Below are 72,089 nucleotides of genomic sequence, written 5' to 3'. Positions count from 1 at the left end.
TTTAATAACGAGAAGAATCGGTGGCTCTTATCGGAGGACCTTGAAATGAATCGGCCCAAGGCGACTATGTGCCCAGTTAGCCTTTGAACGGCCTTGACATTGTCCACGGTGGTGATGTCTTCTATGGCCTTGATCTTGTTGGGATTGATCTCGATACCCTGGTTGGACACCATAAATCCGAGGAACTTTCCGGATATGACCCCAAATACGCATTTCTTCGGGTTCAGCTTCATATTATATTTCTTTAGTATGTTGAAGGTTTCCTGTAAATGTTCCAAATGGTCCTCTGCTCGCATGGATTTTAATAACATGTCGTCAATGTAAACCTCCATCGATCTTCCTATTTGTTTTTCGAACATCTTGTTTACTAGGCGTTGGTAAGTGGCACTGGCGTTATTTAACCTGAACAGCATTACATTATAACAATATGTACCGTATTTAGTGATGAAGGAAGTTTTTTTCTGATTGTCCGGGTCAGTCCGGATTTGGTTGTACCCGGAATAGGCATCGAGAAAGCTGAGGATCTCCTGGTTGGTCATCGCATCGATCATGCAATCGATGTTGGGTGGAGGAAAATAGTCCTTGGGGCATGCCTTGTTCAGGTCTTTGTAGTCTACACATATTCTTAATTTATTTCCCTTTTTAGGGACTACTACTAAGTTTTCTAACCAGTCTGGGTACTTAACTTCCCGAATGGAACCTATTTTAAGGATTTTAGATACCTCGTCTTTGATGAATGCATGCTTGACTTCGGACAAAGGCCTCCTCTTCTCTTTAACCGGGTAAAATATTGGATCCAAGATCAGCTTGTGAGTAGTTATTTTCGGTGGGATCCCTGTCATATCAAGCTGGGACCAAGCGAAACAATCTATGTTAGCTATAAGGAATTCAATGTGTTTTTTCCTGTGCTCGGGACTTAACCCCGTGCCCAGGTATACCTTCCGACCGGGCATGTGCTCGATCAATATGACTTGCTCCAGCTCCTCGACCATTGACTTGGTGGCATCGGAATCGCAGGGGGCTATGAAAGACCTGGAAACTCCGTAGTAGTCATCCTCGCTCGTCCCTTACTTTTCTGGTTCGGTCGAGGCTGGTATCGGTGATTGCTATTTGGTTTCTTTCTTGGTGGCCGAACTCGGGTTATTTTATGTCAAAAGTACGGATATCGGGACCACCTCATCGACCGCGAACATCTCTTTTATGTCCGGTTGCTCCCCTTAAACTGTTTTAACTTCCCCTGGTGTGAGGAATTTCAACGCCTAGTGTAATGTTGAGGTACTGCCCTCATATTGTGAATCCATGGCCTCTCGAATGGAGCGTTGTATCTCACATATCCTTCGATACCATAGAACTCTATTTTCTAAACAGTTTCGGATGTGTTTACCGGCACGGTTATCTCCCTTTTAGTGGTCTCACATGCCATGTTAAACCCGTTTAAAACTCGGACTGCAAGCACGATTTGGTTTTGTAGACCCAGTAGTTCCACGACCCTCGACCTGATGATATTGGCCGAGTTACCTGGATCAATTAGCACATTCTTAACTCGAGATTTGTTCATGAGTACAGATGCTACCAGTGCAACGTTTTATGGTTGCACGATGCCTTCATCATCCTCATCGTTGAAAGATACGGTTCCCTCTGGTACATAATCTCGAGTCCACTTTTCTCTTATAATGGACACTTAATGCGCTTTAACATCGTCCCCTGGGGGACGTCGACCCCACCCATGATCATGTTGATGACGTGTCGAGGTTCCTCTTACTCGATCTGCTTGTTGGATTCCTTATTCTTGAAGTGATTTTTCGCTCGATCACTCAAAAACTCTCGGAGGTGTCCGTTGTTGAATAACCGGGCTACGTCCTCTCTCAATTGTCGGTAGTCTTCGGTTCTATGGCCGTGAGTGCCATGATATTTACACATTAGGTTAGGTTCCCTTTGGGCAGGATCAGATTGTAATGATCGAGGCTACTTAGTATCTTTGATGCATTCAATGGCTTGATACGGTGGCAGCAACGTCGACGTTGAAGTTGTACTCCGATAACCTAGATGCTTCCTTAGACCCGATGGGTCTGTCAAAACCGTTTTTTTCTCATGAGTCCCCGGTTATTCTAACCTTTATCGCTCCTTCTTTCACTTCTCACACTGTTGGTTACGGACCCATTACCCCTTCGATCTCCATTATATGGTTGATACCAGTATCTATTCGATCTTGATTCACCATCAATGTCTTTCTTGGATCTGTCACCAGATCCGATGGGATAAACGGGCCCAGAAGGGGCCCCAAGCTGGTCGTCTTCGACCCTAAGTTTTGATTGGTATCGGTTATAGACATCGGACCATGTTACTGCCTATTCTATCAGATTTTGCTTCAAATGATGCGAAGCCAATGAACTTCGGGGATTGAGTCCTTGGGTGAAGGCCTGAACAGCCCAATCATCTGCAACCAGAGGCAGGTCCATCCGTTCCATTTGAAACCTCGATACGAATTCCTTGAACATCTCGTTATCTCTTTACTTTACCTTGAAAATGTGTGATTTCCTGGTCTCGAACTTGATGGCCCCAGTGTGCGCTTTTGCAAAGGCGTATGCAAGCATAGCAAATGAGTCAATAGAATTAGGGGGTAAGTTGTGATACCTTATCATATCTCCTTTCGACAATGTCTCTCCGTTTTCAACAGAACGGATTCGATTTCATCATCTTCCACATTATTTCCTTTGATGGCACATGTATAAGAGGTCACATGTTCGTTGGGATCGGTTGTCCTATTATACTTAGGAATTTCGGGCATACGGAACTTCTTTGAGATTAGGTTTGGAGCTGCGCTCGGGGGGGGAAGGTTTTTTGACCAATTTTTTGGAATCCAGGCCCTTCAGTATTGATGGTGCTCCCTGGATTTGGTTGACCCTGGAGTTATAGGTCTCCACTTTCTTGTCGTTGGCTTAGATTTTCTTTTCTCCCAATTTCACTCGTTTTGTCAGTTCCTCAAGCATCTTTATTATCTCGGGGTTGGTCCCGGATTCTGCTTCACCTGACCTTTCTGCGGCCGATTCATTTCTACGGGCGTTTTCCCGGGACGTCAGCAGGGGCACCTCGTTGCTGGGTGCCACGTTATTTTCGCCATGGTGGCCGGACTCAGCATCCACATTCAAATGGGCAGATTGGGAGTTCGATATTTTTAGTCTAACATGAAATTAAAAGCTCAAAGAACAAGTGTAAAATAGAGTATGTTATAGAAATTTGTATCAAATTGCCAGTATTATCCTTAGCTCGACGGTGGGCGCCAAACTATTTACCCTAAAAAAAATGGATAACAATTAAATTTGTATGTGGTTTTAAGGATACATGGATTAATTCAATACAAACGATAAATTATGTTAGATTAAACAGATAAAGGACATAATTGATTGTCAAACCACTTAAGGGGGTGATTCTGGATTCAATAATAGCCTTAATGAGATGCTTGCCCTCGATCCCGGACTCACAATAACGAAGCACTGGTGAACAAGAGTAAGAACTTTGAATAAAAGAGAAAATAAGAGTATAATGTTGTCACGACCCAAAACTAACCCCTGTCGTGATGGCGCCTATCGTGGAACTAGGCAAGCCGACTCATTTCCAAAACAATTGATATTTCATTTTTAAAGATAATTTCAAGGTTATTTGATATAAACCCTCCATTAAAAGAGTTCAAATCAAAGAAAAACAGAAGTGCGGAAAAGAAAAGCCTGACATCGGGGTGTCACTAGTCATGAGCATTTGCTACAATCTGCCAAACAATATCAAGGCTAACTCAGCCTGGAAAATAGCTAAATACAACTAGAGGAAGATAAGAGGGAGAAGAGCAGGGGCTGCGATCGCCAAACAGCTACCTTGCTATCTCCAAGAAAATCTGCAACCAGAACACTCAATAACCGCTACCGTGTCCAGCTATAACTGAATCTGCATACAAGGTGCAGGGAGTAATGTGAGTACGCCAACTCAGTAAGTAAAAATAATAAATAAAGACTGAGCAGTAGTGACGAGCAATAAAGCATATAACGTTCATATCAGGAAATCTCAGTAAAATACTACATGCTTTTAAAATCAGGATTTGAATCAAACATCTCGTTTAAACCCAGTTCTAGTAAAAATCATTTAAAGATATTTTTCCAACAGTTTTTTCAAACGAAAGCTCAATGCAAAAGTGAGAAAAATGATGAAATCATAAACAGCCCCTCGGGCAAAACATCACTCATATACAGCCCCTCGGGCAAACCTCACAGTCACTCGTGCCACTCGGACATACCTCACAATCACTCTTGCCACTCGGGCATTCCTTTCAATCACTCTTGCCACTCGGGCATACCTCACAATCACTCATGCCTCCCAGTCACTCAGCACTCGGCACTCGCACTCAGTAGGTACCTGCGCTCACTGGGGGTGTGTACAGACTCCGGAGGGGCTCCTTCAGCCCAAGCACTATAATCTGCACGGACAACTCACGTGCGATAATAATAAAGTATGTTGCAGGCGGGCATCCCCGATCCACACTCATCCTCACAAATCAGGCCCTCGGCCTCACTCAGTCATAAAGTATAATGCAGGCGGGCAGCTCCGATCCAAACTCATCCTCACAAATCAAGCAACTCGGGCATTTCAGTAAAACAAGGCATTCGGCCCAAAACATTTATATGCATCAAAATAGAGTCATGAAACTGAGTTATGCGGTAAACAAGTATAACCATGACTGAGTATAAAATTTTCAATCCAAAAACAGTGAGAGGATGGTAAGAAACAGCCCCTAAGGGTCCAAACAGTATTGGCGCAAGGCCCAAACATGGCATTCAGCCCAATTTACAGAAAATCTTTCTAAAACATATAAGTATCAATGGTTTCAACAAAGTATGTAACTTTACAGTTGCTACGGGACGGACCAAGTCACAAATCTCCAATAGTGCACGCCCACACGCCCGTCACCTAGCATGTGTGTCACTTCAAAATAATAGAATGAAACGAAATCCGGGGTTTCATACCCTCAGGACTAGATTTACAATCGTTACTTACCTCAAACCGGTCAAATCTCTACCCCGCAATGCTCTTGCCTCTGGACTCAGCCTCCAAATGCTCCAAATCTATTCACAATCAGTATAATACCATCAATATACACTAATGGAATGAATTCCATAAGAAAAGCTTCAAATTTATACCAAAATCCGAAATCGGCTCAAACCTGGCCCCCGGGCCCACATCTCGAAATCTGACAAATTTTACAAAACTAAAAAGCTCATTCACTCACGAGTCTAACCATACCAAATTCATCAAAATCCGACTTCGTTTGGTCCTTCAACTCCTTAAATTACTCTCCAAAAATTCCAAGCTCTAACCCCTCATTTTCACTAATTACCATGATTAAACAATAAAAAATCACCATATATACAAGTATTAGGGCTCAAGTAACTTACCTAAACGAAGCCCCCTTGATTCCCTCTTCAAATCTCTCCCAAAAGCTCCAAAAACCGAATAGAAATGGTGAAGAATACACCAAAATCGTGAAGGGTTCTATTTATGGTTTCTGCCCAGGTTTTTCGCACTTGCGGCCATTTTCTCGCACACGCACGACCGCACCTGCGGTCCAAGAAGCCGCACTTGCGCAACTCACTTAATCACCCAGCTTCCGCATCTACGGACCCCTTCCTCGCATCTGCGGTCCTAGGTGCGCATCTGCGAAACCAGTCCAAACTACTCCTCTCCGCATCTGCGCTCAAGGCTTCGCACCTGCGGGCTCGCAGATGCGGCCAATTTTTCGCACCTGCATTCCCATCCTTGGCCCAGCGTCTCCCGCACATGCGCACTCCCCACGCGCACCAGCGGCCTCGCACCTGCGACCCTTTCTTCTGCAGGTGCGGAAATAGCAGAAGCAGCAGCTCCAGCTGCAATTTCAAACTTCAACAAATCCGTTAACCACCCGGAATCACCCCAAGGGCCCCGGGACCTCAACCAAAAATACCAACAAGTCATATATCAACATACCAACTTAGTCGAACCTTCGAATAACTCAAAACAACATCCAAATACCAAATTACCCTCGGATTCAAGCCTAAGAACTTCTAAATTTCCAAATTCGGCAACCGATGCCGAAACCAATCAAACCATGTCCGAATAACCTCAAATTTTGCACACACGTCACAAATGACATTACGAACCTACTCCAACTTTCGAAATTCCATTCCGACCCCGATATCAAATTTTTTACTGCCGACTAAAATCGTCAAATTTTCAATTTCGCCAATTCAAGCCTAATTCTACCACGGACCTCCAAATCACATTTCGGGCACACTCCTAAGGTCCAAAATCACCTAACGGAGCTAAAGGAACCATCAGAATTCAAATCTGAGATCGTTTACTTTTCCAACTTAAGTTTCTACTTAAGAGACTAAGTGTCTCAATTCACTCTGAAACCACTCCGGTCCCGAACCAACTTACCCGATATAACATAATACAGCTGAATAACACAAAAGAAGTAGAAATGGAAAAAACGGGGCTATAACTCTCGAAACGACCGGCCGGGTCGTTACAAATGCCTTGATATGCGTGTTACAATGTCCTTAATGAATAATCATACCCCTCCCCCCCCCCCCACCTCTTATATAGTAAGGGAGTTTTACCCTAAGTACAATTGTATAAAAGGTAAAAATCTTTCATTTAACTAATCACTGGTTCTTTGCCGATATTTGCCGAGATCCATGCCGTGATATTCGGCCGGTCGCGGATATCACAGTCTTTTGTTGGTCGTGCTCGATTGTCTGGTAATGCTCTCCGAGGCTTTTGGGGTTCGAACCGGACCGGGGGTCATGGCCCGATACTTCCGAGGGCGGGTGTTCTGCCCGGACCAAGGGGCTTCTTGCCTCGATTTCGGTCCCTTGCCTTTATGTTCCTTGCTCCATTCACTTCATCGGAAATCGAGGCGTCCCACGGACACGGTTTCACCCGTATACAAGTATAAGAAATTTTTGGCTAGAGTTACAGATAAGAAAAACAGAAGCATGCAGTACAATGCAAATGTTTGAACCGCTACATCTTATAAGTCTCGTACCTCAGGTCGTTTTCTTTTGTATATGTACGTTAAGTACCTATTTTAATTAGCTTCGTGTGTGTGTGTGTTTCATTTTTCTTTTCCTTTGGGCGTGAGGAATAATGGTGTGGGCACAGCTCGTAGCCTAGTAGATACTTGGTGGCAAATATTATCCGAAATACACACCGATGAGGCAAGTAATTTACGCACGAAAGCAACCTAAGTAGCAAGTAACAACGTGGCAGAATAAGTCGGGAGATTCCTTTGTGCCTGTTACGTGCAAATGCACATGAGTCTAACACCTGTCCTCATATTATATTGGCTTGTCGTGTTTGGATTATTATTACTGTGTGGCGATAAATTTATTCCATTTAAATATAAAATTCCAAATACTGAACTCTAATATTTCAAAATCAATTTCAAATAGTCATGAACAATAAACGTGCTAAGACGAAATGAATAGATTTGTCCCTGTATCGAACAATTCAGGGACAAAATTTACTCTTTTTTTTGTTTTAATTGAACATATTCGAAGGGGAGCAATCGTTAATTCGGAATGCATTTTTGAACAACTCGACTATGGCAGGGATACTTTTGAACTAAATAAGAAACGAACAATAAAATCTTCCCATTTCGAATCATTTAATAACGAAGTAGTTAACGGTTTTCCCTACTTTAAATACTTTTCTTTGGACGTCAAGCAAATTAAGATTGTCCAAATGCCTACTTAACAACTTGTTTTGATGGTTGTTACATATTGTTTCATTTCAAAATATATTGTATTGCATTATGTTGTACGATATTTTTTTAATTAATATAATATTTGAATATATTGTATTGTTTACTATTATTTCATGATGTTATGCATCATGAATATAAAAAATAAACTTGCAATACTATAAAATAAAAAAAAGATACGTGTCAGAATTATTATATTAAAAAGTAGATTAGAGAATAAAAAAAAATTATTTAATAATCAAAAAGTAGAAGAAGAGAGAGAAAAAAAGATAATGTCGTGATGATATTTGTCATCACACCAAATCAGCCATTATATCAAATATCACTTTTCGTTATAATAATAATATATTTAATTATATAATATAATAAATTTAAAAAACAGTTAAAATAATATTATATTTGAAAAGTAACAATATTGATAACTGATAAGTGTTAAAGTGGGACTTCGATAATAGATTAATAGGTAACAACTATCCAAATAAGCTGTAAAGAGGGCCTTCGATAAGTCGACCTCTTCCAGGCGGAGCCTGAGCCGTTGGATGCGCCGAGCTTCTTGGTAGCCTCAAATCGACGGATCACATCTATTGATTTGCGTACCTTTTCTCTATTTTAAATTTTAGATTCTGCTCTTCTTCAAGTGTTTAATAAAGTTTTGTCTTTTCTTTTTTTTTTTGCCTTTGTTTTTAACTGACATTTCCAAAGGGACACAACTTTTCTCTGTGGTATCAATCTCTTACTTTCACACGGCTTCTTTTGGAATTATTTGCAACCTATAAACCTTTTTTCTTTTCTTTTTTTGTTTGCCTGAAATGCATGAGTGCAGGGGCGGATGCAGTCGAGTAGTTACGGGTTCAATTGAATTCATAACTTTCGATGCTGAATAAAAATTTATGTGTAAAAAGTCAATAAAATTATAAAAATAATAGATTTGAGCCCATAACTTTAAAAATATAATCGGTTCAATATTAAAAACTTTAAAAGTTGAACTCATAGAGTTTAAATCCTGGATCCGCCTATGAATGAGTGAGGAGAGTTAAATACCTCGCTATCCAAATTGATACTCTGAATATATATATATATATATATATATATATATATATATATATATAAAAGAGTCAAGATAAGTAATATACATTACCAATAGAATTAGACACTTCTAAACTCTCCATAACTAGTAATAAACTTGCCATATCAAAAGCAATTAGCACTATTTAGTGGAAATATATAAAAGTTAATTCGTGGACGAAATAATATGGGAAGGGGGCTGAGAGCGTTGGATAAATGTAATATGTACAGTAGAATTAAATGTAATATTTAGAGCGTTGGATAAAACTTTGAAAATTCAAAATTAAGACTTGGATCAAGATTCTTAGAACCTAGCTACCAAATGGGATTTCACTTTACCCAACACGTAATCTGAAATTGAATTATCAGAAAATTATGATGTCTGTGACTTTGTGTTTATGTGTAGGAAAAAATATGCTTGTTTTTGTACGGAATTACACAAGAAATATTAGAAACGTACGTAACGAGTTATTGTTGTAATAGTTTGATTCGCACATTCAAAATATTATACCGCTTTGGTCCAACTAATCTCAAAATTTTAGTTCTTGAATCTCTTTTTGAATCCAAAAGTGCACTATATACATGTTAGTTCCAAGGCTTACTTTAAGTGAGTAGTATTAATATTGTTTAAACAATTTGCTGGCGGTTCTCATCTTATTTGTCCAACAGCTGCGCCAAAAGCCTCACCAGGCTATTAAATTAAATATTCACCGTTCATTTTAATTAGGAGGAATTTTGAAAACCATAATTATTTTGTGACTATTAACTTTCTATAACTATCATATACATAATTACTTCTCATAGCTACTATTAAGTTATTATGGTAGTGTATACAGCAGCAAAAAGCATCTAAAAATCAGGGCAGTCTAGTTGTTCGCGCATGTATTCACATGAATTCGCGTCATGTATTCATGAATACAGCTAGGGGTGGACGTTCGGTCGGTTCGGGTCGATTTGAAGAAATTCGGTTCGGTTATTTGGTTTTCGATTTTATAAAAGTAGTAACCGAAACCGAACTGAAATAAGTTCGGTTCAGTTCGATTTTCTAATTTCGGTTCGGTTTATTTCTAATCGGTTTTCGGTTTGAACATTATCATATTGGGCTCTCTCTATGTAATAATTGGACTGACAAATTTGATGGTTTTCTTTTAAAATTTCGGTAAGTTAGAATAAAATGGTAAGTTTGGATCGGGTCTTTGATGGACTTCAAAATTGGACTTATATTATTACCTATGGGCTTAGCCTATATATAACTTAAAGAATCTATATGCTAATAATTCGGGTTTTCGGTTAACCGAACCAAATAAATTAACGAAAAATGGCCAAAAATGTCCTTGAACTATTTAAATAGCTCAAAAATGCCCTCCGTTTATTTTTGGTACCAAAAATATCCCTACCGTCTATATTTTGGACCACAAATGCCCTTAAACCGTTAGTCTTGCCATTGAATGTGACATAGCAGTCCAACTGGGTTAGATTTGCTTACATGGTCATCCACCTAAGCAATCAAACATGGCAAAATTATTTTTTCAAAAAAAATATTTTCTCGAAATTTTTTATTAAAATACAAAATCAACACTTATTCCGAAAAAATTAAACAATTTCCGAAAAAATTATTTATTTAGGAAATTTTTATTAAAATACAAAATCAACACTTATTCCCAAAAAAGCAAAACAAAATCCGGAAAAAAAATTTATTTCGGAAATTTTTATTAAAATACAAAATCAATACCTATTCCGAAAAAAGTAAAAAAATTCCGGAAAAATTATTTATTTCGGAATTTTTTATTAAAATACAAAATCAACACTTATTCCGAAAAAAGTAAAAAAAATTCCGGAAAAATTATTTATTTCGAAATTTTTTATTAAAATACAAAATCAACACTTATTCCAAAAAAAGTAAAAAAATCCGGAATAATTATTTATTTCAAAAATTATAAAATCAACACTTATTTCGAAAAAAGTATAAAATTTCCGGAAAAATTATTTTTTCTGGAATTTTTTTATTAAAATACAAAATCAACACTTATTCCGGAAAAATTATTTATTTAGGAAATTTTTATTAAAATACAAAATCAATTACTTTTTTCGGAATAAGTGTTGATTTTGTATTTTAATAAAAAAAATCGAAAAAATATTTTTTCCGAAAAAATAATTTTGCCATGCTGAATTGCTTATGTGGATGGTCATGTAAGCAAATCTAGCCCAGTTGGACTGTCATGTCACCTTCAATGGCAAGACTAAAGGTTTAAGGGAATTTGTGGTCCAAAATATAGACGGCATGGATATTTTTGGTACCAAAAACAAACTGAGGGCATTTTTGAGCTAACCGAAAACCGAACCGAAAAACTGAAATTTTAAAATTTTAAATTGAAACCGACCGAAAAAATTGAATAACCGAAACCGAAATAAAAATATTTTTGGTTCGGTCGGTTTCTTCGGTTCGGACCGAAATATGCCCACCCCTAAATACAGCAGCAAAAAGTGCTTAAAATCAGGGCAGTCCAGTTATACGCGCATGTATTCACATGTATTCGGGATGTTGTATTCATGAATACAGCAGCAAAAGGGGTGTAAAATCATGGCAGTTCAGCTGTACGGGCATGTATTCATGAATACAGTAACGGCAATCACCTTAAAAATAGGTATGTTCAGCTGTCTAATAACGGAAATAATATCAATTAGCGTGATACACTCCTAATATAACTCAACAAAATCAATTCTAACATGCGTCATTATCAACCCAATTAATTAGAATGATATTTCAATTGTATATAACTTTTGTATTTAGTGTGTTTTACAAAAAAAATTACTGTTGCATTCATTAGATTCAATGTTTGTATTTACTATATTCACTTATTTATATACAGTGTATTCAAATATATTTGTATGAACAGTATTTTAGTTATTCCTAATACATGTTATTATTGATGTATTCAGTATATTTCATTGGTTGTACTCACTATATTTCTAATTGTATTCAATGTATTTTACTGTATTTTCACTGTATTTTAAAATTAAATGTATTTACTGTTTATATTTTGTTCTATTTTATTGTTTGTATTCTGTATATTTCAATATTTATATCCCGTATTCATGCATGAATACATATGTATTCAGCTGTATTGAAAAAATACAAACCTTCAAAATACATAAATACAAGCAAAAAAATATATTTATTCAAAAGTACAATATATTTGAGTGAATTTGTACAGAAAATAATGTATTTGTATCATTGTATGTGACTAAATAGCAAAGAAAAGAAGAAAGTTCGTCGGAGATGGTATTTTATGTCCAAGCAAAATATTGTATACATTGTATTAAAACTAAAAATGGATACGAACAAAAACCTCGGCCCTCGAATCTTCGGGTAGGGCCGCCCCTAGTCAACTACATATATCTTGACTGGTTTGTTTAAATTAAAGTCAGTGTCAATTCTCAAAAATTAACACAAATAGCCGTCTAAAAATAGGCTGCCGATATATATATACCAGCTAGAAAAAATAAACAGTGAATCTGATCGGTTATATAATTAATTACCCTATAAATTTTCAAGAGAAGAATTCAAAATTTACCTAAACCAAACTTTTGGAATTATAAACCTGCAATTAATTGTAGTAATAATCTAAAAGTTCCATTTTCAGGAAAACTAAATTTGTCTTTTAAACAGGTTAACATAATGAATGGAAGGGATAATTCACATTAAATAAAATATAATAATAAAATGATATAAAAGGAAAAGTACCGTAAACACACGTGCATGAGCTAAGCTCCTACCAAAAAAATTCAAGTCATGGATTTTCATCTAACCTCTGCCTAATAAATTCTCTAACCATTTATTTTTAAATATTTCCCAAACTTATCCTCTTACCTACATTCACAGCTTAGCCGTGAGAGGAGAGGTCCTACCAATTTATCCATGTCATACTGGTAATTGACATGTACGTGTAAGATATATCCCAAAGGATTTTTGCATTAACAACAGACCTTGTTATTTGTTGAATTATTATTAGCCGAAAGTCATCTGGTTGCTAAATATTTTTTGAGAGTATAAAATGTTCTTTTTTTTTCTACGTATAAAATGTTACTTCCATTATATCCTTGAAATTTCACTCTTGAAGTTTCGAATATTAAATAAACTACCTTTAATTCGTCGAAACGACAAAACCTTTTAAATCAATTTAAACATTATTTAGAAACATAACTAACGTATATTTGAGGAATTGAATCCATAATTAGTTCCTTATGAATAAAAATCAACCTTATCTTGTTTCTTTAGTTTTCTTTTCATTTTTGTTATCAAATGCCCCCACTTAATTAACCAATATCGATTTAATGAGATGATTTTCGAAATAATAAAAGTACATTTACATCAATGACCATATCAATTACTCGAACCTGCACTCCATATCAAACAATAGCAAAAATAAGGCACCATTGTACACAAATCCATAGTTCGATAAGATTATTGGTCTTAGCATCTCAACATTAACTATGGAGTATATACTAATGTCCTGTTAGCAATTCAATAATGTGCGGCAATAAATTTTCTATCCTACAGCAAAGAACGAATTTAATTTTGACCTAGGAAAGAAGTACAACCTCTGGCTCCAATTTTTCTCCAATTATTTTTATCTGTCATTTCAATAAATAAAAAAAAGGTCCCAAATGTTGTCACTTTAAAAAAAATAAAAAAGGCATTAATTACTATCTTCTTTCAATTCCACTCTTAAATTTTCAAAAAGGAGATACGAATAATTTAGTTAAATATCTCTTATTATTAATGCAAGTGAATAATTTTTTTTAAAGAGTATGTCAAAATCTTAAACGATAAATAAAAGGACATGAGGGAGCATCTCTTAAAAGTTTTACACACTCTTTAAGAAATTAAAGACATTTAATAACTTGATCAAAAAAATATTCTAAACCATCATATATCCTTTTAGTTCAAGTTTAGTCAACACTCAACTAATTAGAACAAGGAATAGATTTGAAATTAATAATAAATGATTTCATATTTTTCTAAAAGATCAAATATATTAAAAACAAATTAATTTTAGATAACATTTTGAACGAGGAGCTGTATTCACTATTCAGTGATTCAACTAACTTAAAATGGAGAAGATCACCGTAATTAATTTTCTATGGACGCATTTATAATCTGTGTGCTGAAATAGGATACAATCATGAATTTGACTCGTTCACGTAGTGTAAGAATACATTATGAACTATTCCTACGAGAAAAAATGTTTAAACTGTCCAAATTAAAACAATAAGTTGTGAAAATCTAGTACTGACAAGATTCATTAAACCTCAAATTAAGAGTAAATTCAGATCTATTAAATCCATGCACATACACATACACATACACAAACCTATAGATACACACAAACAAAGCCGTGAGTTGCAAGTAACAGATATAGAGAGAGAAAGAAAGCGCGGCCATTGTTTCAGCTTTTAGAGAGAGAAAGCTGGGACCACACTCAATGACGCCATATGACGAAAACCCAATCAAAAGTGTACTCACTACGTTTCAGATCAATCATTCAATCACTTCTCCTCAATTCCCTATAAATTCCTCTTCTTCTCCTTCCATTTTTCCTAATTCCTTTTCCCCCAAAATACAAATCCATTTCCATTTCCATTTATCTCAATGGCTGAAGAATTTCAAGAATATGAAGTGATTTTTCAGGAAAATGCAGGACGTGAAGAGGTTCGAGAATTAGCTGATGATGAAGAAGAGTATGACTTCCAAGTTCGTCGTAATAACAAGGTATCTAGAATAAAGAAACTGAAGCGGAATTCCAATTCCGTCCCTGTTAACATTCCCGACGGAAATTCATGGTTCAAGTATTTGGAGAAAAAGTCGGATTTTTTTGAAGATGAGTACAGAGATGACGAAGAAATGGTGCCGCCTCACGTGATAACTGGTCGGAGAATAGCCGGAAAAATGACGTCATTTTCCGTTTGTACTGGATATGGAAGGACTCTTAAGGGAAGAGATTTGAGTCAAGTAAGGAATTCAATTCTTAGGATGACTGGTTTTCTGGAAACGTAACTTTAGAGTTGAGTCTTTTCACATTAGAAGCACAGGAAATTAAAAGTCAACAAAAAAATTAAAAAGAGAAAAAAGATATTTTTCCTTCTCTTTTTTCTTTTGTACTTCCCATTTGTGGAATTCCAATTCCATTTCTCATCATTGTAATATTAGACAAACAAATATTGTATGAAATTCGAAAAGAATTCATCATTTCCTCAAAGAAAGAAAGGAAATGAAAGTTCAAATTTTGATTAATTCAATTTACTTCGAACGGAATTGTGTTTGGTGTGGAAAATAATTGATGTATGATGAATTGTGTAAATCCAGGTTGTTGGTTGTGAGTAGGTTTCTGTTAAGATACTGTGGTTGGAAATTATGTTATGCCAGTGATTGCACACTGTTTATGTTTCCTTTGAGTTTTTTGTTTGAACCTCAGACAAAGCCCAGCACAAACAGCTGGTCTTAAATTGTGACAGAACTTTTGTTTCTTTTAGAACAATTAATAATATCGAATAGATTCTCAATAGTACATACATGTATTTTAAATAATTTTAGTGTGAGGTTGTATTAGTAGTTTGAAGATATATAAAGAAAACTAAACGATATTACATACTATCAAGAAATTTGCTTTGTTTGATTGGTTCTGAGTTGTTTAATTTGTACATGGTGTAAAATTTAAATATCGTTTTCCTTTTAATAAAAGTCCAACTAAAAAGCTTGTGTAACACCGTTATGAAAGAGGGGGGGAGGAACTTTAATACGAATTCCTTATAAAATATTTTACCTTATATACACACTAATGTTGTAAAGAAAAAATACTTATACTAATTACGACAATAATGCTATAAGTGTTGGGTTCTATTGTTTGAAATGGAGAAACTCCACATAAATACCTTAACCCATTTCAGTCGGAGAAATTACTCAGATGATCACATTTTCACGTTAGTGACTATAATCCGTTACCCAATAAATTGCTTTGGACACAGAAAATCGAATTCGACATGTTTTCAATTACTACTAGTATTTCTTAATCTTGAAGGCGTACGTTTTCCTTTTAATAATCTTGACTTGATCCATGTCAGGATAGCAGAAGGCCAACATGTTTTCATGAACAAAGTCATAAAAAGTTTATCCAAGTGTTAAGCAACAGTACAGTAGTAGATAATTAGGTTCATAGGAAGAATATTAATTTCTACATGTGACAGCCTGACATAAAATATGTAATACATAGCCAGGTTAAGGCCTAAGGGTAAAGAAAAGGAATGGAGGTGTTTTGCCAGATAGATATCTAGTTTGCACCACTACTAATTAGTTATTGATCAAGTAGCATAATATAGAACTTTTTAATTAGTGTAGTTTCTTGCAAAACAAGACAAGATAATTAATAGTCACAATTTGTATTTACTAAATTACTTATTAAATAGAAGTCAAAAGCAATATGATTTGGATCACAAAATCTGATTGGTCTTTGAAAAGATGCTGAATTTTGGGATTGTTCTATTGTCATTCTCTAGCTGCATTAGGTGTCAATCCTAAATTTCAGCACAAATATCTAAATCTGATATCCTCTTGCTCTTTTCCGATTTGCTATACATTATTTTTCTGTTTGGGTGTTAGTCGCATAATATACTTTTGAAGCTAAAATAATTCCCGTTGGACGTTGTTATGGTAAAAAGTTCCAAACAATTTTTTTTCAACATTGAAATTTCACTAATTTAACTGATTCAAATTCGTGTTAAACTACGTAATAGTAATTGAATATATTGAATGGTTGTCAAAGGGATTCGTCTATCCCTTTGACATTGATCACGCCCAACTATGCCTTATAAAAAGAACTAAGCGGTCATTGCAAATATAATCCGGTTTACAAGTACGGAGTTGAATCCCACAGAGAACTAAGGCTTAGCTACAGTTGTTCAATATTGTAAAGAAATACAAGTTCAAATAATTTTCTAGTTATAAAGATTTGATTTTTATTTCTACTAATTAACTAACAAATATTATAAAGCAGTAAAATTATCAACTAATATGGATGAAATTATAGACAAGACTAAGGAAATCTAGAGTTATGATTTTCCCAAGAAAATTGCTACACTACTTAACAAAAGAAAATTTTTTTGTCTTTTTCCTTTCGACTTAAATCCCTCAAGAAAATTGTCTAATAGATCCATCATCGGAAAAAGTCCAATCTTTTCTATTTCTGTTCTCTAATATATATATATATATATATATATATATATATATATATATATATATAAACTAACACAATTAAAATAGCATAGAAAGTCACCTAGACAATCTCCCCACCCCACACTTAAAATTGCGCATTGTCCCCAATGCACACCATAACTAATAAGAGGGTAAAAGAAACTCCCTGGTAGGCCAAAGGCCGAAGCACTAGCAACTCATGGGGTACTCAGACTTCTCACAGGCTTGGTCCTTCATGCGGGCACCTCACACTTAGTTCCAACCATCTGGTTTGCTGTTGCATCCTTCCAATAGCTTTGCTTTCCATGCTCCTAGAAAAGCAAAAATCGACACTACAAAAATAATAAAAAATAAAAAAAATAAAAATAAATAAAGCAGTAAAGTTGGGTTTCCTCCCAACAAGCACTCGATTTAACGTCGCGGCACCACTTTCCGCCTCCACTTTGAACTTATGAATTGGACCCCAAATTTTGATTCTGCTCTATGATCATGCTCCTGGCCGGGAGGTGGAACGAATCTGACTGGCCCAATAAAACAATGTAGTATTCCGCGCTTCTTGGCCTTTATATGGGATGTGTATTCGCGACTTTCTGGTAAGAAGAATTTCAGAATGTAGGCACCTTGTTCCTTATTTTCTGACTCCTCAAGTGGCTCGGATGACTCTATTTCTATATCATCATCCAAACACAATGTGGAAAAATTCTTGGAGTGTGGACCAATGCGTTCAACTACATGAACATTGGGACTGTCTACATCCTCAACACTAATGACACTAGAGTCAACTAAATATGTTTCATCAATGTCCTTGCTTGACTCTAGTATATCTTCTACAACATCGGCATCCTCAAATTCTAGTTTGATTGATTATTGGTGTTCTACTATGGACCCCTCTATTGGTACCTCAATTTTTACATCTAATTCACGCTCTTCTTGGATACTATTCACAATATTGGCTTGTTGAGCATTAAGATCTTCAACCAGTTGATTCACTTGAACTTTCAAGTTGTGAATAGTTTCCTCTTGCCTTTCTATCTGCAGTTGTTTTTTACTATTTTATTCCACAAGGCACTTTAACATATCATATTGTTCCACAAGGCACTTTTGCATATTCTTGATCTCTTTCAAGTCATCATCCCTGGGTTCTTTGTTCCTATTAACTTCACAAGAAAAAGAAGAACCATCAAAGTAAGGGGTTGGGGGAACATAAAAAATATAAGCACAACCATAAAACTGACCATTTTGACCACCACACATATCACACACATTCCACACATAAGATTGAGTTGGTGCACATAACTCGCTCTCAGAAATATTTTGACAATTTTGCCCAGGGTGATTTCCTCCACTATATGCATAAGGAGGATCAAAAGTAGAATTACCAACATCAAAACTCACATAATTCCAAGATGCCATATTTTTAATATTAACAAGTAAAACAAAAATTAAAAAAAATCAAATACAAGAAAGCAAAAATAAAAGTTCAAACTTGCAACCTAGCAATATATACACCTACAGCTATAAGTGTTTCTTTATCAACCTAGCAATGTATTTCTTTTTAATATAAACACCTACAACTAAACCGTTAGTTCCCCGGCAACGGCGCCAAAATTTAATCACGCCCAACTATGCCTTATAAAAAGGACTAAGCGGTCGTTGAAAATATAATCCGGTTTACAAGTCCGAAGTCGAATCCCATAGAGAACTAAGGCTTAGCTACACCTGTTCAATATTGTAAAGAAACAGAAGTTCAAATAATTTTCTAGTTATAAAGATTTGATTTTTATTTCTACTAATTAACTAGAAAATATTATAAAGCAGTAAAATTATCAACTAACATGGATGAAATTATAGACAAGACTAAGGAAGTCTAGAGTTATGATTTCCCCAATTGTCGGAATCCTTTCCGCTACGTTTCCTATAAATTTGCCTAAGTCTTCTCTACCGATCATGAGCACTCTAAATGTCGTAACTCTCTCCCGAGTAATTATCATAATTTACTAGACATATTCTCCTGAATTAAGCTAGCTGGGATTAAGTACAGCTCACTCAGATCGCACCAAGATTTCGTTATCCCTAATCCCACCTTTAAACCTCCGTATTGATCCCTCATATACGTTTAGGAGTGATGTTGTTCAACAACTACCTAAATATGCACTCTTTCCCGAGTAATACATACTAAATAGGCACAGCTAATTGAGGGCCCTTCAATCAACCACAAGAATAATATAGTTGAACAAATAGAGAAAATACTACGGCAAATCTATATTAACGTAACAAGAAAATCATCTTCCAATAGGTTTCATCAAAACCCTAGATAACAAATTAGCTATTCATAATCATAGTAACAATATCCCAAATATTTTGCATAATTAAAATATAGAGTAAAGATGAAAAGATGTAGAAATTGATGATTCTCACTCCCAAGGGGTGATTCTACCAGCTCTTCTTGCCTCTACCTGCCCAAAGTCCTCCAAGTGGTGTTTTCAGGTCTATTTATATGTGTAGAAGAAACCCTAAACGTGTGAGCCGAGTCCTAGTCAAACCCGGAACGAATTAAGTCTTCAAAACTCGGATTGGACTTGGCCTCGGGCCTGGCGTCGCCAGCCTAACGCCTGGAATTTGGTTGGCCTCGCCAGGCTAAAGCCTGGTTCAGCCTAGCCTTTGGCTGGCCTCGCCAGGCTAAAGCCTGGTTCAGCCTGGCCTTTGGCTAGCCTCACCAAGTCTCTCCTTTTCACTGTTCTCGAGCACACTTTCAACGTTTAAGTATCCATTTTGCTCTACTTTCATCTCCAATTCACCTACACATAAAATAGACTCCATTATACGCAAATAAAGTGTAATTTATCATTAAAGTATGTAAAATACAATGCACATAATGTACGAAACTATGGAATTATAGCCACACATCAGACATCAACAGAAGTTTCTGAAATTTATCTTATTTTATTTTACAACATATTACTTAAAAATGACAATCAATTATTGCAGTTAAAGGGACTATGGAACAATTTGTTTTTCTCTTTTTCGTTTTTATGCCTGGAGTTATTATGAAAGAAGTAATCCTAAAAGGTTTGACGAAGAAAACCTGATTGGGTTAAACTAGGAAATTGTTAAATCCAAATCCCTTACGTAACTGTTGGAGTTGTAATCCTTAATCCTTATCACTAATCTGTCTCCTAATGACAATAGATTAGTGTAGTATATATCCTGTAAATTTTAATAATTGTAAGAATTTAAAAGGAAAAATAATTCTGATTGATGATTCATCAAACCAAAAATAAATGGCAGTAAAAACAGAAATTGACAGGGAACTTATTTTGCCACATGCACAATGATGAGCTAACTTTGCCTGAAAAATACAGACACGTCTATTTCACATACGCTATGACGTGGTCTAAATCATAGCCAGATATTCTCCTTAGGTCATCACTTATTTTTCTTGTTTTTTATGTTCTCATTTAATTTAAAATGTTTTTTTGTGAATTCTACTTAAATATATATATATATATATAGACCTACCAAAAGAGAGAATTAATATAAGGAGAGTTCCATTTCCATTATAACTATTGCTCGGAGACAGTTGGTACCTTTTTGGAATTTTCTGTGCTCGAAACTTCCAAATGAAGAAGAAAAAGAATTGTTATCATTTTAATAAAATAAGCTTGACAAGTGTCCAGTTTTTTCCTTTCAAAAGAATATTGTAATACATTTTAAATGAAATTTTATAATGTAATGACACAATCAAATCTTCTAATTAAAGATAAGAATTCATCCGCAAGAAGTTTAGACTTAAAATTGAGTGGTTGTTAGGAAGAAAATGCATGTTCTGCTACTTGGCATCTTTCTATGGATAACTCAATTCTTTATAGATTTCAGTTCGTTTGACATGTAATATTCCACAGTTTAATTTATTGTAGTTTGAGAGCAACTTATTTTTTTTATGTCTTACATATTCTGGAGAGCGAATTCAAAATTTAAGGCAAAGATAGGTTCGTGAAAAGCAAAGGCAATAAAACATCAGCAATTGCCGAAGGCAGCCTCAAAACAAGTCGATTTAATACCATTCTAGCTATATAATTATTTATGCTTTAAAAGGTCAGGCAGAAAATAGGGTTTTATTTTCATTTAATTTGAGAGACTTGTGTCTTTCTTTTCTTTTTTTTTCTTTTTTTAATAAAGTATAAGAATGAAGATTGTCCAGTTGACTTGCATACATGTCCTCAAGTATAGTTTGAAACCTTTTCTTCTTCTTTTTTCGGTTTTCCATCCCTATTAATCTGGATTCGAACCGAGTAAGGCCGTTTAAAAGGGGAGCAGCTCCATTTTTTTCATTTTAAGAGTTTGAACTCATAACTCTTGTTAAAGGTGAAAAAAATCTTATCCAACCAACCATAATTCTTGGTAGTAATTTGAACCCTCTCTACCAGTATGCTATACTTCTTCACCAACTAATTTAAGGTGGTTCAATTTAAATATTTTTAGAACATGGTTTATAATGTTAAAAAAAAAAAGACACAATACATTTTTCAGCAAAGGGGATTCTGTTGAATTCCTTGCTCCCACATAGATCTGCTATTGATGATTTCAAAATGATATCTTATTTTACTTTCTAAAATTTCAAATGAAATATTTCTTTTGTCATGACAAAAAATGAATCGATCTAATCCGCTGCAGTTTCGGAAACTAAACTATTGATAAATGATATCAAAAATAGATTGTCCAATGTGGACAGAATATTTACAGGAATTACCTAAGCAAATAGAAAACACGTGACTATGCGAGGTTAGTTTGCTACTTGAAGCCTTGAGGTCTGAAGATGAAGTTCAAAAAATGAACTAACTAAACCAAGTAATATTGCCGAACTAATTTCATGAATAGTTCATATATAGGTAGGAAGTTAGATAAAATGTGCAAAATGTCCGCATTTTCTCTTTGTTTATTTTACTTTTTGGCCAATAGAAATTCGGAAAAGAAAATTCAAAGAGAGAGATTCTAAGCTTTTACTATTAGAAGAAGAGCAATAATTTTTCAGATTTCATTTCAATAAATATACTTCACAGTTAGCCATCTTCCTTTTCTCTTATTTAATTAATCTTTTTTTCTGTTTCCCAAAAAAGCGATGCAGAATCTTTCAGGTAGAAATTTCCTTCTACTTCTTAAAACCTTGAAGATAAGTCTTAATTTAAGTGTTTGTTAATTTTGATAGTGACATGAAACAGTAGAAGGTAAGAAAAAAAGAGAATTGCGTATGGTTAAGGGCTGTGCGTTGTTTGTGCTATTCCATACAATTGTGAGTTTATAAGAGGAAGTATTATGATTCACTTTAGGTTAGGAAGATGAGAATGACATCTTTATAGCTGAAAATAACTAAGGCACAATCAAGGTTCCATTCACTAAATTAAGAAATGTTAATCAACTTATACCTAACTTGTGTCGTGGCATATACCATTATTATTTAGTAAGCTATGAGTTCACGTGAACCCAATAATATTATCCAAATTATATATATATGTATTATTCACTAAATATTTGATTGTAAATTTAATATTACAGTATATTAACTTGAAATCGTTACGAGAACTCATAAATTTTAAATTTTAGATTCTCCTCTAGCATTTTATATTATAATACATACATAAACATGAGTGAACCTCTTGGAATATCATTTTCGAAGCAGTGGTGATGGGAAAACACTTGACAGGTGAAAGTTATCCACATGAAAGGAATATTTCTTTAAAAATAGCAAAGAATTGGACCAAACATAGGACCTACGATGAAAGAAATTTGTTGTTTATACTAAGAATATTAGTGTATGATTAGTTCATGGGGTCTATTGATAAATGTTGGAAGAAAAGTTGTCTCTTAAGACATCCTTGATTGGACTTCACAGTGGAACCATTCACTGTACCCAACCCATACGAAACTGTTTGAATAACTTTGGAGCAAAATTAGTTTACAGAAAGAAAACGTCTTTGAATAGTTATAGTTTTATTTTTAAGGATTTGCAGTGTTTTGAAAGTGTTTCTTTTTTAAAGAAAAATAAATACACCCTAAAACTATCTCTTCAAAAGCAAAGTTTGAGAAAGCCCTTACAAAGATATCTGGAGAAAAACTTGAGCAAATAAGTTTCAGTTAGAAAATTCTCTTTTGCATGGTTTCAAAAGATTGCTCATAAAACAAAGGCATTCATTGCCACTACACCAATACTCGTTCTAAAATACGTAACCTGTATCAGTAAAACATACTATAACCTTATTCGGAGGTATGGTGAAATTATAATCAGGTGTACATTAGATTTCCCAAACATGATTATTTTGAAGATCAATCAAATCTCGCACTCTTAAATCATCTAATCCTACATTATTCATTCTGTGAAGGTTGAAGTCAATTACAAGACACAAATATGTTGCAATTCAGATATAACAAGAAAAGCAAATATGAACCCTCATGGAATGAATTAAAGTATAGCTTCTCTACAATATTTCTCAGTAAAATTACAAGGAATGTGATGAGAACCTTCAGATTTTGGGCAGCCAAAAAAGCAAAAACAATGGCTTCTCCACAATAGTTCCCAATCAGAGCTGACCCTGAATCAAAGAAACTGACAGAGTATTAGTTATCTAGAAAACTTAAGAGGCAAAAAGAAACTGTGAATTTAGCCAAGAATGTCCACTCACCAATAAAAATGGAAATTTAGCAGGAGCTGGTGCTGACTGAAATTTATATTTATCAATCTGAGAGCTGCTGAATTCAGTATATGCAAATGCAGGCAGTATAGTTGCAAGTTTTAAACTTTACGACGTGCTAATGATCGCTTCTGATTTGTTGGCTTGTATACGAACTTGCTTAGATCCAGGTTACTAGCGGACCTTCAGTCAAAAAGTAAATTCAGAGATGGCAACAAAAAGCAGACAATTTTTTAAGCTAAACCTAAACTCAGATGTCTAAAATATTGCTTACCTGTTGGTGCTTGTATTCTTAATATCTTTTAAAGGGGCTCGGAGTCCACTGGCTCGAGAACCATTTGAGGTGAATCTAAACGATGATATGACTGAAACAAAACTTTCTATTGATTTCTCTGCTATTTGAGAATAACGTCCTAAATGAGAGATGTTGGAACCAAATTTCCCTTCTCCGTCCTTTGTTTCGTTAGTGGAATCATCCAGGTCGGAGATGAAGTTGCCTGAAATACAAAGATGTTATGATGTCTCTCCTGTAAAGAGATCTCAGTAAAGGTAACCAACAAAAGCATGTGGATGAAGGAGATTCTTCATAATTGTATGACAAAACCTTTTCATTGTAAGAAATGGTAAAGAATAAGAAAAGATAAGAAAATATATTAAGTGTTCAAATTATCGCATGGAACAGAACTACAATCGCTTGAGAAGCTAAGAAAATCATCGGATCATCCAAATGACTTGAAGAGTCAAGTCATGGAAAATTGAAGCACCGTCCTCAAGAAATATGTCCAATATAGCACATCTCAACTATACTGTCCTAATTGCAAGCACAAATCAAATGTTTACCGGCGAAAAGTTCATTGGCGAGAACAAAAAAAAGAAGGATCTTTAATTACTGCCAAAGAAATACATTTGCATTCTTATGGCAATTCCAGGCAACAAATCATGAGGATATAGAATTCTGTAACAACTTCCAGATTGTTGCATGTCATTAGGGTTAAGTCCAACATGTACTCCTTTTTTTTTTATAAGGTGTCCAACATGTACTCCTAGACTCTTACAATTTCGGTTTAACCAAGCTACAACGTCAAAAATGAAATGTTTCTTAAACAACAGTTTACTGAAAAAAATTGAGATGAAAAAGTAAAGGATTATTATTAAATAGTACCAAGTTGGTACAGAAAGAGTACATCAGGACCTTGGGATGTGTTAAAATGGTTGCAAGTCCATAATTTCAGGACCTCGCGATGGGAGCAATTGGAGAAGTGGATCATCAAAGAAGCAAAAGGCAAATCAAAAAGAGCTCAGATCTTCAAACTGGCTTATACTGAATGGGTGCATACCATGTGGATTGAGAGGAATCAGAGGAGATTTGAGTAAATAGCAAAGGGTCACATTCAGCTAGTTAGGGAGATAGCATACATATGTAACATCAGGGCTTCTACTAGAATTAAAGCTCAGGTCCAGCAGCTTACCATTTAGATTAGTTCTGGTAGCTTTATAGTTATTTTGTTTGGTTCTGTAATAGTCCATACTTAGGTAGCAGACTGAGATGTAGTCTGGATATGGCTCTTCATTGTAATTACTCTGGTAATTAATGAAATCTTTAGTTACCAAAAAAAAAAAAAGAGTACATCAGGAAGGAGAAAAGGTCTCCTCCTATTTCTATTTTTATTTTTATTACCTATTTTATTTGTAAAAGTTGTGGTTATTGTTCTTTTTTTATCATACTCTGAAACATTAAACTTATATTTCTAAATGACAAGTTAATCGATGTCAGAAAAAGGATGGAAAATTTGATCAATTTGACCTTGTAAAGTGAAAGACGTCATTCTTTTTGGTAAGAAAAGAGTATCGCATTCCAGTTTTTGCTGCTTTGGTTGCTGAGAACCCCTTTTTATTCCAAAACAAAGAAGCCAAAGCTAAAGCTTAGGATCTGTGACTACTCAGACTAAGAAAGATAAGGAGTAATAGTTTTCTGAAGGATCTGAAAGGAATTCAAAAGGTTTAAGAAGCACAGCATAACAAAGTTAAACAAGAACTTTCACCCTGACTGTAAAAGGGTTAAAACTGTAGACAATTTGACAAGAGTGAAGAGACAAAGACATGAATATGAAAGATGGGACTTCAACCTAAAAGTTTACGACAAGAAAATAAAGAGAACCTTTTTACAATGAGAGTCCTTTGACATGCCCTTGAGATCCCTAGTCATTTCCTAACATCCGAAGGACACAGATATTGGTAAATTGGATAAAGATGAACTTTGGAGGACAGATCTCATCTAATGTTGCTTGCAACTAAACAAAAATACTTGAACGTCTGAATTCCTTTAACCTCCTCAATCTCTCCTAAGACAAATTCAGTACTATAATCTTACCACAAACTCTACCAATTTGTAGTAAGTAAGAAAAAGACCTTATTCCTGTCAAGCCTCTCAATTAAGCACCACATTGCTTGCCTGTACGGACTGAAACCTCCTCCCCCAGATCATTCCTTCCTTTTAGGTGGAATTCCTCATAGTCTAATTTTTTTCGACTTAGCCTCTTTCACTAACTGTCTATCAGCAAGCAAAACCATCTTTTTTCCTATTCTTTAATTCATGGAACTCTGATCACCAGTATTTGCCAACAACATCAAATGAGTTTTTCCTCTTTTCAGCCATGAGCAAGACAGAATCCAGCTTTCTAAGTGCCAAAAAGAGGAACAAAACCTTTGATATTTCTAATAGGGGAATTGCACTAGTGCCATATATAAAACTTATATCAGTAACCATCACTAAAACACATGTTCTAATACCAAATGACATGTGTGATTCTGCTTTTTTCAATTGCAAAGTTCCAACCTTCACTAGTATTGATGAATTGCAGTATAGTTAACCACAACCTTCATATCTACAACACTGTACATAGAAGAAAATAAACTCTTACCGCTAACTTGTTAATTGATCTTTTATTTCCGCTTTTCAATTATATACAGTAGTATTTGGTTAGCATCCCCAGATACATTAGCTGTTACGAAAAAGTAAGTGCACAGCTCCAGCAGTATCAACAAAAATTAGGAGTATCAAATTGAGGAGAGAAACAATTATTCGAGGAAAATAATTTTCACATCTCCAGTGAGTTCAAAATATTGCCTTTCGCCTTGTACATACCTTGATCGGCAGATATTTCAGCCTCTAAATATTCAGCGCTCTCACTTTCCTATTAAAGAAAGACAAATTTGGTGTAACAAGCTGCAAGTTTGACTAAATTTTGCATCAAAACAAAGTGAAGATGAAAGGAAGAGACACATCACTGGAAAAGGAACTTACGGTTTGAGCAGTGTCAATGAAGGTAACCTTTCTTTTCTTTAATCTCACTTCACAGCAGTCATTTCCTGAAGAAGCCTTGGGACTGGTATGTTGCAGCTCAGCAGGAACATGCGAGTTGTCCTGACAATTTTCATTCTCTTTTGTTCCTGCTGATCGCTTGTGCTGAAAATAAGAACTCCTTACTATTACTCTTTTGTTCTCTTTGCTCTGTTCAGTATCACCTAAAGGAACCAAAAATGAATTTATTGTGTCATCAGGAGCATCATCCTTAATAAAAAGATTAAAACTATTAATGTACCAACCATTTCCTGCTGATGGCTTATGCTGAAAATAAGAACTCCGCACAATGGTATTTTTAACTACTGCTGCTACTGTTTCATCCCTTGCATCTGACATAGAATCACAATCATTCTCCTGAATACTTCTATGAGATCTATCATTGGCAGCCCCATTTATCTCACTCTTATCATCCTGATTATCTTCCTTTTTCTTATTCTTCATAAAATAGGAGCTCCTCACTATCACTTTTCCTTTTTCAGCTTCTATTGTGCTCTCGCTCAAATCTAAAGCACGCTCCTTACTCGATGTCATGCAGGGTTTACATATTGGATGCTGTAGCGGAACAGGTTGTAGTCCTATATAATTTGCATTTTCTTCCTCTTCCAGTCGTCCTGCTCAGAGGATATACGGAAAGAGTGTTTAACTGCACTTATTGTTATTGATGTTCTAAAAAAAATCTGTATATTTACCTTGACTTTTTGACTCCAAACACCTGGAAGCTTTCAAGAGAATATCATCTACCTAAAGAGAAGAAAATTCTACTATTCAGACAGATGCAATCAGAATTCCAATATGATACAACAATGTTATTCTCAGAGTATTAACTGCAAAACTGTCTTTCCTCACCGGAGCAGAAGATACACCCAGAAGATCAGGCGAGGACATTGGCAAGCTCACGAATTTAGGAGAATCAGCTTTCTTACTGTCTGCCCAAGGGTTTGACACTCCAATCTCTGAATTTGGATGAACAGGGCTAGTTCTCGGTGCCCTAAATTTCTGCTTTGCTTCAAGAGAAGCAGTGCCTATAAATAGTTAAGGAGCACAGGGACCTATCAAACAAAGTATCGGGAAAAGATTTTACAAAATGCAGATTTACGCCATAAACAGGAGGAAGAGAAATGATCTATGTTCAACTACCTTGGGCATCTTTGCTCCTCAATATAGTGCATTGCTGACATTTGTGTTCGAAGGTCATTATTTAGAAGCTCTCAAAAGAATATCATCATCCACCTAAAGAAAGTGTTTACAGCAACATTCTTTTGTTTGTTCTTTTTGCTTAGGATTTATATGGCATAATATGCTCTATATTCAAGTTTCACTAGGTAGTTCCTAAAACAGTGGCAGATGCTATGACAACCTGGAGAGTGAAGATGCTAGGTGAAAGGAATTCGTAAGTTGGTAAAGGGGTGGGCCCATCATCCACCAAGTTTTGAATCATGTGCTATTGTCCTTCGGGGTCCCAAAACAATATGAAGGAAGAACTATGGGAAGATCACCTTTTTGTGTGTTGACTAGTGTAGAGAGAATAGAATGATTTTTAGTGGATGAGAGGATTCATTGTTATTTTTTTATAAGGATGTTAAGAGCTCCCTTCTATTTTATTTTATTTGTTATGCTGGTGTAAAGAGGAATTCCTCTTTGTATATACAATTAGCTAGATTCTTGGGAGGCCAGAGGCATACATGTAATACAGCACCTTTTAATATTCATACCACATTGGTCGTATGAATGAAATTCTTTGACTTTCAAAGAATATCTAGGACACCGCAATGCTTCAAAAGTTTTACAGCTGCGCTAAACTTAAAGTTTCAGGGGTATCATACAAATCTAGAATCTGCAAAGCATTGAATCCTACAAAAATCTAAGCCTCCAATGCCAGATTCAAATGTCTGGATGTAAGTTCTCAGCAATAGCTGGGAGAAATCAAACTAAAATTACTATACCTCAATCCTAAACTAGTTGGATTCAACTATATGAACCCTCTATACTCAACCAGCTCTATACTGGCCTTTTTGATTCTAATATTGGGAAGTAATATTCTAAAATCAGAGGTTATCTAAGTCTCGTACTTATCCCTACACTGACATACACGTCTCCAACCAGTCAGACCTGATATATAGTCCTAATGTATTCAGGAAAAAGAAAAAAAGGGATATATTTACGAAATGCCATTTTACATCATAAACAGGAGGAAGATAAATGATGTATGTTCAGCTACCTTTAGGCTGCTTTCCTCCTAAATATACAAGGTACGTTGCTAAATAACTGCTTTGTCGTAAACATAAAGAAAAAGAAAAAATCACCCTTAATGATGCTTTGAGCTTCCAATGACAGTAACAGTGTAAAGCTAAGTACTTGTACAATAGGATACAGAAGTAGTTGGTTAGGAGATTTTTTTGTGCAGGCAAATCAAGCTTCCTCCTTTCACCTTCCACTTTGAAGTCATTCAGTTCATAAGTCCTGCTATGCACCAGTTCAGCAGCATTGCATTCTTTCTGGTGAATTGAAATTCCACAACTTAGAAGTATTATAAACTTGATATGAAATATACTTAGGGAGAAGAAAAGGAAAGAAACAGTTGTCGGAAGTTACAGAGCAGCACACTATCTTCATCCAATTTTCATAAAATTAAAAAGAATTTTTTTTCATTTGCATTTAAATGGAGATAATCATAAAAGAGGAAGACACACAACAAGAAGCGCAGCAGAGGAAAGATGCCATATATGAAGAAAAACCAATAAGTTTCATGCCGTCATGCATATCGTCACAAGAACAAGAGATAACGTCCATATATCCCTCAGATTATGGCCCTATGTTCAATTACTCCCTCTGTCCCATTTTAATTGACCTGCATCGACTTTCACAGAGTTCAAGAGTAATTTTCAAGCGAATCTTATACTGAGTTTGGTGGAGAAGGGCTTAAAAGTACACTCCAAAATACAATAGGGTAGAGAATTGGTTGGAAGGTTGTTGCAACAGCTTTAAATGATACAACGTAGTATCCATTTATTAGGCAAGATTAGTTGGAGAAGAAAGTGTCATATTAGAAAGAGGTCAATTTTTTGGAAGGGACAAAAAAATAAAATAGGTCAATGAAAGTAGGGCAGAAGTAGTATTTTACCAAGATGGTAAACCATAGGCTGCCTAGAGTTCCCTTCAAACTTCAGTTTAATAGAAACATGAATATCACTGAAGCTAGAGCATAAATGCAGTAGTGCGTAAATCTGAAGGGGACTGTAGGTATGGCAACCAAAAGTTATTGGTCTTCTAAATCATGAGAATTGAAAGCAAGAAATTTTAATAAATGAAATAGGACTAAATACCTGAAATGGCATCATAGTGAAAGGATCAACATTGCCTTTTGCTATTCCTTGAGCAACTTCTGCTTGTATCAGCGTTCTCCTAGTTAAGGAATGACTCATAAAAAAAAGGAAATAGATTGTTACATGCATCTAAGTTGCATCATGACTAAATTTGGAAGGATATGGGCCTAGGAAATCTAGATCTTGACTACCACAGACAGAGAGCTCAGACAAATGAACCAGATCTTCAGTAATGGGATCATAAACTCGTTGATGCAGGAAGGTCATAATTGCTTTCTTGAAAGACTCTTCATACAGAGGAGAAACTGCAGCAGTATTGTACCTCAAGTGCTTAATGACCTGTAAATAAGCAAATTAGTATCCAATTATCATGCTTACGTAAATGCTCAATACCAAATGCAAGCCAATAGATAAGATACGCAAACTGAGGAAGCAGGATCAGACTTTGGCAAATTACTAAGTACAAATTTTTCTAGGGAAGTCAACATTTTTAATGCTCCAATAATATTCACCTTGTCATAGCTCTTGAACTTTTTTATAAGTGCATGAGCTTTTTTTAGGCCCATTCCAGGCAAGGACTGCAAATAGTCACAACCGCTCAAGATACACATCTCTAGAAGCATCTGCTTTGTGAAACCTGTTAAATTTAGTTCCTTATTCTGATCCAGCTTAGAGCACCGAAACTCAAGACCTTGCCCAAACTTATCCATTTTGTAAATGATCTGGATTCAACAAGAAATTAGCAGGACTTCCACGATGAAGTACAAAAAAATTGTAACAAATAAAAGGAAAACTTTTTTTAACAAAAGTTCGCCATTAAAACAGCCAAAAGCTTACCCTAGGACAACCAAATGCTATTAAATCCGAATCCTCGGTTATAACTGCATCAACCTGTTTGTTGATGGCCAGAAAGGTCATTTGAGCATCTGCTTCATAAGGAGCCACTATGTAACATACATTTTCTCGCTTTAGGACCTTCAAATGCATATATTAGATTATGAGAAACAAAAGGTTGACTTGTTAACCGTAGTGAAATCATGATGGATTTTAGTACCTGTATGAGATCGTGAGCCACTGAAGGTGATATATCAACCGCCTTTTGATAGCACTCATAAGCAGCAGTCATGTTTCCATTAGCTTCATGCTCTATCGCACGAGAAAGGTTTTCTTTCCTAGACCTGCAGGAAAATATGGGGATGAAGTTAGCAACACTAAAGAGCTTGCCATGATTGAGGAATGCAAATTAAGGTATTCCTTACTACCTTTAAGGGCTGGACATCAAGGCAAGAGAGGTGCGGTAAAGGTGATTGAAAGATTTGATTAGATGTTGGCAACATGGAAGGAGCAGTAACCTTCAATAGGGTAACTATTCCCAATTACAGGTAAAGTAGTCAAACAACTGGACAAAGTTAGGAGGAAGGGAATGGTGATCAACCCAAGTTCCATTATTATATGGGATGTTGCAATGAAACCGAAGTACTGCGGAGGTATGGGGTAAGAAATCTACAGCTATACAAAGCCAACAAAGGAAGTGCTTTGGGATACAATAACGAATCTGATGCTAACGGAGTAAAAAGTAGTAAATGCAAAGCATGGAAATAACTCATTGGTACGTTTTTTTTAATGAAGTAAGACACTTTCATTAAAGGCATCTAGAAGATGCAAAACAAAAGAGAGTACAAGTAAATAGAGTGTGACTGCTCATGAACATCAACAAAAAACCTATGTTAAAACTAAGGAGCAGCCACGGTCCAGAAAATGATCGCAAAGCCTGATTGAGCCAAGTAAAAAGATTAAATAGACATTTAGCTTTAAGGGCATGGTTGGAGTTGATATGAGCTAATTATCCTTTTCCTTTTTGTAATTTTCATGGATAAACTAGATGCAATATATCAAAAATTCTAATTAGTTCATTTAAAAAATTAAAAGGAACTTACAACGTAGACGTAAAAGTTAGGAGGTTATAAGTACCTTGCCCGCTTGTTCTCCTGGTCATTCTTCATTGGTAAGGGACCTCCATCAAACACAAGAATAGGTTTGACACCATAATGGCGTAATAGATTTACTCTGTGCATGCAATAATCAATATGCCTAAAAGAAAATACAGCGGAAACATTGTCAGAGTTTGCATTAGGCTAAACTGAACTATTTACACTTCAGTCTTTTCAGCCATTCATTAGAGTTTCATCTTCGAAGAAAGAACTTTCTAAGACTTCCAACGCAATGTTGACTGTATTAGTGAGAGATGAAACTTTGTTTACTTCTCCAAAGGTAGTTCACACTTCTGATCTCAACTAATTCTAATCTTAATGTGAAATGTATAATATATTGGGAGTAGAGTATTTTACTAATGTGATCTTAACAATTAATCTGCCCAAAATAGACAAGCACAATGTTGTTTCCTTCTAAAAGCACATAAAGCTTGTCGGGCCGTTGTTCTATATGAATACTAGTTAGCAAACTCAAACGGTCAAACCAAGAAATGAAGGTATTATAAAATCCATAGCAACTATCCTGTTAAATCTCATTGCTATCGTGAATACAGAAAGCAAAGCAAATATGTCCTGTTCTAGAATTGGTATATACACATGGATTGAGATTTATAGTCCCTTTGCATTAATCATCAGCTAAATCAAAATTTAGTTAAAAAATTCATTTACTTTTTCCACATTTCACATAATTGCAAGAGAAAGAGAAAAATATAAAACACATACCACGAAAAAAGACATACCAAGGACCCCATCATGAACATCAAATCACAAAACTTCAGAAGAATGAAATAACAGAAACAAAAACGTACCAAAAAAAAGAAAACATAATCCCTCCCCCATTGAATATTTAGTAGCACAAATTACAAGACAAATCAAGAACAAAAGAAAAAGAAAAAAGAAAAAAAATTCTTTGACCGAAAAATAAAAATAACACAAAAATAAAAAAAGATCAGCGGGAAATGAAATATTAAGGAGAAAGAAAGATAAATACTTGGTAGTGGGGATGCCTTTGCAGAGCTCTTTGCTGCAAGAGAAAGCACCCTTGTGAAGCCAAGAATATGTATCAACAGCTACACTGCAACCCTTCAATTCTTTGATGTTTATGGGTAACATTATTGATTTCAAGAGGGGCAAAAGCCCTTGTATACCCATTATTCTGTTGGCGTACTCAATTAAAGAATATTTGCAATTTTGAGAAATGGGTTTGAGCTGGAATTGCTGTTAGCCCTAATTTCTGAGCACCCATTTGATAGATAGGGGTGGAATTTAGAAACGAGGGAGAAAGAGGAATGGCGGGAAGTGTTTTTTGAGAGTGCAGTAATTGGGGCGTCTATGGAATTTTGCAGTTTTTGTGGTATCTAATTGGAAAATAGTACTTTTCAGTTTTCTCTCTTTTTTTTCTGCTATTTTTCTTTTCCTCCTTCTTCGGGTCAAGGATTTTCCACTCTTAAGGAGGGGAAGGTGATTTTTCAATTTCGGGAATATATATGGAAAGTCGGGAATTGAACACGTAACAATGTTTTCACTTTTCTTTCAACTAAAGTATATTCACAATAATCATTAATGCCAAAATTGGAAGATACTTTCACTTTTGGACAATTCAGGAAAATCTCTTCTTGCAAAAACTTCTTTAAACTTTGGATTGTTTTGTGAGTATGAGAAGACCTTGTTGCTAAAAAGGTGCCTTTAAGACACTTCATTCAAAAGGCATCACGAGAAAAATTTCAATCAAACAACTTTTTTCTCCAAAAACTTTCTAACTTTGAAATAATTTTAATGTTCGAACGCTTAAAATTTACTCCTTGAGATCCACTTTAATTGATTTTTCGGACTTTTTCTGTGGTCCACGATATTTGATTTTTTCAGATATCATGAAGAATTTTTTTTTTTTTTCCAAAGTTGCCCCAAAGAGCCTAAAAGTATTTGTTGTATTTTCAATGAACAAACTAAGGTTGATATGATTAATTTTACTATTAATTAATGATAAAATATTTATTCCTTAATATGTGTGAAAAAGGCTAAAAATCAATTAAAACGGACCTGATGGAGTATATTTCATGATCAATTCTACCTTTCAACTAAAGTACTATCCCGTGAATGCGGAAGTTTTTACTTGAAGAATTAACCTAAATAGCCATTCATCCAACCACTTAAACTAAAAATAGCCGGTGGAGGTATAATATATGTATAATTTATGTATTATATGTGTATAGTTGTGTATAATCAATGTATAATTTATGTATATGGCTAAAAAAAGTAAACAATGAATATGGCCGGCTATTTGTATAAAAATCCCTTTTTACTTTCTTTTTTTTAAAAGCAACTATACCACTAGGCAAAATATATAAATAAAATCCCAAAATTGGTCCAAAGCTTACAAGATGTCCAAACCAAAATAGAAGTTGCATGAAGCTACTAGCTATTAAAAAGATAGATAAGCTAAAATCTAATGAACTAGCTATTACAACATAATAAGCTGAATGCTTCCTTCTCCTGTGAGTGTATGTGAATCCAATTGCCATTGGCAAATACCAAGCAGCACCTATCAAGCTCTCACCAGGCACCAGGGTATATTGTCCATAGGCTAAAATGAATTCCAAACATCTCCACCACAGAGTTGAAGCCAGCATAGTCTTCCAATTGTAGCTACTATATGATCTCCATATGCAGTGAACTGATTTTGTCCAAGTATTAATCATGTGCTCACTCATCAAGATTAATGTGTAAAAGAGGAGCCTAGCTTTGGGCAGGCTTTGCAAGGCAAAAGCCATACTTGGACTGGCTTTAAGCAGGCTTTGCAAGGCAAAAGCTAGGCTTGAGCTGGCTTTAGGCAGGCTTTGCAAGGCAAAAGCCAGGCATGAGCTGGCTTTAGGCCGGCTTTGCACGGCAATAGCCAGAAATGAGTTGGCTTTAAGCAAGCTTTGCAAGGTAAAAGCCAGGCTTGGGTTGGCTTTAACAGGTTTTGCAAGGCAAAGGCCAGGCTTGAGCTGGCTTTAGGCAGATTTTGTAAGGCAGAAGCCCGGCATGAGCTGGCTTTAGGCTGGCTTTGCAAGGCAATAGCCAGAAATGAGTTGGCTTTAAGCAGGCTTTGAAACTATGCCTTTTTGTGATCTTGTAAGCTCAGATCCTTCCCTACTAGAACCTTTAATATAGACATCATTCTAAACATTGCTAAACCATCCTCAGATTGAGCATGAAAGCATGCTAATACCACTGAGAAATGATTCAACAATCTCCAGAAATACCATATGATGGATTCATCATTTTTCTTAGTATTTGGACATATCAGAAGTAGGATAAATTGTACCATCCCACACCTGCTTATCGCATTTTTCTGTACACTATCAAAGCACCACAGAATGAGCATGAGACCATGCTAATACCATTGGGAAGCACCTTAATAGCATACCGAATGAGACAAAGAAACATGCAGGTTTGTGCATAGTCCAATCCTGTGAAGCCATTAGTCTGGGGTTCTTCTCTTTGCTATCCTAACCCTAAGGTTAGGTGATTGAGATATTTCTAGATTGATCAACCTCCTCTCTGCACTAGGCAGTTCAGATAATGAATGAAACTCAGATGTACCTGCAAAAGAAAACACAATGTTAGCTATAAAATCCGCCACTGAGTTGCCTTCTCTGAACACATGTTGAAAGATCACATTGAAGTTGTCCTTCATCTCTATAATTTTCTTCACATCCTGTGTAATTACCCAAGGAGGATCCCATTCCCATTCTATCACCAATGAATCAGCCTCCAATATGAAAGGGTGAAGATCATGCTCCACACAGTATTTCAACCCTTGAAGAATAGCCTTAGCTTCAGCTACCACATTAGTTGTCACTCTCAGGTCCACTGCCCTAGCATACACCACATCACATTCATCATCCCTCACACAAAAGCCTAGGGAGCTAGGTCCAAGATTGCCCTTTGAGGCTCCATCATTATTACATTTGTACCAACCATGACAAGGAAGATGTCATGTTACTCTTGTAGTGATCAATATAGGTTTATATCCTTCAAAGTATTGAATCACGTCTGGCCATAACAATGGAATATTAGGCATCCAAGCATACCTCACCCTTGCCAGTTGATGCAATGTCCTATTTGTCTCATGAATCACCCTATTTGTGGACACTAACCCCCCATGTTTACCTGCATTTCTTCTCTTCCAAAGCTCCCAAGTGATGATAGTTGGTACTGCTTGAAATAGTGGCTTTAATTTTAGACAATACTGAGCATACCACCAATGCTTTATAATCTACTTCAATTGAATTAATTGTACAATAATTCCAGCAGCCCCCATAAACAAGTTCCATACCTTAGAGGCAGTAGGACTTGTGACAAACATATGCTCAATGGATTCCTCTTGGGACTGCTGACAACACCAACACCTAGACATCACCATTTTCCCTTGCCTCTTCCACATGTCATCAGTGGCTATTTTCTTCCTCCACAATCTCCACAAAAATAAGGATATCTTAAATGGCAAACCTTTAATCCACATTAACTTGAATTCATGATTAGGATCAGCCCTATGTCTTAATATTTGCCAAGCACTGCTAACACTGAACTTGCCTGAAGGAGTTGGCATCCAGTATGGCCTATCCCAATATCTCTCACTGCCTTCATAATGCACATTTAGCCTTATATGTTCTACAATTTCCTCATTGAAATCTTGATCTAGCAGTTGATCATCCCATGCTTCCCCTTGCCGCAGTTCTGCCACCTTCTGAAGATCTTTATTGATTGGAAAGTCTTCAGGTAATACATGATAAAGTACACTCAATCCAGTCCAATTTTCATGCCAAATATTAGTGGTTCCACTCTTCAATTCCCATACGATCTCATGTTCTACTTCTTCCCTAGCATTCACTATTTGTCTCCAAACATGAGACCCTCCCCTAAAATGCACCATTGTTGGTAGCTCCTTCTTGCAATACTTATTCCACATGAAACTAGACCACAAAGATTTCGTGGTCCTAAACCTCCACCATAGTTTAGCAAACAATGCCCTTGAGACATCATGCAAGGACCTAAAACCTAGGCCCCCTTCCTCTTTAGGAAGGCAAAGATTTTGCCATGAAGCCCAGTGTCTGCTTCTCCCTTCTTCCTTTGTGCTCCAAAAGAACCTAGCAAAAGTCTTATATAGATGCTCCAGGATGTTGTTTGGTGGATCAAGGACTGATAACATGTGAGCTGGCATACTTTGCAACATACTAGAGATGAGTGTTGCCTTTCCTCCAAATGACAGCAGCTTTCCTTTCCATGAATGCAATTTAGCCTTCACCTTCTTGATAAGATCCTCATAAGAGTCCTTCCTCTTTCTAGTGTAAAAAATAGGACACCCTATATATGTGAAGGGGAATTTACCTCTTGCAAATCCTATAATAGCTTCAATTGCCTGAAACAATCCATTAGCAACCTTTGAATGCATGTAGTATGAACTCTTATCTTTGTTGATCATCTGACCTGATATCTTCTCATAGTTCCCCAACGCTGCCATAATCTTTCTCAAGGAGGGAGGATGAGCAGATGCAAAGATTATCGTATCATCAGCATATGCCAAGTGGTTTAAAGGATCAGACCACTTATGTATTCCAAATCCCACAAATGACTTGTCTTCAAAGAGCTTATTCAAAGACCTGAAAAGTACCTCAGCTGACAGAATGAACAATGCTGGAGATAGGGGATCCCCTTGTTTCACATCCCTTATATACTTAAAGAACCCTGAGGACTGCCCATTTACCAATACTGAATACCAGTTATTTGATATCAAGTTCCATACCATGTTGATGAAGTGCTAAAAAATCCCATCTTCCTTAGCACATGCAATAAGTACTTTCATGAAACCCTATCATAGGCCTTAGCCATATCAAGCTTGATCACCACATTAGTTGGCTTTCCCCTTAACCTTATGTCAGTGACAATTTCCTGAGTCAATAAAATGTTCTCAAATATACTCCTACCCTTTACAAATCCGGATTGATTAGGGGATATTAGAGATGGCAGAAAACTCTCCAATATGTCATGTAACACCCTAGACAAGACCTTGTTAATGAAGTTGCTTAAACTAATAGGTTTTAAGTCAGAGAAGGTCTCAACTCTAGGTTTCTTGGGTAGCAACACTAGATTGGTGTGAGTGATGGATTTAGGCAATGCAGCTCCTCCATAGAAGTGTAGCACCATGTTGTGTATATCAACACTAACAACATCCCAGCATGTTTGATAAAACAGGCCAGTGAATCCATCAGGACCACTAGCACTCTCCCCACTAAGCTAAAAAACTGTTGCCCTTACTTCTTAAATTGTTGGCAATCTGCTAAGTTCCAAATTCTGATCCATAGTGACCATCGAAGGTACATTATTGAGCAAGGAAAATTCAGAAGCATCACCTTCATTTGTGAACTGTTTTTGATAGAAGTCCACTACAGTTGTAGCCAATTGCTCCTGGTCTTTAATCCATACCCCACTGCCACTTTTGATCCTCTCCAGTTGCAATTTCTTTCTTTTTCCATTGACATGATTGTGAAAGAAACTTGTATTCCTATCTCTTTCAGCAAACCAAGTCATCCCAGCTTTTTGCTTCCAATACTGCTCCTCAATACTCAAGTATTTCTTCAATTCAGATTGAGCCTTTTGAAGAACAATCATATTCTCAGTTGTAGGCTCTTCTTCAAACAACATCTCTTTCACCTTAACAATGTCCTCCAAAATAGCCAATTGCTTGAAAATATCACCAAATGTTTCCCTACTCCATTTTGAAAGTGCTGCCTTTACCCTCTTGATATTCTGCTTGAACATAAAAAACAGATCCCCTATGAAATCAGCTTCCCAATTCTGCCTCACCACATCCATAAATGTAGCATGCTTTGTCCAAAAGTTCAAGAACCTGAAAGGCTTGACAAAATTGGTTGTCTGCACCCCACATGTCATTAGAAATAGTGCATGATCTGATCCAGTTCTGATTAGATGCTCAACTTCAATAGTTGGCAACATGTTCTGAAATGGAAAATTCACAAAAATCCTATCCAATCTCTTGAATATACACTCAGCATTGGAGCTCCCATTCCACCATGTAAATGGACTTCCTTTGTACCCTTGCTCAAGCAAACCACAAGAGTTTATACAAAGTGCAAAATCCTCATATTCAGGAGGGTGTACTGGAAGTCACCCTATTTTTCTCATCTTCATACAATACCACATTGAAATCCCCTCCTACCAACCATGGTAATTCCATATCACTTGCTAAGTAATACAAGTGATCCCACAATTCCAACCTCTCTATTGCTGAATATTTTGCATAAACAAATGTCATCATCATGTGCTGTCCTAGGTCATGGTGAAACACTCTCACAGTCACCTGTTGCTCAGTATCATCCACTAATTCCCATTCCATCACTGCATCGAAGAATAACCATATTTGCCCATTAATATGCATAAACAGTCTCCATATTCAACCTTCTTCTATATCTATCAATGAATCCCTTCTTTTGAAAAGGCTCCATCAATGTAACTACACACAAATTATGCTCCCTATTCATGTTGATCACCCTAGGAAAGGCATGTTGTGTATTCACAGACCTTATGTTCCATATTAATGTTTTGATCATCATTATTTAGATAGAGAAGCTGCCCTTCTGGACATTATTCTTGAAGGTTGTGGTGGATCTTTACTCTGATTCTTCTTAGTTTTATTACCTCCTTTAGCACTAGTTGCGGGTGATAAATCCCCTTCCCTAGCCACTTGTTTGACGTTTTGTGCAGTTGATTCATCATCTTCTTCATCCACCATTGGATTTTTTCTCAATAAGTCTTCATCAATTAGTATCACATTGTGTGTAACTAAATTATGTAAATGTTGTAGAGGAGTCTTAAGTGGAACACTAAGATGTAGCTGCATAATTTGATCAGTGCCAGATTCCATAGGCACTTCCTTTATTTCCTCAGATGCTCTTGGAATAATTGCCCGCTCATCAGCCCGTTCATATTCCCTGAAACTTGAATTGTAGCTCATAGACACTACCTAGCCCAGGAGTTACTATAGCAGTCTGCTCTAAATACATTGTTCTAGTGAGATCACCACCCTTCCCATTGCCTGAAATTTGGTCTGAACCCATTATATCATCCCTAATCTTCACATTAACATCTCCATGAAGTTTGTTCTCCGATGCATATACCGGAACACTATCTACATAGGCCAAAATCTCTCTAGTTGCACTACGGTTTGGGGTTTACTATAGCTGCCTTATCAGGTGAACCTAGCTTTAGGCCTGGCGTCGCCAGCCTAACGCTTGGTGAGCCTGGCGTCACCAGCCTAACGCCTTGGGGGCCTGGCTTTAGGCCTGGCGTCGCCAGCCTATCGCCATGTGAACTAGGCTTGTTGTCCTTCTTCACCTTGTCTTCTGTTGTCTTTGTTGTGCCCAACTGATCTTCCTTAACCTCAACTGCTTCACTCCATAAGACCTTTGTAGAGTTTACCTCATCAAGATCCTCAATCTGCCTAGAATATTTAAATATTTGAGATGGAATCTCATGAAAATGGTTTGTGGTCACATTGAGTTGTTTTAGCTCCTCATTGCTAGACCCAAACCTTCTATGAACCCAGTCGATTGTGGATTCTTTATTAGCCCTTTCATCAGTACGTTGATCACTATGAGCACTAGAATTAGCCTTAGCTAATTCTTGATCATCTTTAGGGACTGAAGACTGGATCCCAAAAGGAATAGAGTTACCATTATGCTCATTTTCCACCACCTTCTCGACTGTTTCCTTCTTCACACGCTTATGTACATGTTGAGTATTGACTTCCTTTTCCTTCTCCTGGCCCTTCTTAGCTTGCTTTTCCCCATGTTCCTTCTTCTTACCATTGCTATGATCCTCACCTTTGCCTTCAGTAATTTGTAGAGTATGCTAATGAACTTCTCAACCTCTAGTGCATTAAACTTGTTCTTGGTTGCAACTTCCTCAACTTTGGCCTTCCCTCTACCCTTGTCAGCTTCCTTTCCTTGTTTGTTGTCAACAATGTGACCCCTATTATCTCGTTGGTATTTGTTCTCCCTTGCTTGCATCCATTCCTGCTTGGCATAATTAGTAGTAGGCTTACCAACCACCTTTCCACTAGTTAGGACCTTTGTTGAATTTGCAGCAGTCCCAATTGCATCAGAGCTCACCACAACTGTCTTCTCCTTGCTTTGTTCCTCAACACCTTTTTCAAATCTCTTGTGTAATTCAGAATGAATTACCCAGCATTCTACCTCACTATGCCCCTGTTTTTTGCAAGGCTTGCAATATTTTGGCATATAGTCATACTTAATCCTGATCTACTTGAACTCTTTTGGTCCAGATTCATCAGCTTCTTCCACAATCTTAATACGATGATGGAACTTACTTAACAAGTTAACTTCCACCTTCACCTTAGCACAACTAGGTCTAGTCCCATTTTGAGTGGCTAGGTCTACATGTAATGGATTACCAACTACACGAGCTAAGAAAAATACACATTCCTTCCCAAAGAAATTAGGAGGCAGTTCTAAAAAGCTTCCAAGCTGTGGCAATGTGAGTCTCTTCATCAGGTGTCCACCATGGATTCCATTTTGTACAATGCATCTGCCACATGTCTGACTGAGCTTTTAAATAAAAAGCTGGCTTTGAAAGAAGATGAACATAGTCCTCCAATAAAGACAACCTAATCAATACATGATTATCTTCAATTAAACCAACTGAATAATGGCCTTAATCTCACATTGAATTGGAATCACTTTACGTAATTCACTAATAATAGGCTTCCCATATGAAAATTTCCCAAGAACTGCAAGTTGAAGTCCTTGTTGTACGATAGATTGCTTCACTTCTTGTTTCTTCCACTTCACAACTGGTTTTCCGTGAAGGAACTCAACTGGTTTTAATGGTAGAGTAGCGAAGGTTTGTATAGGGGCATTAATGGCAGTAGGTTTTAAAAGTTTTGAATAATCCATGGATTGTGGATTGTTGTTTGTTGTCATAGATGATTGGGCGATGGACTGCACTGAAGCTTGGGCAGCAGTCATCGCAGGAGGATTGGTTGAGTTGGGTGTCAAAATCTTTGAGTAATCTAGAGTTTATGGATTGATAGTTGGTGTTGTTTGTGGTTGGGCGATGTTGGAGGAGGGCACACCAGACGGAAAAGATGGCTGGTCGCCGGCCATCGCAGCCATTGAAGCTCAAACTCACAGCTTTCCGTGATAAACAGTATTGAATCACTGTTTCATTGGATGAACAGTGAAGCGATGCTACTATTCACTACACTGCAGCAGCGAAACAGTAGCGAAATCACTGTTCGCGCCACTGTTTGGCACTGTTCACCGTACTGTTTTGCACTATAGCGGCTGTTCGCACACTATTCACTGCTATAGTGACGGCGAAATTTTGAGAGCAAAATTCTAGAGATCCCTTTTTACTTTGCGCCTCACACTAGGCATATTTTTTGTCTAGCACAACTAACTTTGTGGTCCCAGATTTTTGTGAACCCAAATATGTAAGATATGGATCTACAAATGTATAATATAAAAAAATATTTCACGGAGCTAGTGTCAGTTGTGCGAAAAACACCATAAAATCACTGGCGTAATGCTCACAATGAGCACATCAATGACGTCGATGTCAACGTGCTAGCTCAACACCTTGATAAAATAAAAACATTCGATTTACTTAATAAATGTCGTATCATCAATAGTAATTAGTGACATATATGTGAAACTAGCATTGAAGCAGCTGAGCATATTTTTTTCCACCACAAAATTGCTACATACTACCGGGAAAGGCTAAAGACTTTTCTAAATGTTAGTCCCGTATTTAGTCCAAGTAAGCCGGCCATAAAAAGTTTGATCATTTTTTTCCTGTCATTTGATATTTCATATTAAATCAAAAGAATATTCTCCCAAAATTCTACCTCTCCCCCTTCCACTCCAAAAGAAAGAAAAAAACGTGTGATACTGACATTGACACTAGGGATAACTCATGTTTAAAGCACTTTAAGCAGTACTCCAAGTAAATAATATAATAATGATTTCATGGAAATTATAGAAATGTTAGCCGTGGCAACCACGTGCTCAACTTTTTAGGGTTCTTGGTTGGAAAAAAATTATAGCAAAAATAATTATTCGGGGATTGGTTATCTCGCAATTAGTTATTTCAACTTTTCATTGGGATAAAAAAATAATACAATCTCGAGATAACTAATCTCGGGATTAATTATATCGTAGTTTTTTACCAATTAAATATGGGATAAATTTTTCTTAAATTTAGTTTCGGGATTAATTATTCCTTATCTGTCGTAACAAACGAACAATACATTTTAATTTGGACAAAAGTTGCTGGTCCAAATAGCACCCGCGAAAGGGATATGGAATATCCTAAGCTTGAATATGTGAAGTATATTTTAAGTAAAACATGATAAATTGTTCCTTCTTCATTTCCCTTTTGTTTAATCTTATCTTTACTTAAAGAGGATGTTATTTGGTTACAAACCCGTTGACAGTTGACTCCTTTTCCTCTATTGCTAACTAATTTGAATAGCTTTTCACAAAATTGGATAGGTTTTTTACATTTTTAGTTTCTAACAGTAGTATTTTTGACTTATTTACAATTTTGTGTTACCAAGTCCAGTGAGATTCGACCACAACATCTTTCAAATTAAGGTTGAACCCTAAAATAGTTAAAAAATGTTTCTTTTTACTGCCATTTTTTTTTAATCATAGACCATTTGACAGAATAAGAACAAAATCTAATTGAATTGATAATGGGCCAGTGAGATAGGCATGATTTATATATGTGTACTATAGCAAAACAGGACCCATTCATGTTTCTTCTTTTTCACTAAATGATTCATGTGCAAATTTGAAGATGTAGACAGAGTCTCGGCCACACCTAATTAGTATTCACTAAAAAATATCAGCATATTATTGGTGAAGTCCAATAATGGGTGCAGGCCACATAGTATAATATTTTTTTTTTGTTACTAAAGACCCCACAACCGCTCCTCTTTGAGTATACATAAGGTAAACCTCGCTCATGTATAAAATAAATTGTAATAAACAAGTTTGTGTGACGGACTCGATCGAAAAAATATGCAAATGGGTTTCAAACCTCCCATTTGGGAAGTTACTGCTCAACCAACTCGGCCACCCGCAAGGGTACATTATACTATTTTTTGTTGTAAATCATCAACATTTTGTTTCTTTTTAGCATCAAACAACATTTTTGTTATAATTAAAACTAGTTCTCTTATTTTCTTTTTCTGGCGCAGTGGGGGAAATAAAACATAGGCATGTGCAAAAATTATACTCCTATTCTGCTGCTGGTCCCACCATTGGAAGACAGCTAGGAGTATACTATATATATCTTATTTGGCATTACATTCATAACCATTTCCAACTTGACAAAAGCTAGTAGTATCACAGAACTACAGTAGTAGTATATATCCTAATCTCTCCGTACTATTCTTTTCTTTTTTTCCAACTAGGAAGAGAAACATAAATTGAGATTTTCTTCTGTCATATATTAAAAAAGAAAAATCTTTTTTGAGCTGATTGAACAAAGAGAGAATGTTACTAGTAGGTGAATTGTACTCAGCTTATTCAATCTGCAGTTTTGCAGCTGGGATTGCAGGTAATCTTCTTCCTCACCCCAATTCCAACCATTTACTTTTCTTGTTCCCGTTACTGATCTGCTGCTTTAGTGTTCTTTACAACCCTTTTTCTTTATTTAAAGAGAAGAAACTTTTGTGGACAAGAAGAATTGGATCTCATTACTAAAGCTCTCCAGAATCTTGAACTTTCTTCTTCTTTCTTTTTGGTCATTATTCACTTGTAAAGGTTCCATCTTTTTCTTCTAGTTTGACAAGTTTTTGGCACATCATTTGAGAATATCTGTTTAAACTTAATTTATCTTTTTGTGTATAATGAGGATTGTTTGTTTAGAAAGTTGGTTCCTTTTCTTTATTCCTTTCTTTTTTTGGTTGTTTCTTTTAGGGGAGAGGGAGGTTGTATTAATTGGGTGGAAAGGTTGTTTTTTGTTCTTTTCTCTTTTTGAATGTAAAAATTTGCCATCAATTTCTGGATATGGACTCTAAAGATGAATAAATGCTAGGAAAATCTTACTATTAGATTCAAAGATATCATTTAAGTCCATCTGTTTTGTCATTTGAGGATAGCATCTATACCAATAACTAAATTGGAGTGGCATCATATTAATGAATATCCGATTAGTTACTAAAAGTCAGACTAATTTCTCCTAAAGGCTTTATTAGTTTTAGAAGCATGACTTCAAAAGTTCCCAAAAGTGGCTCTGAGAAGGGACCAAAATCTTTATCTTCTAAGTAATATTTACCTTTTGAAGCCCTGCTCAGGTTGATTGGTCAGAAGAAAGATCTTGTAACTGATAGAAAAGGGACAGAAAGGAAAGGAAAGAAGAATAGATCAGCTTACTCTCTCCTTACTAATCATTTCCTCTCTTGTCCTTCTCATTCCTTATCTTTTTATCCGATCGACTAAATCTTTCCGACAATGAAGATTTTAGTCAATCTGACAATCATATCACTAGAATTTCCCCTAAAGCATCAGCTAAATTGGAAAAAGTTTACACTTTCTAACCAAATATTTGGTTTATGTGTAATGCAGGTAACCTCTTCGCGTTCGTCTTATTCGTGTCACCAATGTAAGCATCTTGAATCTTTGAACTGTGACAATGTATTACAAGCGATTAATATGTTGCATTGATGTTGATGGTATCCCTCCTTTAATTTTCAGACCAACATTCAGAAGAATCATCAGAAGCAAGTCTACAGAACAGTTTTCTGGATTACCTTATATCTATGCACTCATTAATTGCTTAATATGCCTCTGGTATGGAACACCAATTGTATCTCCTGGTATTATATTGGTTTTCACTGTCAATTCAATTGGAGCAGTGTTCCAGCTAGTATATATCACCATCTTCATCATACATGCAGAGCGGTCAAAGAAGGTCATTCTTGGTTCTTACATATTGAAGTCTGCTAAAGTTTCTAATTTAAACGGATCTTTTGCTTATAATCGTTTCATGTTCAATGCAGTTGAAAATGTTGGGGTTGTTGCTTGGCGTTTTTGCTGTATTTGCTGCTATTGTAGCCATCAGCATATATATGTTTGAGCCTCCCAGTCGGCAAACTTTTGTTGGATATTTATCAGTCATTTCTCTCATTTCCATGTTTGCTTCTCCACTATTCATTATTGTAAGTTTTCATGAAGAAAGTACTATAACCTAAGACGGTAAAGACGCCATTCCTCGGACTGATTGGTTTAAGAAACAATTTTTTGGGCAGAATTTGGTGATCAAGACAAGGAGCGTGGAGTACATGCCGTTTTATCTATCGCTTGCAACTTTTCTCATGAGCCTCTCTTTCTTTGCCTATGGAATGTTCAAGAATGATCCATTCATCTCTGTAAGTAAACCGTCCGTTCTTCAGGCGGATTTCCATCTCTTTAACTTCCTTTCCAGTCCTATTTATGTCAACTAATATGTAGCATGGCTTTGATTCAAAGATGACAGCATCGTTAAAATTTTATCACTTTGAAATTATTCTTGTTGTTTCTGGAGATAAATTAGAGTAAGTATAAGTGTTGCGGCCAAACGCACACACAAGTATACGCGGTCGTCAAGTAATAAAGTGACTAAAAGTCGGATGTCGAATCCACGAGGACTTGTGATTAACTATTAACTATATTAGACTATCCTAATTATCTAAACAAGAATTAAACCTAAAAATATTTGATTCTAAACTAATTAAATAAAAAAATATAAATAATGAACTTTGAACAGAGAAATAGCAGATTTTTATGATATCAATGTAATGAAAACGATCTAGGGTTATGGGCTATCTAACAATCCTATTGTATTCTTCAATTGAATTGACCGACTAATTTATCTAGCTTATTGGTTGACAGAGTTAATATTGCTCATAAGAATCTGTCGAGTTCTTACTCGCCTATTCAAGCTAACCTAACGCCTATATGTCTATGGAGTTAGAATCAACAAGAACGCATTTATAATTCCTGTAAATCAATCAAGCAAGGCAATTAGGTATATGTCTATCCTAACCACGAATTTGTTCCCCGATGTCCGAGTTCAAGAACTTGCTCTACTCAATCCTATATGCAATCTAGAATTTTCACTTTCGAGTTCAATTCTAGATTCGCAGATAGTATTCAATTGGTGATCAAGCAATTAAATAATTAAGCGTAAGATTGAATAAATAAACTAATATGACAAATCAAGAAGGCAAAATCAATATCCGAATAACAATAGTCATGAAAAAACCACAACCCTAGAACGTGAAGTTTAGCTCCACATAGACATGGTAGCCAAGTGACAAATCATACAAAGAAACATAAAAATTACTAAGTTTGGTGGGAGAAAGATGGAACTTGATGAATTCCCGGCCTCCACGACGGCTCTGTGCTTGTGTTTTCCTCTCAAAAACATCCTCCCCTCCAAAATAGGTTTAGGACCCCTTTTATACGAGTTGGGAGTGTGTAGGGCCGAAATAACCAAGTCCCGGATAAAATAGGACTAGTCCCCGCATCGAGCGTCCAGGGCAGCGCTAGGCGCTGGCCCCGACGCTAAATCCAGTAAGTTTCATGTTTTCTTGGGCGTTCTTTCAATGCTGCCTAACTTTTCAATCTGCTTCGTTTCTCATTCTTCTACTAAACTTTTCATTTCTTTGCAATTGTTTCTTTTGTCTTCTTTTGTAATATTAAACTTTAATCATTATATATCCAATAAATAAATAATCATGAATCCATTCTTGTAATGTATAAAATACAAATAAAATCTCTACTTTGCTCCCAATTTCACCTCCAAAGTACCTACACATAAAATAAACTCAATTAAGCACAAACATAGTACAATTTAGCATTCGAATACTAAAATGTAAGGTAATTAATGCACTAAAAATATATAATTATACCCAGACATCAATGAGTTTGAAAGTTTTTGCCAACCACCTATTCATGAAAGGTGAAAAATTATTCTAGTAACTATTTTTAATTGAAAAACCACGAACGCTGAAAATTGGCTAAATTAATGTTGTATGCATTCTAGAAAATGCTCAATGGTCTGTTAGCTTTCTGCTCAGCTGCTTTTACTTCCTACTACCTTGGCCAATGGGTTGGTGCTGGTGCAAGGCTAGTTGCCATTATTGCTATCTATTATTTTACCTTTTCACATCGGGGGACTTGGACGAAGGGAGCCAGGGTTCGCTTCAGACCGTACACCTCTTCACGCACCCTCCAAAAAACAAGGAACGCCAGAAAGCAAGAAAAACCCCTTGAAAGATTGCACCAATTCTGTCACGACCCGGAATCCCAACCTCGGGATCGTGATGACGCCTAACATCTACTTGCTAGGCAAGCCGATGTGAAATAATTAAATAACCGATTTTAACAGTTAAAACACAATGGTAGAATACAACGAGAAATAGAAACCCAGTCTAACACAGTAACGATATAAATCACATGATAATATTACTCCCAGAAATTCGGAGTCACGAGTACACGAGCAACTAGAAGTCTACAAACAAAGTATGAAATAAATACTAACTGTTTCGAAAAAAATGAGCGGTAAAAGTGGGAAAAGGAAGGGGACTTCAAGGTCTGCGGACGTCAGCACATCTACCTCGAGTCTCCGTATGCAATGGTCCGAGCTAACGCACCTCACACACCGCTAGGACTAATACCAGTATCTGCATAAGAAGTGCATAAATATAGTGTGAGTACAACCGACCCAATGTACTCTGTAAATGTCGAGCCTAACCTCGACGAGGTAGTGACGAGGCTATGACAGGACACCTACGTAAATAAACATGTACAAGTGTATATAAAGCAGCAATCATAACAGAGAATGATAACGTACAAACTGGGTGGGAACATGCTAAAAGGGGAAAATATAACTTCTACGATAGGTATGAAATCACGAAATAACCAAGTAAATTATCAATAGCGGTAAAATCAGTCAAACCAATGATATGAAAATGGTACGGCATCATCCTTCGTGCTTTTACTCTCGTTCTCATCATGCAATAATATGAATATAATGGCACAGCATTGCCCTTCGTGCTTTTACTCTCATCCTCACCCATGTAGTATTAATAATGAATGAAATGGCACGGCATCACCCTTACTGCTTTTACTCTCTTCCTCGCCATGTGAAAATGACAATGTAAATGAAATGGCACGGCATCACCCTTCGTGCTTTTACTCTCTTCCCCGCCATGTAATAAATGAATGAATTCGAGTAATAAATAATGCAGAGAATAAATTTAACTTCAAATATGGTGACATGATACTAAACTTCAACTTTCAAAAATATTCAATAACAATGAAATAAGCAATAATCATAAAACGAATAATCAAAGAAGTAATAATCTAACCTAAGCATGGATATCAGTATTAACAAAACAATAAAATACCAAGAAACAAGTTTCACCTACATGCTTTAACCCAATAACAACGTATAAGTACTCGACACCTCACATATACGTTATTCTCACACATAATACACGTAGCAAATAGACTAACAAGCCCCAATCCCTCAAGTTAAGGTTAACCACGACACTTACCTTGCTCCGCAATCAAATCAAAGCTCAACTAGGGCGTTGCCTCTAGAATTAGCCTCCAAATCAATCAAATCTAACCAAATATAGTTCAAACAATTCAAAATAAGCTTTAGAAACTACTCACGAGTGAAAAAGATTTAATCTTTAATGTTTTGGAAAAGTCAACAAAAGTTAACCCCGGATCCGCTGGGTCAAAACCCGAGATTCGAACCAAAACCCGATTCCCATTCACCCCTGAGCCCGGTTATGTGATTAGTTTCGAAATCTGACCTCAATTTGAGGTCTAAATTTCAGTTTCTCAAAATCTCCAATTTCTACCTAAACCCCTAATTTCTACCATGAAAAAGTATAGATTAAAGATTAAAATCAATGGATGTTTATGGAAATGGAAGGAAACAAGTTAAAATCTACTAACCTATGAAGTTGGGATGAAAAACCTCTTCAAAATCGCCTCTAGGTCGAGCTCAAACTTAAAAATGGTGAGAAATGAGATAAATCCCGACTTTTAAAAGTTTTAAATCACTGGCGTCAGGTCTTATTCGCATTCGAGAGGCACCTGACACGATCGCGAAGCATAGCGGCCCAGTGGCCTTTGCGTTCGCGAGACGCTGTACGTGTTCGTGATGGCCCTTTCCACCTGGCCTTCACGTTCGCGATCCAAGGTTCGCGTTCGCGTAGAACATCAAACAGATCCCCTCCCAGACCCATTAACCCATCGCGTTCGCGTAGTTTGAGTCGCGTTCGCGAAGGGTAATCCCACCACTGCTTCGCGCTCGCGACCTCATCCACGCGTTCGCGTAGATGAAATCCGCCCCCAACCCAACTTCCCCTTCGCGATCGCGATCGCAACTGAAAACCATCAATCTCCTAAGTCCAAAATGGTCTGTAGCCTATCCGAAGCTCGCCCGAGCCCCTCGGGCTCCAAACCAAACATGCACACAAGTGTAATAACATCATACAAACTCGCTCGCGCGATCAAAATACCAAAATAACACCTAGAACTACGTATCGGACATCAAAATGCATGAAATTTTCAAAGAAACTTAAGAACTTGCAAATTTTACAATCGAGCGTCCGAATCATGTCAAATCAACTCCGTTTTGAACCAAATTTTGCAGACATGTCAATAATAGCAAAATGAACCTATACCAAGTCCCGGAACCGAAATCCGAACCCGGTAGCTATAAAGGCAACCTACGGTCAAACTTCGGGATTCTTTAAATCTTCAAATTACTAGTTTTCAACAAATCACATTAAATCAAGTTAGGGACTTTCAAATTCAATTCCGGGCATACGCCCAAGTCCCACATCACGATACGGACACACCGGGACCGTCAAAATACCGATCCGGGTCCGCTTACACAAAAATGCTGACCATAGTCAACTCAAATCATTTTAAAGGCAAAAATTCACATTTTCTTTAATTTTTCACATAAAGACTTTCCGGAATGAGACACGGACTGCGCTCCCACATCGAGGAACGCTAAACGGAGCAAATCGAGGTCTCGGAACACGGAAATAAATGTTAAAACTCAAAATGACCTATCTAGTCATTACAAATTCCAAAATGGTGTTTGAGTTTCGTGGTGATGGTCATCACTGTTGATGTTATGTTTCATCTGCTGAATGAATATTTTCTTCTGAATGTGGTCAGGTACCAAATGGGATAGGAGCAATTCTTGGTGTCATACAACTGGTCCTATACTTCAGATATAGCAAATCAGAAGAGGAGCCAAGAGCACCTCTCTTGGATTCTTATGCATGAGACGCAAGACTACAGCTGGAGTTAAGATTCATTCATTAAGAAGTGATTTAAAACATTATCTCTTTTCTTTTTCTTTTTCTTTTCTTTTTCTTTTTCTTTTTCTTTTTTCTTTTTTCTTTTTTCTTTTGCGGGAATTTGGGAAGTTGAGAAGTCTTTTCGCTTCATTTTTCTGTTACTTTAAGTTTTTGAGGAAAGAGCTTGAAAGATGTATTATAGGTGGTGAAGAATATATGATTTCAAATTGTGGAAAATATAGTTACTTGTCCAGTGTTCTGTGCTCAAAATTTCATTGAGTGTCTATTGTTTAATGAAAGGTTCAAGTGCTGAGTTAACAAGTTTTCGTTTACTCTTCTTGGGTTTCATCCTTATTGTTTAATGAAAAGTTAAGTTTTACCTGTCAGCATATGTTCTTGTACGATCTTCTTGGTTTCCATCCTTCAGAGTTTATTCATCAAATTGCCTACTAAATACTGATTTATTTTGGAAGGTGTCACAGTTCATATTTAGATGGTAGACATGCAATGTATTAGCTCTTCTTGTTGCGTACGGGGGTGGCCAGGACCATCTCCAAGGCAAGCAAGACGATAATATATCGTGTTCTGGTTGAAGTTTGAAGAAAATAGAGTAATTGAAGGGCTATTTGGAAGTTGGATTTGTCCTTGAACCTGGATTTTACTTTTTAAAAAATTAAAGTTTTGCGATTGAAATTCATTACTACTCCTTAAATCAGAACTTCAAATTCTCTTTTTAAGTTAAAGTTTAAATACGGGATTAAATTGTACATCAGACATTTACAATGAACAAACCAATAACACTGACTAGAGAAAAAGGATCTTAACAAGGGTTGTGGTGACGTGATAAAAATTTATTCATCATTATCCATAGGTCTTAGTTTTGAGTCCTGGCATGAAGTTTCTTTGTTAGAGAGCGTTTTTATTCCTTACTCCTCCAATGTAAAACTTCCAAGTGCAAATCCGGATTAGTCTTCTAGAAAAACCAAAGAATAACTAGAGAGAGAAAAAGAAATATATTAAATATAATAAATAAATAAAAGCAAGTACTTCAAAAGAAAAAGAGACCGAACTAGCTATCTTATGGCTTGTTTGGACGGTTGTTATATATTGTTTCATAATGCATCGTATCGTATTGTATTGTACTGTATCGTTTGATGTATATAATGTTTGGATAAAATGTATTGTTTGTTATCGTTTTATGATATCATGGACGAATAATACGAAAAATAAAATTGTAAAATTACAATGAAAAAGTGAGGTACAAGGTATAATTATTATATAAAAATATATAATAAAGAATAAAATAGAATTATTTAATAATATAAAAAGGCAAGATGAGGAAAAAAAAAGTAACGACGCGACCACACCAAATCGGTCGTTACAACACTTTTCGCCCTTATGTAACGACGAATTTAACGATACGATACAATAAAATTTAAGTAACAATCATAACAACTATTGTCTTTAAAGTAATAATACAATGGGTAATAACCATCCAAATAAGCTGTTAAGGAATTCACCGTAAAAATAATTATTTAATTTAGAAAAAGAAAATTCTCTTTCTAAATAGTCAAAGGATCAAGCAGAACTATTATCTAGGCCTAAAACTAGTGGCAGTGGTTGGATAAGTGTGAAGTACTTAAATAAGGTTAAACTCTAGTACGATATTAAATTTGTCATGATTCAAACTTCACAGTTAGAGAATTGTGATCGGCAAAAAGTGATTTGGTCTACCAAGCATACCCTTAATTATTGATATTAATTAGCTAGTTATTTGCATTCATCTATATTTATATTTATATTTATATCTATCTATCTATTTATTTATATTATTATAAAAGCACGAATAATTTATACTAAATGTTGAACGACTAAAATATCCCCGAAACATTGGTAGACTTTTATGCCCTTAAATATTTGTATAATTTAAGGATCTAATAGTAAATTATCTAATAATGAAATTCTTTTTCGATTTAAACTACACATATTACCGATCCTACAACGTCAATCCTACTTGAATAAGAGAAGTACGTCCATAATTTTCTATCAAAAAGAGTTGTTGTTCCTAATTACAATTCTTTATAACAAACAAGGCACATACTTTAAGAAAAAAATAGTATTATGCTCTAAAAACATCTATAACATTTTAAACAAATTGAAAAGTTCTTCCTTTCCTTTAAAGTTAATTCTTGTTAGTTCATATAAAGCTAAAACTAAATTATATGATATATTATGGGTTCCTAAGTATTGTAAAGACCCAACCGGTCATTTTGACTTTTAGAACCCCGTTCCCTAAAATAAAACTCCCTGTATGTGCTTTTAATGATTTATGACTTGCGGGGATGGTTGGTTCGAGATTTGGAAGTGTTTGGGTTGAAATCGGAACACTTGGTTCCTTAAGTTGGCTTTAAAAGACCAAGTTTGACTTTGGTCAACATTTTGAGAAAACGACCCCGGAATAGAATTTTGATGATTCCAACAGCTCCGTATGGTGATTTTGGACTTAGGAGCGTACTCGGATTTTTTTTTTTGGAAGTCCGTAGTTAAATTAGGCTTGAAATGGCTAAAATAGGAATTTAAGTTTGGAAGTTTGATCGGGGAGTTGACTTTTTGATATCGGAGTCGGAATCCAGTTTCGAAAATTTTTATAGCTCCGTTATGTCATTTATGACTTGTGTGCAAAATTTGAGATCAATCGGACTTGATTTGATAGGTTTCGACATCGAATGTATAAGTTGAAAATTCTAAGTTTCATTAAGCTTAAATTGGAGCATGATTCGTGATTCTAGAGTCGTTTTATGTGATTTGAGATTTCAAATAAGTTTATATGATGTTTTAGGACTTGTTGGTATATTTGGTTGAGGTTCTGAGGGCCTCGGGTGAGTTTCAGATGGTTAACGGATCAAAAGTTGGACTTAAAAAGCTGCTGCACTTTTTCCTCTTCTGTTGGACATTCTGGGCTGTGATTGAGCCCAGATATCGAGCCCAGAAATCAAGCCCAGGTATCAAGCCCAGGGTTGACGAGGCTCATGCTCGAGCTTGTGTATCGAAGCCACGATCGAAGGTCCAGCTCGAGGGCCATGATCGAAGGTAAGGATCGAGGGCCAGGTTCAAGACCCAAGATCGAGGGTCACGATCGAAGGCACAGGCTCGATGCCATGATCGAGGCCATGACCGAGTCCCAGGCTCGAGGCCAGGACCGAAGCCCAGGCTCGAGGGCCACGATCGAAGCCACGATCGAGGCCCAATTCCGAAGGCTGCCTCGACAGTTTATAAAAGAAGACATTCGTCCCATTTGCCATTTTTGACGAACTTGAGCTTGAGTAGAGGAGACTTTTGACAGATTTTCAAGGGAAAAATATTGGGGTAGGTGATTCTAACTTGGATTTGGTCTACATATACAAGTATATAATTGTTTTGACCATAAATTAGTGTTTTGAGATTGAAATTTGAGAAATTTTAGAAATCTCATAGAAATGAATTTTTGAGATTTCAGTATCGATTCAGAGTCGGATTTGAGTAAAACTGGTATGGTTGGACTCGTAATTGAATGGGTTATCGGATTTTATAACTTTTGCCGGATTCCGAGACATGGGTCCCACAGACAAAATTTTAATTAATTTCGGGATTTGTATTGAAAAAGTAGTATTTTCTTATAGAATTGATTCCTATAAATTTCAATGATTGTATCGAACTATTTTTGGTTAGATTCGAGCCAGTCGAAGTTGGATAATCGAGGAAAAGGCTTACTAGTGGAGTAAATTGGAGCAAGACGAGGTAAGTCTCTTGTCTAATCTCGTGAGGGGGAAATTACCCCATAGGTAATTAAATTAAATAATTATTGCTAATTATGGGGGCTACGTACGCACGAGGTGACGAGAGTCTGTGCGTAGCTACTATTAATGCTAAAGTCCGGGTAGTTTAGGACTCAAAAGCATGAATTACTTGTGTAAATGCTAGTCTTTACTTAATTAAATTATTTGATATATTTATATATATGTTGTGAATTGTTAGATAAAAATATTAAAGGATGAAAATCTCATATGCTTGAATTTTCTGTTTAAATTAATTAATTGTTAAAAGGAATTGTTCATTCTCCCGAATTTATCTTGTAATGAATATACTCTCTTTCCGGAGGTACATAAGAAAATGTCCTCCTTTCTTGTGGAGCGGGCCGAACGCCTCGGCAGGATAGATGCATCTATGGATCTTGCCGCATGTCCCTCGACATTGTACACGAAACTCTGGATCGGGCCGTACGACCTCGGCAGAAATCGTGCTTAATAATAATAATAATTACACGATACTTGGACAGTTTGTTGCAGCTTGTAAAGCTATTTGATAAATTGGAAATTTATTAAGATTGAATTGCAACTTGTAAAGCTATTTGATAAATTGAAAATTTATTGAGATTGAATTGCAGCTTGTAAAGCTATTTGATAAATTAAAAATTTATTGAAATTGAATGGCAGCTTGTAAAGCTATTTGATAAATTGGAATTTTTATTGAAATTGAAGGATTTAATTAATAGATTGGAAATTATTGCATTTTAAGAATTTTTATTATTTCTGCTAGTTGAATAAAATTAGTGTTAGAATCATGTTGAGTTGAATAATTATAATCTATTCCATTTATTATTGTTGACCCTTAGTGGGTGTCAAAGTCGGCCATCTCGTCTCTACCACTTCGAGATTAGGCTTGATACTTACTGGGTGCACGTTGTTTACGTACTCATACTACACTTGCTGCACATTTTATTGTGCAGGTGCATATATTTCTAGCGGCCTTGTGGGCGCAGAGGTGTGGTTAAAAATTGTGGGGACATAGGTGAACTGCATTCTGTATTACGATCCGCAGCCAACAGTCTCTTTCAGAGTTATTATAATTTTCCTGTCTAATTTTGTATTCCGGCCAGATGCTATATTTTATTTTAACTCCCTAGTAAAATACTCATGCACTTGTGACACCGGTTTTTGGGAATGGTTGTGAATTATTTAGAAATTTAGTTGCTAAAAGTATTTATCATTTACTCTATGAGTTTTATCTTTATTATTTCATTGGAGAAATTTTGATTTCAAAAATACTAAAATGGGTAATTAAGCTAAGTATGTATTGTTGGCTTGCCTGACAGCGGTGTCCGGCGCCATCACGACCTTTAATGGATTTTGGGTCGTGACAATATGGTATGAGAGCACTAGGTTCACTTAGATCTCACGAGTCATGAGCAAGTCTTGTAGAGTCTTGCGGATCAGTACGGAGACGTCTGTGCTTATCTTCGAGAGGCTACAGGGTTGTTAGGAATACTTCCCTCTTTGATTCCTCACCATGCGATTCAATTTCCTTTGAGGCTTATGCCTACATTTCCTTCCTATTCAATCTTATGCGACGTGAAACGCTTGTTATAAATCGGGGAACGAGGAAATTTTTAATGGTACTACAGATGTAGTGCAAGATGCTTCTCTCTGTGTAATTAATTGGGCTATTGTCGTCACCTTACGGAAGGTCGCTCTATCGTTTCAGTTCAGTATCAATACTACCTAAGGCTTTGAGATTTGGCATTGATTGTTATGATGATTCATGCATTGTTATCACACAGTGTTTATTTAATGGTAGAATGCCTGTCTATGTGCCAGGGCAGTAAACGACTTGAAAGAATGTTTTTCCCAGTACATGATTCAGAGGTTCCATGTTTTATTTTCAGCAGAGAAAAGGCAATCGGACTATGAATGTTCAGGTTTGAGGTTGATGGAGTAACGAAGCTTGATATTTTCGAGCGTGGTAGAGTTCTCAATTTTGATGTGGTGTCATCGCCTTGTTAAATGCGTTAAGGTTTGCCGGTGTTATAGTTTTATTCAACTCGCCTTTACGGTGGGGTGTTAGGAATTGGTATAAGGGAAGCAGTTGTTAGAGATCGCAGTGTGTAGCGGTTCAGGGTCGAAGCAGTGTTCCTAGTATTGATAGCTCGAGAAGGATGATCCTCAGAAAGGTTTAAAGCTGGTAACAACCCATTGGTTCGAGTGCTACAAAGACTGATGTTTAGTTAAGGCAACAACTGGGCAGCGAAGGATAAGGAAGGACATGTGGAAGGTCTCTTGTAGTGGTTAGGTTCCGAGAAGGCCAAGTGTATGAAACAGAAGTTGAGTAGTTGCTTAAAGGAGATGGTTGACCAAAGTGGGAGAGTGGCAAGGTAGCATATGGGTTACGTGGTAGGATGATTACACGTCTTGAGGAAAGTTTGGAGTGATTTGGGATGTAAAATGGACAGTGACTAGGTTTACGGACTTAAAGTTGTAATATTAGCTGCTATATCGAGGGAGATTGGATACAATAGGAGGGAGTTGCTTGATATGAAGAAGGATACAACATGACTTTGGATTGGAATATATTGTCGCACCTTTAATTAACGTCCACGAGGAGTGAACGGACTGGTGCAGCTGGTGAATGATCTTGAACTCAGGATGATCTACTGATTTCATAGTAATTGCACCCAGTGCAACGACGTTGGAATATGTCGGCATGTAATTTCCACATGTGGGTTATCTCATGTGAGCAGGTTAGCGGTCGCATGGTGTTGACGAAGCTTCTGCGAAGAATTTTACTGGCTACCCGGTAAGAGATTTAATATGTAAATGTGGCTAGTGGTTCGGAGTGTTTATTAAAGGTTAATAGAAGGATTTTGAGAAAATTTGGCGAGTTGCGTGTGCAGGATCATGTCAACAATGAAGAAAGTGTCTCGATGGATTCCAGAATTTTGTAATTGTAGCTTAAATCTAAGTGGGAGAGCCCCACCGTCTATAATTGGATTGCATGGTTGTCTATTTGTGAGGTTTCTGGTTATCGGTGTATTGGTGGGTCATTACAACTAAGGAAAGAAAACATCAGTGGTAATTTGAGCAAAGGATTTGGGGGAATGTATGCCATATTTGGCCTTATCGATTCATGTTCAGGCTTTAGGAAGAATCAGAGTCTATGCTTCGTGTTGATGTGATGTACGAGGAAGGTGATTCGGCTGGGTGCTTCTTCGAGAGAGTGTTCAACTGCTAGCAGAGCCTTGGAGTTGATTTTATTCAGGACCAGGTCGGAATGGGTGACTCTCAATACGGGTCCTAGTGGATTCAAAACATTACAGTGTGGTGCCTAAGGATTTCGAGCTTGTAGTATGGTTAAGCATCGAGCTTTTGCAGCAGATTTTGAAAAGGGTTTGGAGTGTTCTATGTTATCTTCGGTCTGCGGTGTAGCATTGGAAGAAACAGAAGGAAATAATTTCGGATTCATAAAAGAAGTATAAGAATGGGTGTATCAGTTGAAGATGTAAAAGTGCACACAAGGAGGGATATGAGATGATTAGTGGGTTTTGAAACAGCGTGGTCTCGTGAAATAAGGTCACTCGGGATGAGTGCGGATTTGAGTTCGTAATGTAATGAATGGAGCTATTATTATTTCTAAGGCAAATGGAGAATAAATTGAGAAAAGACGGGTCGGCTAACAATGGTTGAATTGGCATGATGGTGGCAATGATCAGTTCCTTCAGCGCATAGAGTTATGCATGTGATTTGTGGCGGTACGTGCGAGGCTTGACAACCGCCTTAATTGATTTAATTTGGAGGAATTCAAGTATTATGGCATGTTATGTATAGAGGGATCCCGAAAGAGTTATGGTGGTTTAGACCACTACTTGAGGCCGGTATTTTCTGCGGATATGGGAATTTCAGTCACGTGTTGCAATGGTACCTTTGAAATGAGTTAAGTAGAAGGTTGCTATATGATGAAGTGTTTACCCTATTAGTGGTTCAGGAGTTATGATGTAATTCTTTTACTCCTACGTATTTGCGTGATTAAGTGCATTAAGTAGCATGAGATTCGAAAGTTGAGGATTTAAGATTTCGGCTCGGTGTTGACAAGGATATCACAAGTTCGGACGAGCAGAAAAGGAGTTAGAGGTTTAAAGCAAGTTGGTATTGTCCTCAGTGTCACCTGAGATCAGCGTTATGTGTAAGAGGCCTTGTGTATTGAATTGTAGATCCTTGATTCTCCTTACAGTATTAGTATGGCCGGTGGTATGGATGTGCAGACTTGTTATCTGTTGCGGAAGGTCGTGGGAGCGTATTCCACGAGAGAATTGTATAAGTATGGCAAGTAGTCACCTGAATGATTAAATATTTAACAACCAAGTATGAAGATTGTGGCAATATCGCTAATTCGAGAATTTTTGCCTGGAGGGCTCTCGGTTCATTTGGTTGTGGAATGTGGAAGTTTGTTCCGGTTATGATGGTTGTTCTTGTGTGTTAAGGGCAAACGGGTTATTATTGACCCTTGAAAGGCCATTAGCCTAGTACGGTGCGATCAAAATCGGCTTGAGGTCTGTGGATGAATTTAAATATGAATACGGGCTCTATATCAGGCCGGATGTGTTCATTTCAGCATAAAAGCTCCCTATGGAGGAGTATTCGGACGTTGGATGTCGTTTCGTCATCGGTTATTTCATTTAATACTATATGGTGCCGTGTGAATTATGAAACGGCTTGATAAATTTCTTATGTGTTGAGGTCCCGCGTAGCGATGGTGTTATGTGAGCAGGATAGCTCTCGAGATTCAGATCATATACCGCACCTTACTTGTGCTTGAGTTTTGTTGCGTATGGAGCTGTCGGTCCTTCCAAGGATGGTATTATGCACTTAGCGTGCTTGTGTCCGATATTCGGATAATTTTATAGTAATAAGCATTCTAGCTCGATAAGTATTTCCTTATAGATTCTTTTTGTGTGGATCGGGTGGCACGCCGCCATGGGTATGTTGTTTGGATCGGGTTGCACACCGCAACGGTACCATGTGTGGATCGGGTTGCACGCCGCAACAGTGTGATGTTGAGTACAGTCCCCTATATTATATTTTGTGTGTTTGTGTCCCATTTTGTTTTTTCTGAGGAAGGTTCATGACACCTTTTCAGTTGTTTAATTAGTCACGTGGGTTGAGTAATCCTTTCGAGAGTTCATTTTTCTTATGTATCACAATCGAGTCCGTAGCTTATTATCTCATTGTGGCGTCATATGAGGCTTTTTGATCGTGTCTGAGGTGTCTTATTGCCTGAGCAGCTTATACTGTGTGAGACGAGACTATTGGATCCGGGATTAGTGCGATCGGATTATATGAAGTATAATAAAAAGCAAATATTGTTATTTAGTTCATAATGAGGCAATGGTTCTTGTCAGAAGGAGAAACTCAATAATTTGTTGACTCGACAGTTGGTTATGAATTTCTACACATTTCTTCCATCATGGAAGCATTTCGAGAGATGGAACATGACTTATATGTATCATGAGGTGTGTTGTGAACATCAGATTCATGGAATTTTGGCTATTGTTATCGGAGGATGTTATTATGGTCATGTGAATAATGCGGTGCATGGTCTAAATTCAACAAAGGTATGCAATCCTGTATGGGTACATCGTGTAGTGATTGATACGGTGTTCATAGGTTTGAAACAGGCATGGTGGAGAATTCTGGATGTTAGAATTTGGCTCTAAGGCTTATTTGCCTTAATAAAGGGGAGAATCTTCAGATTGGCTCGAATTAATATGCTCAACTGGGTGTGGTAGGAAGAGTAAGTGCACGAGGTGTTAAAAAGTGATTTTGGACAATTTCGGAACAGTCCTTAGCACGTTCGAGGACAAACGTATAATTAAGTGGGAGAGAATGTAATGACCCAACCGGTCATTTTGACTTTTAGATCCCCATTCCCTAAAATAAAACTCCTCGTATGTGCTTTTAATTATTTATGATTTGCGGGGATGGTTGGTTCGGGATTTGGAAGTGTTTGGGTTGAAATCGGAACACTTGGTTCCTTAAGTTGGCTTTAAAAGGCCAAGTTTGACTTTGGTCAATATTTTGAGAAAACGACCCCGGAATAGAATTTTGATGATTCCAACAGCTCCGTATGGTGATTTTGGACATAGGAGCATTCTCGGATTTTTTTTTGGAAGTCCGTAGTTAAATTAGACTTGAAATGGCTAAAATAGGAATTTAAGTTTGGAAGTTTGATCGGGGAGTTGACTTTTTGATATCGGAGTCGGAATCCAGTTCCGAAATTTTTTATAGCTCCGTTATGTCATTTATGACTTGTGTGCAAAATTTGAGATCAATCGGACTTGGTTTCATAGGTTTCGACATCGAATGTAGAAGTTGCAAATTCTAAGTTTCATTAAGCTTGAATTGGAGCATGATTCGTAATTTTAGCGTCGTTTTATGTGATTTGAGATTTTAAATAAGTTCGTATGATATTATAGGACTTGTTGGTATATTTGGTTGAGGTTCCGAGGGCCTCGGGTGAGTTTCGGATGGTTAACGGATCAAAAGTTGGACTTAAAAAGCTGCTGCAATTTTTCCTCCTCTGTTGGACATTCTGGGCTGTGATCGACCCCAGATATCGAGCCCAGAAGTCGATCCCATGTATCGAGCCCAGGGTTGACGAGGCTCAAGCTCGAGCTTGTGTATCGAAGCCACGATCGAATGTCCAGCTCGAGGGCCATGATCGAAGGTAAGGCTCGAGGGTCAGGTTCAAGACCCAAGATCGAGGGTCACGATCGAAGGCACAAGCTCAATGCCATGATCGAGTCCCAGGCTCGAGGCCATGATTGAGGCTAGGACCGAAGCCCAGGCTCGAGGGCCACGATCGAAGCCACGATCGAGGCCCAATTCCGAAGGCTGCCTGGGCAGTTTATAAAAGAAGGCATTCGTCCCATTTGCCATTTTTGACGAACTTGAGCTTGAGCAGAAGCGACTTTTGACAGATTTTCAAGGGAAAAACATTGGGGTAGGTGATTCTAACTCGGATTTGGTCTACATATACAAGTATATCATTGTTTTCACCATAAATTAGTGTTTTGAGATTGAAATTAGGGAGATTTTAGAAATCTCATAGAAACGAAGTTTTTAGATTTCAGTATCGATTCAGAGTCGAATTTGAGTGAAACTGGTATGGTTGGACTCATAATTGAATGGGTTGTCGAATTTTATAACTTTTGCCGGATTCCGAGACGTGGGTCCAACGGACAAATTTTTAATTATTTTCGGGATTTGTATTGAAAAAGTAGTATTTTCTTATAGAATTTATTCCTATAAATTTCAGTGATTGTATCGAATTATTTTTGGTTAGATTCAAGCCAATCGAAGTTGGATAATCGAGGAAAAGGCTTACTAGTAGAGTAAATTGGAGCAAGACGAGGTAAGTGTCTTGTCTAATCTCGTGAGGGAAAAATTACCCCATAGGTGATTAAATTAAATAATTATTGCTAATTGTGGGGGCTACGCACGCACGAGGTGATGAGAGTCCGTGCATAGCTACTATTAATGCTAAAGTCCGGGTAGTTTAGGACTCAAAAGCATGAATTACTTGTGTAAATGGTACTCTTTACTTAATTAAATTATTTGATATATTTATATATATATATATGTTGTGAATTGTTAGATAAAAATATTAAATGATGAAAATCTCATATGCTTGAATTTTCTATTTAAATTAATTAATTGTTAAAAGGAATTGTTCATTCTCCCGAATTTATCTTGTAATGAATATACTCTCTTTCCGGAGGTACATAAGAAAATATCCTCCTTTCTTGTGGAGCGGGCCGAACGCCTCGGCAGGATAGATGCATTTATGGATCGTGCCGCACGTCCCTCGGCACTGTACACGAAACTCTGGATCGGGCCGTACGACCTCGGCAGAAATCGTGCTTAATAATAATAATAATTACACGATACTTGGACAGTTTATTGCAGCTTGTAAAGCTATTTGATAAATTAGAAATTTATTGAAATTGAATTGCAGCTTGTAAAGCTATTTGATAAATTGGAATTTTTATTGAAATTGAAGGATTTAATTAATAGATTGGAAATTATTGTATTTTAAGGATTTTTATTATTTCTGATAGTTGAATAAAATTATTGTTAACTCTGTGAATCATGTTGAGTTGAATAATTATAATTTATTCCATTTATTATTGTTGACCCTTAGTGGGTGTCAAAGTCGACCATCTCGTCTCTACCACTTCGAGATTAGGCTTGATACTTACTGGGTGCACGTTGTTTACGTACTCATACTATACTTGTTGCACATTTTATTGTGCAGGTGCATATATTTCTAGCGGCCTTGTGGGCGCAGAGGTGTGGTTAAAAATTGTGGGGATATAGGTGAGCTGCATTCTGTATTACGATCCGCAGCCAACAGAGTCTCTTTCAGAGTTATTATATTTTTCTGTCTAATTTGTATTCCGGACAGATGCTGTATTTTATTTTAACTCCCTAGTAAAATACTCATGCACTTGTGACACCGAATTTTGGGAATAGTTGTGAATTGTTTAGAAATTTAGTTGTTAAAAGTATTTATCATTTACTCTATGAGTTTTATCTTTATTATTTCATTAGAGAAATTTTAATTTCAAAAATACTAAAATGGGTAATTAAGTTAAGTATGTATTGTTGGCTTTCCTGACAGCGGTGTCAGGCGCCATCATGACCTTTAATGAATTTTGGGTCGTGACAAGTATGGGGAGTTATTACATAATAAATTGGGTCAATTCTTAAAATATTAGATAATAAAAATATAATTAAATTATAATCTTTTAAATTATAACATCTACTTTTAAATGATAAAAACATATAGGGGCAATTTTATATGAATATTTTACTTTACATGATAATAAGGTGGTTCTAATAATATAAATGAGATTGTTCTCTTTAATTTATGTATTTTTACTTCTGTATGTGTAATTGATTCTTTTACAAATTTCTCAAAGAAAATATATATATATATATATATATATATATATATATATATATATATATATATATATATATATATATATATGTTACATTGTTTCATAGAAGAAATTCGTTCAAGTCTTCTATATATCGAAGTTTACCAAAACAATTCTTTGATTGAATTATTTTCATTAGATGTTCAAGTGCCATAAATTGTTTCCAATTCAATGTTACATCAATTTATATAAAAATAAAAAGCAAAATATTTAGAATATTATTGTAACGACCTGACCGGTCGTTTTGAGCATTTACATTCCTTTCAACTATTTGAATTCTTGAATAACTTCCTACGAGATATTGTGACTTGTGTGAATTGTCGATTTTGGTTTTAAGGTATTTCGGAGTTAGGTTGGAAGAATGAATTTTCATGTTGGAAGTTTGAGTTGAAATAGTTGACCGATTATTGACTTATATGTAAACAACCTCGAAATTTAATTCTGATGATTCCAATAGCCCCGTATGGTGATTTTGGACTTAGGAGCGTGTCCAGAAAATTATTTGAAGGTCCGTAGTGGAATTAGGCTTGAAATGCCGAAAGTTGAATTTTGGGAAGTTTGACCAGGGGGTTGACTTTTTGATATAGGGGTCGAAATCCGATTCTGAAAATTTTATAGGTATGTTATATCATTTATGCATTGTGTTCAAAATTTGAGGTCAATCAGACGTGATTTGATAGGTTTCGGCGTTGTTTGTAGAAATGAAAAGTTTCAAAGTTCAATAGGTTGGAATTGGGGCATAATTCATGTTTTTAGCATTGTTTGCGGTGATTTGAGGATTCAACTAAGTTAGTTTGATGTTTTAGGACTTGTTGGTATATTTGGTTGAGGTCCCGAGGGCCTCGGGTGAGTTTCGATGGTTAACGGATCAGAAATTGAACTACAACAGCTGCTGCAATTTCCTTCTGTTAGAAATTTCTTCTACCAGAATATCGAGCCCAGAATCGAGCCCAGGGTCGAGGGCCACGATCGAAGGCAGGGTCGAGGATCACGATCGAAGGCAGGGTTGAGGATCAGAATCGAAGGCAGCGTCGAGGATCAGGATCGAAGCCACGATCGAGCCTAGGGTCGAGGCCACGATCGAAGGCAGGGTCGAAGAACATGGTCGAAGACATGATCGAAGGCCAGTGTCGAAGACCAGGGTCGAATACATGATCAAAGGCCAGGGTTGAGGGCCATGATCGAGACCCAGGATCGAGGACCTCGATCGAAGGTCAAGATCGAGGCAAAACCGAGGCTGTCTGGGCTGAATTATAAAGCACGGACTTCGTCCCATTCGCCATTTTTGACAAATTGGAGCTTGAGGAGAGGCGATTTTTGATTGATTTTCAAGGAAAACTTGAGGTAAGTCCCTTGTGATCATTTCTACTCTATAATATTGAATTATCATTGAATAATCCGACTAGATTACATGATTTTGAGGTGTAAATCGGAGATTGGAATTTAGAAATTGGAAATAAGATTTGTAGATTTGAGGGTTGAGTTGAGGTCGGATTTTGGTAAAATTGGTATGATTAGACTCGTGGTTGAATGGGCTTTCGTATTTTGTAACTTTTGTTTTGTTCCGAGACATGGGTCCCACGGGAGAGTTTTGAGCTAAATTTCAGATTTTTATGAAAAGTTAGTATTTTCTTATGGAACTAATTCCAATAATTTTTATTGACTGAACCGAATTATTTGTGACTAGATTCGAGGCATTCGGAGGCCGATTTGCGAGGCAAAGGCATAGCAGAGTAAAGAATTTTACGTTTTGAGGTAAGTAACTCTTCTAATCTTGGAGCTGAGGGTATGAACCCTGAATATATGTATTATGTGAATTGTTGGGAGGTGACGCACATGCTAGGTGACGGACGTGTGGGCGTGCACTATACAATTTGTGACATAATTGTTTCCGTGGAATTTTATAGTTAAATAATCTTGGAATTTTCCATGCGGTTTTATGTGTTAAAGAAATCGAGCTGAAAAGCATATTAAAAATCATGTTGAGGCTATGTGCCAGTATTATTGGGACCCACAGAGGTCATATTGCTGTGAATTATTTGGTTTAAAATGAAAATTATAATCAATCATATTCATGTCATTACATATCATATCTCAGTCTCTATTATTATTTATTGATACATCATATCATCATTTTGGGGCTATTTTCATGACATTGTGAGCCCATGAGAGAGAGACTGGAGAGATTGATGACTGATTGAGGTCGAGGGCCTTATAGTGAGGATTATTATGTGGATCGGGGCTGCCCGCCCGCAGCAGGCCATGTTGGATTTATATATTTTATACTATTGCACGTGAGTTGGCCGTGCAACACGTGAGTTGGCCGTGTGGATACATATATTATACTATTGCACGTGAGTTGGCCGTGCAGCACGTGAGTTGGTCGTGCAGATCCAGATATTATTATAGCACGTGAGTTGTCCGTGCAGCATGTGAGTTGTCCGTGCAGATCCATATATGATATTATAGCACGTGAGTTGTCCGTGCTTATAGCACTTGGGTTGTAGGAGACCCTCATGAGTGTGTACACACCCCTAGTGAGCGCAATCAACTATAAACAGGGATTGGGCTGCACGCCGCAACATGTATTGTATAGCGCTGAGTGATTGAGTGTGCTGAGCATAGTGAGAGAGAATGCGAGACAGTGAGATTGAGTACTCTTAGAGTATGAGTACATGAGTACAATCTCTAAGATACATTGCATTGACATGCACACATGACATATATGCATAGAGATATGTTTTCCTCATGTTGTACGGTATCACATTATTCATGATTTCTCACACATGTTGATAGATGGGCATAATGATGCAATTGTTTTACACAGGTTATCTGGAAAGAAAATGAAACATATCATTTATTATTGAAATGATTTTGGGAAAATTATTGCTTTCAAACTTATTCATATTTTTGGACATTTCGATAAATGATTTGGGGGTTTTCACTGATGTACTTGAAAGGAAGAACTATATTTTTTGAAATCATGATTTGGCTGAGCATTTTATCTCTGAATTACTTCTGGTATTATTTGCTTTATGTTGTTATGGACTGTTGTGGACTAGTGGTTTTGGACCCGACCTTGGTAGAAGCTCGTCACTACTTTTAACCTAAGGCTAGGTTTTTTACTTAATCAGTACATGGGGTCGGATGTACTGATACTACACTTCTGCACATTGCGTGCAGATGTTGGTTGTTGTTGTTCCTGTGCTCGATGGTCACGGGATTTGAAGATGTACCTGTGTTCCTGTTGTAGCTGCCTCTTGTTCAGGGTAGCCTTAGATTTATAAAAGCTCTGTTTATGTATTATTCAAACAGACTACGTATTTATTTCATTTTACGCTTTGTATACTCTATTCTTAGAAGCTCATAATTTGTACTACTAGTTCTTGGGGATTGTACAAGATTAAGACCTTTATTCACTTAAACTGCTTTAATAATTATTATTGAAGTTAGATAGTTGGTAATTGGCTTACCTAACGGGTTGGGTTAGGTGCCATCACGATTAGTTGGATTTTGGGTCGTGACAAGGTGGTATCAGAGCCCTTGGTTCATAGGTTCTACAAGTCATGAGCAAATGTCTAGTAGAGTCTTGCGGATCGGTATGATGACATTCATACTTATCTTCGAGAGGCTACAGGGCATTTAAGATATATACTTCCTATCTTTCTTTCCTTATCGTGCGGGATTGATTCAGCTTGGAACATAACTCTTTGAATTCCTTCCATGTATTTGTATGCATACATGAGCGCTCGGTATTAGCTATGCATCGCCGGCTTGTGATTCTATGAACGAGGTTCGAGGTGAGTATTCTGTGTTTTGGTGATGGGCCAGTCTAGAGGACTTGAGGCAATGGTTTGACCGTAGCTTGAGCTCGGTAGCTTCAGTTGTAACCTGTACAATTGGACTCATATGTCCGGTAATAACCCTACAGTGGAATTTGTGGCTCGATAAGCGGTGAAATGGCTTTGTGATGAGTATGATGTAACTGCGGGATGTGTTAAGACAATTTGAATGTGACAAGAAGTGTTTCCTTGAAATTTAAAAGAAGGCCATTGGGTGCTTGATTTTCGTTTTGATGTGACGTACAGTCTCGAGTGTGAATGTTTTGAATGATCTTTCACGATTGTTAAATTTTGGGACAAATTAAATTCTCGTGTCTGGTTAATGAGTTTGGACTCATAAAGATTAAGTGATTTCATAGTAATTGTGGCTACGAAAGGGTATAACAAGATGCCAATTTGAGACTAAGCAGGTGGGTTATCTCCTGTACAGTAATCTATGTAGGTGTGTTCCTTATGATGTGTATAGAGAGTTTCTTTTCTACCAACGGGGCGTCTGTGTTGAGATTTGAATTTGAATCGGGTTGAGAAAATTTGACTTGATTGTCGCGAGAATAAATACTAACTTAGCGGATGATTGAGGTATTTTATGGTGGGTATTGCATAAGCTTGAGAATCATTTTCGTTGAACTAACTGCAGTATTATGGCAGTAATGAAGTATGGGTATTATGGGTTATCGAGTGTTTTGTTCTATGGCTTTGAGCCAAGTGCTGGAGTCTGCTATTGACAATTCAATTTCATGGATATATGTTAAATTTTAGTTTTGGTTTGAGGCATACTTGTGGGTTAGTTATGACTTACAGAGGTAGAGATTGAGGATGACTCGGGTAAGTAAATTCATGGATACGGGTTACATTGAGCTTTATGAGAATATGAAAATTATGGAATGATTAGGTTGTTAATTGAAGGATGTAGTGCACATGAAGTATGAACTCGATTAGTCGTGTTGAGGCAGGGTTACTTCTTTGAGTGTTGATCATGCTAAATGAGCACATTTCTTTCGGCCCGTTTGGGGCGGAGTAAATTACATTTGAGCAGAGTGGATGACTCTCGAGAGGGTTTTAATGGATTCTACATTTCAGTATAAGAAAGGAAAGAGGAACAATTTTAAATTTGCATAAGGTATTTTCAGAGTGAGTGTTACAGTTGTGGTATTTATGGAGGTGCTTAAGAAGAATACAATGGCTTATGGGCCTTAATGCGGTGTAGTTTTATGTTAGGATGTCTTGTAGTGAGCTTTGGGTAAAGTAGTGATGTTCTGACAAGGAGAAATGGCAACTTGAGGATAATGCAGAAGAAACTCGGAGAAAATAGGATAAATGGGTAACATGCTGGATCAGTATGGTAATGGTATGCTTGGTTCTCTTAGTTATTATGATGAGGTGATGTTTTACGGGTGTTTTGTGGCAATACTCTCGGATTTGGCAACTTGTGTGGCTTGGTGGAGTTATAGGGATTTAGTTTTGATAGCTTGGTTATGTGCAAATGGATTTCAAAGTGTTCTTAATGGTTTCAACCATGGGTTGAACCGGATATATTCTACCGGTGTAGGGAACGTGTTGTGTATTATGACTTTCGCCTCGAAGGAAGCAAGATGAAGGTTACTGAATGACCGGGTATGTAATTTGCTGGTTACCCAAAGTTGATAATGAGATTCTCGTTCTTGTCACATGATGACATGATAGATGTGGTGTGTGGCACGGGATTAAGATTTATATGTACAAGGTGGAAGTTCATTCTTGAAAGGAAGATCGCGAATTTTGGATAGAATGGTCAGTTTCCGATAATTAGATGTATGTTATAATTGCTCGGTAATCCCTGAGAAGGGTGCGCATTTCAAAAGGCGCATTGTGTTTTGCCTTACGGATGCTCATTGGTATTGCAGTACTCACCTGGTTGATAGACTGCTGATATTCAAATTATTGCTATGTGGAACAGAAGAATTATGAAAGTATTCCTTATGGGAAGATCGTGAATGGAAGATGGGTTAGTCATTCTAGTGCTGGAGTTGAGATCAATTACGGTGATTCATGTGTTTGATGAATTTGGAGACTGGGAGTTCTCAGAAGTATATTGTTTCGGGTTGCGGCCTGTTTGAGATGAGTATTTTCTTTAAACTCAGTGGAGGCACTAGTTGCGTTAATTATTTGTGATAGCTACGTGCTATAAATGTGTATATATGTGAGGTTTGAGCCAATGTGCGAGCATCAGGGCATGTATTCATACTCGAAAGAATGTTTAGGATATGATATGCCTAGAGTTGACTGTTAAGCGTAAAGTTACAATGTTTCTCATGTTCATACCTTTATTGAAAACTATCTGGGCTACATTTGAGGTTACAAAGAGGCTAATTTCCTTGAATAAACGGGGTAGTTACTATTTCTGCGTTAAATTGCCGATTTGAAGTGTGATAGTAGACTTTGCACATGCTTACACTATGGCGTGTTATTTATACCAGTCCAGGAGCATGTGAATCTTATTTCATTATCATATACAAGTGTACTTGTTTAATTACTCATGTATGACATGCTGGGACTGGAGGCCTGTGACCATGCCAGGTGATTCATATTATTGGCACGTGAGTCATCCGTGCTGTGTATGATAATTTTATTTCTATGATACTTTATCTGATTCATTAATTTCCTTCCTCTACAATTGTGCACATGCACCTACGACTTCACGAAATTTGAGGAGTTGGGTGTAACATTGCAGTTGTGGTGGTGCTTGTTGAACTTGCAATATGATTCTCTTCCTTGAGACATCTTGTCACGACCCAATTTCTCCCTCCATGAACTGTCGTGACAGTACCTAGTCTCTACGACTAGGTAAGCCTAACACTTTGCAGAAATGAAACAAAAGCATGAACATTAACTACTAACAGTAACAAATATCTAATAGGAAACTGAATGCCACTCGGCATATACAATTATCACCTCTGAAAAGTACGAAAAACATTTTCCCAAAACCCAGAAACCCGCAAGTCACAAGCTACTGAGAATTCTTAACTGTTATATACATCATTTCTACAGAAGGAAGGAAAAATGAACATAGGCGAATAGAGGGGGACTCCGAGGATCTGCGGGCGCGGACATATGTACCTTGAAGTCTCCAATAAGTAGCAGCGACTGCAACTAGTGATGAGGCTGGTAAGATGAACCTGGATCTGCACACGAAAAATATGTGCAGGAAAGGGCGTGAGTACACCACAACGATACCCAGTAAGTGTCGAGCCTAACCTCGGTTGAGTAGTGACGAGATCATGTCAGGGCCCTACTAGTATAAATATAATGAAATAAGACAGAATGAAATATCGCAATAAAAATAAATAGGGAAATCTAACATGAATAGAATCAATGAAAGACAACAGCTCAGAACATAGTAATAACAACATGGGATCTCACAGGATACCGTCCCGTAGTCCCAAACGTAAATGTGCATGGGGGATCTACCGGAATACCGTTCCGTAGTACCAAAGTAAATATGCAAGACAGGGGGGATCTACCAGAATACCGTTCCGTAATCCCAAAATAAATATGCAAGCCATGGGAGATCTATCGGAAT

At 36.7% G+C, this 72,089-nt stretch overlaps 3 protein-coding genes and 1 long non-coding RNA gene across 4 annotated transcripts; 3 read left to right on the top strand and 1 right to left on the bottom strand.

Moving 5' to 3' along the window:
• Positions 1–14,507: 14,507 nt before the first annotated feature.
• LOC104099219 (protein S40-1-like) lies at positions 14,508–14,912 on the top strand. Its single transcript, XM_009606136.4, has one exon. It carries the CDS (start codon positions 14,508–14,510, stop codon positions 14,910–14,912), a length of 405 nt encoding a protein of 134 aa, XP_009604431.1.
• Positions 14,913–23,447: 8,535 nt separating this feature from the next.
• On the bottom strand, positions 23,448–33,923 carry LOC104099218 (exonuclease 1). Its single transcript, XM_070195457.1, is given in 15 exon segments — positions 23,448–23,689; positions 23,780–23,971; positions 24,063–24,285; positions 26,934–26,982; positions 27,093–27,313; positions 27,395–27,763; positions 27,842–27,893; positions 27,978–28,174; positions 29,524–29,647; positions 30,476–30,814; positions 30,988–31,197; positions 31,313–31,450; positions 31,530–31,653; positions 32,447–32,566; positions 33,458–33,923. Coding segments are annotated over 14 exon segments (2,409 nt in total). The 5' UTR covers positions 33,619–33,923; the 3' UTR covers positions 23,448–23,689; positions 23,780–23,889.
• Positions 33,924–44,873: 10,950 nt separating this feature from the next.
• On the top strand, positions 44,874–52,130 carry LOC104099217 (bidirectional sugar transporter SWEET2a-like). Its single transcript, XM_009606132.4, has 6 exons — positions 44,874–45,114; positions 46,125–46,161; positions 46,254–46,470; positions 46,559–46,717; positions 46,808–46,927; positions 51,753–52,130. Exons 1-6 carry the CDS (start codon positions 45,051–45,053, stop codon positions 51,861–51,863), a joined length of 708 nt encoding a protein of 235 aa, XP_009604427.1. The 5' UTR covers positions 44,874–45,050; the 3' UTR covers positions 51,864–52,130.
• On the top strand, positions 46,934–51,099 carry LOC138906508 (uncharacterized). Its single transcript, XR_011413911.1, has 2 exons — positions 46,934–47,092; positions 48,456–51,099. It is a non-coding gene; the product is annotated as an uncharacterized lncRNA (long non-coding RNA).
• Positions 52,131–72,089: the final 19,959 nt, after the last annotated feature.

Source organism: Nicotiana tomentosiformis, chromosome 2 (assembly GCF_000390325.3).
Source record: "Nicotiana tomentosiformis chromosome 2, ASM39032v3, whole genome shotgun sequence".
NCBI lineage: Eukaryota > Viridiplantae > Streptophyta > Magnoliopsida > Solanales > Solanaceae > Nicotiana > Nicotiana tomentosiformis.
This window is presented reverse-complemented; position numbering and strand designations above follow the sequence as displayed.

Excerpts from the sequence above, each read along its gene's own strand:
- LOC104099219 (XM_009606136.4), top strand. The coding sequence starts at position 14,508 with ATGGCTGAAGAATTTCAAGAATATGAAGTGATTTTTCAGGAAAATGCA.
- LOC104099217 (XM_009606132.4), top strand. The coding sequence starts at position 45,051 with ATGTTACTAGTAGGTGAATTGTACTCAGCTTATTCAATCTGCAGTTTT. Across the intron at positions 45,115-46,124 it reads TTTTGCAGCTGGGATTGCAG|GTAACCTCTTCGCGTTCGTC; the intron begins GTAATCTTCTTC and ends TGTGTAATGCAG. Across the intron at positions 46,718-46,807 it reads CTTCTCCACTATTCATTATT|AATTTGGTGATCAAGACAAG; the intron begins GTAAGTTTTCAT and ends TTTTTTGGGCAG.